General features: G+C 33.4%; 1 pseudogene; it reads left to right on the forward strand.

Moving 5' to 3' along the window:
• Positions 1 to 25,266: 25,266 nt before the first annotated feature.
• LOC143387531 (neurotensin/neuromedin N-like) lies at positions 25,267 to 34,677 on the forward strand (annotated as a pseudogene).
• The last annotated feature ends 37,412 nt before the right edge of the window (positions 34,678 to 72,089 follow it).

Below are 72,089 nucleotides of genomic sequence, written 5' to 3' on the forward strand. Positions count from 1 at the left end.
ATAATGTTATTTTCTTTTTCACAGCTCTTTAGTTCTTTTAGTGCAAAATAAAATAAGCAAAATAATCTTTGGCTTTCCACAAACTACACTGATAAAGTGTCAACCACTTTGTCTTTTTTTTCCTATTTTTTTCTTTGTCTGCATTGTTCCTTTTTCCATCTTTTTGTATGCAAATCTTGCATCTCATTCAGGTCAAATCAATTGCTCTTTTTTGAAGCCTCAGAGAGGTACAACTCCATCTTTGTTGACTAACATCCCAGTCCACCTGTATCTCTGGTCCTGAACTTCAATCAGCAATATTGTACTAAACACTTCCACTTAGATACTTAACAGGCATCTGAGAACAAGGCTGGAGTAGAATCATTAATTTCTCACACTTCCCCAAAAATCTGCTCTTATACTAATGTTCCCCTATCTAGAGTTGGCAAAATTCACAATTGCTCAAGTCAAAAACTTCAGATCATCCTTCATTTTTAATTTTTTCTCATTCATTAAAATTCCTGTTAAGTTCTCCTTCCAAAGTGGAATCCACCAATTTTGCCACTTTCTTTTCTGTTCTACGGTCATTCCACAAGGAGTCATTCTTTGCTTACAAAAAACTGTTACAATAACTATCACAGTAACTTCTATATTGGATGTCTTGCTTCCTCTCTTGGTCTTATTGTAGTACTCTCCATATAGCAGACAGGCTGAATTTTTTAAAAAAACAAAAGATCATATACTCTGTCAGCTAAAAACCCTTTGGTGGATTTCTCCTGAATTTAAAGTATAATCAATATTCCTTGTGTTTCACAAATACCTAAGTAACCTATGCACTCATCTATGTCCTCAACTATCCCCCCTGTTCTTAGACCCCCTACTTACTGCTCTTCTTTCCTTCCACAACTCCAAGTCCTATTCCATAGCGATGACTTTGCACTTTCTGTTCCATCTGTCTAAAACAGTCTCATTCCAGAGCCTTAAAGCTGATTCCTTCTATTCATTTAAGTCTTAATTGAAAAGCCTCCTCTTCTCAGACCAGTTAGTACTCTTCATTATAGCACTCTGGTTTTTCCTTTCTGGTAGCCATAATTGCTATCTGAAAATTTTCATTAGTTTATTGTTTTTGTATTGTCTATCAACCACTGCTCTATATATTCCATGTTGGATTTATCACCGATGTTTTGTTATGCACCCCAAAATGTATTGTTCACTTTTTTTTTAGATTTTTTTAGATTATCAGTCATAATCTTGAGTCCTAACAAGGGAAATACATACAAACATATATAGTCATATTCACATACTTTTAAGTATACATGTAGATCACAAATATGATAAAACAGGACAGCTCATGACTGTTTTCTTTTATATGCTAAAACATATTTTAAAACAACACAATAGTACACACAAGCTAGGTAAAGCATTATGTTGCATGAGTCAGCATTTAACTTAATCCTCTAAATTATAATTACAGCAAGTTTTCCTAATTAAAGGTAAAACTACTATGATCAAACTTTTTTAAAAAGTTAATTTTTCTAAGTTTTGTGACCATTTCTAATATTTATAGGAAAATAATTGACTTTCTCTATGAGAATAGAGCACGCAGTAAAGAAATGAAGACAAATACTTCCCAGGCTTCCACTAGAATGTGCCAAGTTTCCTGCACCATTAGTAAAGATGGAATCTCAAAGGTCCTCTATCTCTTCTGTTGTGCTTTTTCCAATTGTGCACTCTTTTCTTCATAAGTGAATGTAGCTACTATGCCTCTACCCATGAAATTTATTCATGGTATTTCAATAACATCTCTCCTAGCTTCCAAGCAACTGTGAGGTCTTATTTGCATAGCTAAAAATAAGGATCTTCAAGCTCCACTTCTGGGAGATAGCTCTTTCAAAACTAATGCTCTCCTAAGGGATGTCACATTTCCTCAGTTAACTATAACTGCACGGAATTCCAGTGCAATTGAAAGAGATCAGAGTAAATAAATAGCACTTAAGTAACTAAGGATACCTGAGGTGGCTATAATATGTCCCATTCTTTGGGTGAGAACAACATCAACATGGGGAATATCAATAAGCTCCAAACACTAAACTTCTATCAAGCATGCACTATCATTGGTAGGCATAAAAATTTGCTGAAATCGGTCCACTATCTACATTAATGAATTTAAAATTCAAAAGACTCATAGAGTATTCAAATATCTTAATTCCTTAGTCTGATAAACTGATGACTTAATATTTGAGAATAGAAGAGCAGTCCACTGTAATTGACTTCAAGCCCAACACCATTATATAAAGACATCCTTAATTTTTTCCTAAATACTTCCATTGTAACCTCAATTGTACAATATTGTTTTCTACCCAACCATGATTATGGATCCTTGCCAAACTGACCATATTGCTACCTGAATCCTAGGTTTTCTCTTTTGATAATCCTGTCTGAGTCAGTCTTAGCTCTCTGTGATTCAGCCCCCTCCTACATATTTTTGTGTATCTTATTGTGTTCCCTTCTCTTGTCTAAGCCTGTCACCTGTGGGTGTCTATTAAATGCTTCTTAATTATGACAATTCACCCTTTATTTTTCTTTGCCTCCATTTACTCCTCTCTCCTAGACTTTGAGTTTGGAGTTAATCACTAATACTTAACACCTACTCTACAGAGGGGTAGCCTTTCAAATTGCAAGAGATTATATTCTTATTTTCTTAATTGTACTGTAAAGATAATGATTTTATCGACCTTGTCAAGACCATTTCCCACAGAAGAGTGACTTTAAAAAAAAGTTTATGCATGAGCTATTTAACTATAATGCTATTTTCTTCAATTAGGAGTTTAATCTCTTAGGAATGGAGTTATATCTTTGCATGTCTGGTACAGTACCCATGACACAGTTTACCAATCCTAAAGAAATAAAATAACATTTTTATTTCCCATAAAACTCATACAATTATGTGGCTAAACTTAGATCATGGTTTAGCAAATACTAAACAGTGAACAGTTCTCACATATTATCATTGATAAACTAATTACATCTTTTTAAAAATGGAAATAAGTATATTTTACTTTCACCATAATGCTAACTTTCTTGATAGAAGTTATGTGTCATTACACCATGTGTTTGATAAAGTAAAATTACAAAATTTTATGTTTGTAATTCCAGTTTTTCTTTAGTTATCTTCAGAAAGAAAAATAATGGTACAAATAAAATTTAAGTCAACTCTGCAAAAGACATTTTAAAATCATAGAATCTTAGATATGAAGAGACTCTACCAAATATTTAAGTTCTCATTTTATAAATAAATATAAAACTAAATTATTTTAATAATTATCTTCTTGTTTATCAAAATACAAGTAACGTTTGGATCTATGTTGTGCTATGTATTGTGTTATGTGTTGCAAAATTGGCTCAAAAGGGGTATGAAAATAAAACCAAAGAGCTATTAGAATTCAAGTATTTCATTAAAGTCCAAAGAGAAATTTGTAGAGTACTTGTCAACTCACTTATAATTATGTTCAAAAATGTATACTTTATCTCTTTATTACCTAAAGTTTAAAGGTATCAGTGGTAATACCGAAAGTTTATTGAGTGAACATTAGTATTTCAAAGCCCCAAGTATCACAGTATAAGTAAGTACTAAAACCTGAGATATATTTTATAGCATTTTGAATCAAACAGGCTGAATAAATAAATGAATATTTACTAAGCTAAGTCTTTCATACATAATCAGGTTTAATACAAACACTTACTGGTTTAGAAATAACTCTATTTATAAGATGAAAAAAATAAATCCTTAGTAGACCACAAGTAGACAGTGACTTAGAACATGAATTTGAATCCTGGTTTTGACACTTATTAATTACTGTACTGCTCTATGTCACATTAGGGCACTGCTACCTCACATGTAAGAACAGGGAAAATCATAGTACCCTCATGGCATTATTTAAAACATCCAATGGGTTGATTTATGTAAATCACAAAAACAAAATGCATATTATAAGAAGTGCAGATTGAGGTCTATTTACCATGAGGTCAATGAAGATTAAGCCACCAGGGCCCCTTCATTTTCATAGTCACTTTCTATAGCCCCAAAAGTATTCAGAATTCTTTAAAAAATTGATACTTGTATATTCTTTTACTTAAAGAGCTCCCTCTCTACACACAAACATTGAAAAATGTGGGGTTCCCTTTGTATGTTATAATTATTGTTGTTACTGTATGAGAAAGATTAAATATACGCCCCAGGACACACAACTAGTAGTGACATAGCTGGGTTTACCCTGAAGTCTAGGCTGCCAGAGAGCTCAACTTCTTAGCCCAAAATTTTCTGCCTATTTCTAACACTTCCCTTGTCTCACAAATTGCAAAAATCTTGATAGAGAAAACATAAATCCTCCTTTCACGTGAGATAAGAAACATTTCCTGATCATATTTTCCTCTTTTCTCAAAAGAAAGAATAAATGTTCTACTTGCAGCTGTGGGTCTGTAGTGGTCATGCACTGTCATGCATCATTCTCACTCATACAAACACATGGCTGCATTCAAGGTGCCTGAAATGAGGTAAGAGCATCACCAGACAAGAACTAGTCACATTTCTCTTGTTTGGATTTTTTTTTCTTTTTTTCTAATCAGAAACCCAGTAAAGTTTCCCATAGCATCTTTTTGTCAGATATCACATTCACTATTTGAAGGTAAGGAATTGAGCCTGGAAAGAGAGATGATTAGAGGTCAAACTTGAGGGATCCATCCTTGAAGTTACCCATGCACTCATTCCATAAAAAGTTCACTGATCTACCACTTTGACTCAAGTACTATTTGGGGTCAGCTATATTTTGAGAGTATATGGTGAATTCTTTTATTCACTCAACAAGTATTTCTTAAGCACCTACTTACTGGTTATCTAGCAAGGAATAAGACAGGTAAGGTCCCTGTGCTCATTTGCCTATACTTAATGATTATTTTGTTTGTTTGTTTGTTTTGTGTGTTTGTTTTGGTACTAGGGATTAAACTCAGGGGCACATAACCACTAAGCTACATCCCCAGCCCTTTTTTATAATTTCTTTAGAGACAGGGTCTCACTGAGTTGCTTAGTGCCTCGATAAATTACTGAGGCTGATTTTGAACTCAGAATCCTCCTTCCTCTAACTCCCAAGCTGCTGGGATTACAGGTATGTTTCACTGTGCCGAGCAACTTACTGAGAATTTTTTATAGGAATCTTATGTCACTTTATTTATAAAAACAGAGTATATTCCAGATTTCAGATATAAACCTTTGAAGAAAATTTTCCATGTAGATCATTTAATACCCATTGAACATTCTTGAAAATCTTGTTTACTAAATACCTTACTGAAATCACTCCAGTTAGATAGAATAATTACTTTGTACTGGGTGATCATCTTTATTAGTAATTGCTTCACAACAGATACAGGAACTTTCTCTAGCAAGTATCATATTACAATTGGCTTCACAGTAAAGGAATCAAAATCTGTGAAAAAATAGTAAGTAAAGAGCTTCGAGACATCAACATTGTAACCTACCAATGTTGCATTTGAATGTCTTTTAAAACTCCATAAGCAAGTACATATTAAAGAAGATTATAATATGTAAGTGTGTCAAACTTTTCCCTTTGACATATGAATTGCTCAGATATCCTGGTATCCATAAATACCTGAAAGAGATAGACACATACAACCGCTGCCTCATTTTGGCATTTAATGGGCTTTGAGTTTTAGGTTCCTGGGAGTTTGAGGAAAAGCGAACTATTCATGTTTTCAAATGGGAAAAGTGAGAGAGAACTTCAAGGAACTCAAGTAGGCAGCACAGGTGGAGGAGCACCAGCTTCACCTGGTTCTTAGGCGCTCAAACCTATGGGAAGCCAGCACAGAACCGGCCGGCACTGGGTGCCACAGGCCCCGCGCAGAGCGGACCAGGAGCCCTGGACAGCGATGCCATGGGAAAGCCTTGTCTAGCCGCAAGCCCTGGAGAGTTTTCCCAGGACTTTTCTTCTAGTACTCCGCCCCCGCCCCCAACACCGCCTACCCCGGCCCCCCCATGGCCACGCTTCTGTTCAAGGGCTTCTGGAGCTGATGGTGAGGAAGGGACGGGTGGAAACCCAGGGACTGGGATCCTTTGCATCACTCTTCAGGCTGGTGAGGCTCTCAGATCTTGCAAAGCACATAAATGGCTCACACTTTGTTTGGGAGCCCTCCCCACCACTATCCCCAATAACAGAAATGAAATGTGATCTCAAAACAGTTTATAGTTCTTACTACCCACTGATTCAAGCAGGAGTCTACAGTGCTCAGAAAAATATTTTTTTTTCATAATAAAAGTAGTAAAAGAAATTACAATAGCGAATGTTGTAATTCAGTTATGTTTTTATATTCCCAGCAGAATAAGTTAAGTATACATACATACTTTAAGATGACCTATAGTCAATGGTACCAGAGAAAACCTTTACAATAATAGAAATAGCAATCACATATATTATGCTTGTGTATGTGAGCATGTTAATCAAACATAGGCATTTTACATGCCATATACATGTATGTACACATATATACATGTGTATAATACTCTTCATGTGCAACAACAACAACAAAAAAAATGATCCTGGCTATACTGTTGTTTCAATTCTACATTTAATTCTGCTAGCACATTACAAAAAAATGACTTAAGCTATTGTGGAAGTTTGCCCAGCTACTCTTAAGTTGTTCAAAATATAATCCCCTAAAGCTATACTATTTACTTATGAATATAAGTGTTGCAGTCACTAGTTTGCAAAGAATTTTACATTTGCAAATATCCTTATGTTTCCCTGGTTTCTGTTCTCCACCCTAATTAATGCATTTACATATGTATGTGTATTGCATTTTTCAATAAAAGAGTTTTACTGTAGAAAGAGGAAACAGCATTACATCTTTATTAGCATAATCTTAGGTTGAGTTTCAACTTATCACAAATGAGGTTCATGTAGGGTGTTGTTATCCCTTGCATAAAATATCCTAGTAATTCTTTTCATGACCAGCTTTTTGATGTTTAAGAGTTAAATGCAGAGGAGTTATACACATTAAATTTATGTACTTTTTATTGTACATATCATGCCTAAATAAAGCAGGGGAAAAACACAAAGGGTTATTGTCCTTCAGATATTAAAGTCAGAAAGAAATGGAAAACATGGACACTAATTCCTAAATAGAAAAGTAAGCAAGCAACAATTTCAAAAGAAAATAATAAAACTATGCTTTAAAAAGTCACATTTCACCAGTAATCATACTATATAATTAAATTGAAATTAGATTTTATTTTAAATCAAACAAATTGGCTGAATTTGAAAAAGATTATGCTCATCTCTGTCATTATGATGGTCAGAATATTATACTCTGCATAACAAGTATAAATTGGCATTTCATATTTTAGAAAAACAATTGACTAGTATAGCAATAGCCTCAAAATATTCAAATTTTATCCAAGCTTTTTCTCTTAACATTTTTTTCCAAAGAAATAATCCATTTCATTAAAAGGCCTATGTTCATAGATATCCATTTAAAACCTATGAAATAATTCACAGAAAGGGCTGATAGTATTAGCCTAAATACTAAGTATTTTTCTAGAGGTAGAGGGTATTAAGAAAAATTATATGAAACTTGAAAATAAGGTAAATAAAAGACTGCATGTTCTTTCAATGATATAGTGGAGTGTTGTCCAACAATCCATCTCAGAAATTATCCAACACTCTAGAATAATACATTTTTAAACTATTTATTGAATCATGTTAAGTTGTAAAACAAATAACCTTTTGTTGAATGAATAAGTTACAAATGGCTTTTTGTTCAGGAGCAATATGTATAGTTTTTGTGCAGTAAGAAAGATGACCCAAAATGTTTGGTTTTATTTTCATGTATAATATCAACTGATATCATAATATCTAAAAATTTTATCTCAGCATTCTGTCTTCATTATCTAACTATAATATCTCCTTTGGACTAGCTTTACAGTTGTTCGATTCTTCCTTAATAAGTTAATTTTTTGACACTTTTCTACTATATATTTGCATAAAATTCATACATGTGAGCTTTTTGGAAATTGCACATTGAAAACTATGAGAATATTTCCATCCTTTATGAGCCAATAGGAAGTCTTTCTAAAATGATAATGATTATTCAGCTATATAATTCCTACATTCCCTAAAACAAAATGTTTTTAAACGGGTTTGATGACAGAATATGGTTAGAATGTCCTTTTGCTCGTCTCTGAGTATGAAGTTCATCCAAAGAGGTAGAAAATATATATTCCTTTACATATTTAGCTTAACATTTGAAAAATCAAAATGGAAGACAATAAATACTTAATAATAAAAAATGAACATTCTCCTTGATTAAATAAAGACTGTTTAATCTGTAGTTGAATTGGTATCAAAAACGAAATAATGTTAAAACATATTCTGACAGAAAATCTTTTAGAAGGACATACTTCCAAGAAAATAAATGTGTAAATTCTTTGACTAAGTTCATTTTTTAGAGCATATTTGTAACTTCTGTTCATATTAAGATTTGACTCCCTTTCTGACAACTAAATTTCAAAATTATTTGACCCAAACTTATGCATACACAACATGGAGCACACAATCTTAACACAGGCTCTCACCAATTACATCATCATTTCATCCTCCTCCTTCTCTAATACATTATAAAACTAATCTTTTAACACCCCTCCTGATTACCAGTGGGATGAAATGAGGAGATGTAAACAAAGTACACAAGGCAGCCATTACATAGGTGTAGAGGTCTAATGTATAGCATGAGGACTATGGTCAGTGTATTATGTTTAGGACTTTGCCTACGAGTAGATTACATCTGCTCCTGCCACAGACCGTGAAATGGGTAACTATGAGAGATGATATGCATGTTATTTGTCCCACTTTAGTAATTGTTTTATTATATGTGTGTTAGGTGGTAGCTAGCAATGAGCAGTGAAATGCATGGCAAGGTCACAAGTGCTCTTTCAATTACTTTAGGGTCTTCTTTAAAGTAGATGAGAAAGCAAAGGATGGTAGCTAATTTGTAGAAAATAAACAGAAGTAAAAGAGCTAATGAGAAAATATGTCAAAAGCAAAGAATTAATGGGACTCACTCTTGACAAGGACTATTGATGTTGATGTGAAATTAGGCATTATGGCTATAGGTGTCTCCATTTGTCTGGGAGGGAAGATTTCTTTAGTAGCACAGGCACACTAAGGTAACATCTGAGCAGCTACTGACCCAGTGCCCACATTAACATGGGATTGACTTGTAGATGAAGCCCCCCACCTCACTAAATAGGATGGCCACTATGACAGTTCTGCAAAGAACCAATTATGCTCAAAAACTCCACCACCCAATGTGAAGGAGGAGTTGAATACGTGATTGGCAAAGAGTACAGAAGGTGGTTCCAAACACCAAACAGTAATAAATTTGGAGACAGCATTGTTTCCTTTGCCTTTCTGTGCTCTGAGATGGCCCACTAGAGTGTGCTCTCTGCTTGAGCCTCCCTTTGCTATTTTTACTTTCACCTCATTTTCTCTTTCACTTATAATAAGTTCTCTTGTATGACTTTTGGTGTCTGACTTTAAATTTTATTTCATCAGAACACAAGACACGAGGTTTGGTGGTTTAGCTCCCTGCTTCGCTATAACATGTGTATCTTATGATAAAAATATTAAAATGCCATTTTTTGTTCCCATATAAAATCCTTTTATATTTTTTTCCAAATTAAGTTAAAAAGTAGTCTGGTATTCAAGGTTTTTCATTATATGGGTCTTACTGATTTTGACTGTGGCGTGTACTACATCACTAAAAAAAATAATGGCACATATAGAACAGGAGTTAAAAGCAGGAGTACTGAAGCTATGTGGATGAAGGTCCACATCACAGCTCTGCCATTTCCTAGTAGAGACCTTGGGTAAATTATTTATCCTTCTGAGCCTCCACTTTCTTATCTGAGAAAGGCAGAAAGTAACAATATGAATCTTCCTTTTTTCATTAAATGTTTAAGATGACCTTTTTTTTTTCAAACCTGTCTTATGTAGATATGATAATATGATGTATTCTTCTTATTAATTTCCTTTGCACATTTTAATGACTAAATTGGTTTACTAGTATATTTATCATAGGCATCTGTGCTAATAGGAGCCAGTTTTCCCCAGGGCCTGCATAAAAAGAACAGCAGAGCTGCGACTCTGAGTCTTGGATTACATATGGTTACTTCTCTGTGAGCCAGTTTGTCCCCAATTATGTGGTAATCTGTCAGGAAATAACAAACTAGAAAATTTGTTAAAATCAATCGGTTTATCTGACTTACTCAAAACCCCATTTCCAATCAAAAGAAAAATAACAAGATAAATGACCTCCTTTGCACAAAAGCGAACTCAGAAATCAGAGCTGGCAAGAACGATGGGTCCAAAACTTGTATGAAAATCTTTGAACAATCAGATGTTACAAAAGGAACAAACAGTTGTCTATATCAGAAGGTAGGGAAAAAAAACAAAACGAAAGTTAGTGGTGAATGAATACTTCAGCTGAATCCAGAGCTCCTGATGCTGCTGCTATTACGATGTACAATGAGTATCTAACTTTTTCAGTTCCTTTTTATCTTAAATTTTCTCATGGCAAGAGAAACTGTGTCTAAAAGTTGTGATGGATGTGACTTTTAACAAAAACCTTTTAAATACTGTCTGTGTCCTGAGCTGTGAAATAACCCAAGAGATTTTAAGCATGGGAAAAATAAAGAACTTGAGTGGTCTGAGTAAAGCCCAGAAACAGAGATGCCATTTCAGTTCTAGGATTCTATGGTAGCAGTGTTCTTTTGATTCTCCATTAAGGTTTAGAATGACACTCCTAAGCTTTGTAGGACTTACATAGCCAGTGTGTCTAATTACTCATCCAGCTTCAATAGGCACTTCCACTAAAAAATCTTCTAATTAATTAAACTCAGGATTCGAATAGCTGACTGGCTGGGTGTTGGTCAGATACCTGTGTCCTAAATAAAAGGCCATAAAAAGCCAAATTTCTTCACTTAGTAGCCACGGCTGTTATTAACTCTAATGAGATAAAAGTGACAAATCCATATAAGGCTGGCTTCTGCTAGGTTGCTCAACTACAAAGAAAGTTTTGAAAGCTGTGAAACATAGATACTTAATAAAATTAAATATGGGCATACAAGTATATAGATTCCTCTAAATATGTATTCACCTTCTGTAGTAAGTAATATTAGTATGTCATGTTGTGTTTTACACAAGGCATTTCTATATGTGATATCTTATTTGATACTGGTATGTCAGCAGGAAAGAAAATTTTATCAGAATTTTATGGTTGAGAAAATTGAGGTTGAGAGCCATGTGATGAATGAATAATTACCTAAGAAAAATCAGAGCCAAACTAGAATCAGTGGTGATTTTGCAGTTGGTAAGAAACATAGATATATTCCATGTAATTTCTTCATTATGTAAATAAAGGATGTGGGGCCCAGAGATACATGCAGTTCTTCAAGGACATGTGTTAGCATAGATGAGAACCAAGAACAGACCTGGCTGACTCCATTCATAAATCAATTATAGTTTATTTTGAATTGAAATATAAAATAGAACAATATAAAAAACTACAGACTTGCAAGGCCTCATGTTTCTACCAAGAACTCTGAATCCCGAAAGGAACAAATTAATTTCAAAATTTGACACAGTAATGGGTTTAGAATACAACCCTTCTGGGGCTGTCCTCTTTTTTTAAAAATTATATAACTCTCTAGGCTCAATTCATTTGTGATATTCAAATACCTGAGGTTCAAATCTCACCACTACATCATAGTTTCTAAGGAAACAATATATTTTTAATAATGTCAAGAAATTTTGATTATGGGGTAAAATATGATACCTTAATATATATATATATATATATATATATATATATATATATATATATATATGTATATAGTGTGTAATGATTTCATCAAGTTAATTAATATTCACCATATTCACCTATAATTTTTATAATCAGAATTGAAATTTACTGTTATTGTGAAATTATAATCTTTTAGTTAAACATAGTGTTAATTAAAATGTTTATGAAACCATAAAGGACTATTTAATTTTTCTTGAACACATAGAATTCTTGAAGAGATGTGTGGTATTTTATTACTAGAAATATATTTTTCTTAGTTTGTTTTATTGAAGACTAATTTTATGATTCAGGACTCTCCTTTAATAAATATACATGCATATAGAAAGCTAAAGAGATTCTATAGGTTTTCAGTCAGGATATTAAACACTATTTTAAGTAGTTCAAACTGAGAGAAATTTGCTGCACAGAATCAGAAACAAGGGTACTGGAAAGAATGTGTTGGAAACTAGAATCTATACACTGCAGAAATAATCCAAACATTCTTCAATTCTGGACATTTAAAAGTATTACAAAGTATTACAACCAGGACCTGTGATGCACACCTGTAATCCCAGCAGCTTGGGAGGCTGAGGCAGGAGAATTACAAATTCAAAACAAGCCTCAGCAAAATTGAGGCGCTAAGCAATTCAGTGAGACCATGTCTCTAAATAAAAATTAGAAATAGGGCTGGGGATGTGGCTCAGTGATGGAGTGCCCCTGAGTTCAATCCCTGGTACCTTCCTCCCCAACAAAAAATATTACAAAGGATTGATATTTATTGATTTAAAACTCTAGGGGTTGCTTCTATTATCAACACACACAAAAGAAAAACTTTACATGGAGTTTTCTTTTTTGAAATGCATTATACAATTTGGAATTTGAAATAGGAATCTTCAGGAATTTGAAGAAAGTATGTAATGACAAATGATGATTGTTAACAAATGTTAAAGTAATTAAATTATTAGTGTTAACAAGATGCAAATAGAATCTTACTGAATTTGATGGGAAATCATTATTCCTCACCATTTATGTTTGATTCATGTTTAACAGACACATTGACTTGAGCTTAATTTATTCTTTAATACAAAAAATACTCAGTGAATATCTAGAATATGTGAGGCAATGAATTAAAAGACTGCTATTGAAAAAATAAAAGGCACAGATCTGACTTGCAAAATCTTGGTATGAATGGGAAAAACAATTATAATATAAAATATCATTCTCTAAATCAAGCTATGTATAAAGCATAGCAGTGAGGAGGGGAGAGGGAGAAGAAATTAAACCTATCAAAGAGGGTTAAGGAAAATCACATCATTAGAAGTCATTGCCATTTTATAGATGTTAGCAATCATGTATCACATCACCTTTGAAAAACTTTTCTTTGATTTTTTTGTAGGTTTGGAGAGTAAGTATGTTTGGAGTTGTTTCCCTTTTTAAACTTGTTAAAATATTTTGTGGATGTAATCCAAATTCACCACTATACCAGGTTTCTTATGATATGGAGAACATATTAGCTTCATGTGTATCAAAGCACTTAATACCATTGTTATGGACTGGATTGAGTTCTGGTCAAAATCAACGTGAAGCCCTAACCCCCAGTGTGACTGCATTTGGAGAAAACAGACTTCAGGCAGTAATTATAGCTAAATAAAATCATAGGGATGAGTCTCTGATCAGATAGGGCTCTTATCTCTATGAAAAGAGAAACAGACACATGAATTCTCTTTCTCACCACTCAGACACAGATGAAAGTCCATGTAAGGATACAACCAGATGACTGCCTTCTATCTACAAGCCAGGAAGAGCGCCAGCATCACATACTGAAATTTTTAAACACTGTGATCATGGACTTCTAGCTTCCAGTACTCTAAGGAATTCTTTTGTTTTAGCTACTCTGTTGTGATATTTTCTCATGATAGCCCAGGCAGACTAATACACCACCAATATGCAGCAGATGAACTTGGGCTGAGAAGTACCTTGGAGAAAGACACCAAAGTACTTTTTAACCTTTGGGAAAAGAAAAAAAAAAAGACTCACTGGCTTCTATTTTGCTCTGGGGGAAGTTATGAAGTTATACTCTGAACAACCCTCTGGAGAGGTAAAAATGGTGAGAAACTGATGTCAGTGAATACCTTAAAAAAAAAAGCTAGCTAAAGTCCTTTATGTTCCTGAAAAAATTGAACAAGTTTGTAATCAGATTTAAAATCCTTCTAAGAAATTCTGGGTCTCAGATACACCTTCCCTTGAGTTTCACTGTTATAGAATTGTGTAATAAATAGAAGTATCCTGCTAGACTGAAAAAATATATATATATATACTTACTAAAGATAATTCACATCACCTTTGAAAAAAAATTTTGTAGGTTTGGATGCTAAGAAAACTACAAGAATTCAAAGGTTCACAGCAGGACTCAACAGATTATTATATATATATATATATATATATATATATATATATATATATATATATATATAATGAAATCATAGATATTAATCAATTAATATATATATATGAATTGTAGATGGACACAGGACCTTTATTTTATTTTATTTTTTTGAGACAGGTTCTTGCTGAGTTGCTGAGGATCTCACTAAGTTACTGAGGCTGGCCTTGAACTTGTGATTCTTCTGTCTCAGTCTCCAGAGTATCTCAGATTACAAACTGCTGCTACTGTGCCTGGCAAAATCTGAAAGTTCTGAGCATTATGTTGTTACAAAAAAAGTTAGGAATTCTGGAGCTTGTCAGATTTCAGCTTATCAGATTAAGGATACTCAATTTGTGTTACAATTAGGCTCACGAAATATCAAAGAAAGACAAATAAAACAACAACAAAAAAGCTCTTCTTAAACATTAATTTTTCACATTTTAAAAATGGAATAATCTCCAGTATTTACCAGTGTATATATTATTGATGGATATTGAGTTGAAAAATCTCTGTTTAGGAAACATACTGTCTTAAAAATTTAAAGCACATATGTTCTTCAATGCTTAACTTAATGCTTTCGCTAAATGAACAAAATGTATACTTTATTATTATTATTTGAAATGGTAAGAAAGAAATTATCTTACAAGCTCTCATTTTATGTCAGGAAAATTCTTAATGCTTATTGGAGACTATTAGATGAACTCATTTTTAAATCACAATTTTTTAAATAAGGCATTCTGGGAACAGGGAAGAGAATTTCCTTGAGGTCACAAATCTACTGGGTGGCTGAATAGAGATTTAAAGCTGTGCTCTTAACAATTATATAGGCTGCCTCATATATATATAATTTTATATATATAAAATTTATAATAATATAATCTTATATATACCATGAAATCATGGATTGAACCCAGGGGTGCTTAACCACTGAGCCAAATCCCTAGCCATTTTTTACTTTTTATTTTGAGACTGGGTCTTGCTAATTTGCTTAGAGCCTCACTAAGTTGCTGAGACTGACTTTGAACTTGTGATCCTCCTGACTCAGCTTATCAAGTCACTGGGATGACAGACCTACAACACTGTGCCCAGCTAAACAAATAATTTGAATGTACTTTAAAATGATAATTATTAAATAAATAATGTATTCCAATTATAGACTACTTGATATGAAGATTTAATAACATAGTTTAGACCTATGGCGAATTTAATGAATTGATAGCAGTGGTTATTTTTCTGCAAGTAAAACTATGCATCAAGAATTGCTAACTGAAATGTCTGACAGGATAAAGCAAGTAATGCAAATGAATATGCAGACCTGGATAGCTTTAGCAGATTGTCTCTATGTGGAATGGATCTATTATTTCTAAAGTTTCTTTTTTTAAAGAAAAACCCTAAAAATCTGATTTTTTAAAAAATGTGAAAACTTGATACATCAAATGAGTGGCATCAAATTACATTCCTTGAAATGGTAAAACCAAATTTAACGTTTTTTGAATGTGGAGCATCTACTGTGTTCTGGGCCAATATCTCCTTATAAATTAATAATAACTAAGGAGAGTTGTTCAAAGACACCTGACAAACCTCACTGACATGATAGACAGCATTATCATATCTAAAGAAATAATGCCTTAGTCAAAGAGGCATTTGTCAGCTAGAGAAGCCTAGAAAAGTGAAGAGAAAGAGGAGAACTATCCAAACAATTTCAGTGGAAGTATCACCCATCCTAAGAGTCATTCTGGACTATTCATATGCTCCGAGAAGAATGGTTGGGAACAAGACTCTTTTTTTAATATTTATTTTTTAGTTATAGTTAGACTCAATACCTTTATTTTATTTTTATGTGGTGCTAAGGATCAAACCCAGGGCTTCACACCTGCTAGGCAAGCACTCTAATCTCCCACTGAGCCACAACTCCAGCCCCTGGGAACAGAACTCTTGAGTAGGACTCTTGTAGATTGCTCACACTTCTTCTCCACTTGAAATGCAGGCGTATAATTATACCTAATAGAGATATTTTAAGAAACTAATGGCTCAATAAATATTGGCTATCATGATGGTAAAGATAAAGCATTACAAAATTACCAGGGCCTTGTGCTAAAAACCCTTCTTACCATCTAACAGTCTTGGTGCTGATTTCATTCTCACAAAACAATTCCTGATTATAAAAAAAAAAAAAAAAACAGTAAAAGAAAACAATGTCCTGACCTAATAGTGTGAGAGCAGACACTGGGGGTTAAATATCTTAGTATAAATTAAGAAATTCCTATTATTTTTAATTTTTAAATGACAGATAAAATTTTGTGTATTCACTTTATAAAAACATACTGTTTGAGAGTATACATACATTGGAAGATGGTTAATCTAATTAATAAGCATATGCATTACTGCACATAGTTATCATATATATGGTGAGGACATTTTACATCTGCTCTTTCAGGATTTTTCAAAAATATCATGTTACTTACTATAGTCACCATGTTGTACAGTAGCTTTCTTGAACTTATTATTTCTCACTGTAATTTTGTATGCTTTGATCAGTATCTCCCAATACTACTCCCAATCCTGTACTGCCATTTCACACATTTCTGTGAGTGATATTAACTGTTTTAGATGACACATATGAGTGAGCTCATGTAGTGAGTTCAGGTAACATAATGATGTCCATTTCCATCCATATTGCTGCAAGTTAAGGACTTCATACTTTTTATGACTGAATAGCATTCCATTTTGTATATACTTCACATTTTCTTTATCTATTAAACAGTTGATGGATATTTAGTTTGTTCCCATTTCTTGTAAATAGTTCTACAGTGAACATTGGAGTGCAGATATCTCTTCAACCTACTGATTTCATTTTGTTTGAATGTATCCACTAGTGGAATTGCTGGGTCATGTGGTAGTCTTTTTTTTAAGTTTTTGGTTATAGTTTTCCATAATAGTGTGCTAATTTACATTCCCACCAACAATAGCATGCAGGGGTTCCCTTTATTCCACATCCTTCCAGCACTTATTATTTTTGATCTTTTATTGTTGGCTATTCTCACTTCAGTGAGAATAGCCAACATTAAAAGTGCTATCACATTGTGATTTTGATTTTCCTGATTTGTGATGTTTGGTAGAATTCAATAGCAAACTATCAGGTTCTGGGCTTTTCTTTGTTGGGAAATTTTTTTTTTAGTGTTGATTCAATTGAATTAATCATTATTTGTACAAATGTTTTATCTCTTTCTCTTTAGTCTCTGTAGGTTTTTGTATTCCTAGGAATTTGTCCATTTCTCCTAGGCTCTCTAATTTGTTATGTATCATTGTTCATAGTAGTATAATGTCCTCTGTATTACTGTGGGATCATTTATAATGACTCCTTTTTATTTCATTTTAGTATCTGAATCTTCTCTCTTTTTTTTTTGCCCTTAAACTCATTACAAGTTTGTTGATTTGTTTGTGTATATTAAAAAAAAATATTTTCTATTTTTCTAGTCTATATTCCATTTATTTCTGCTCTGATCTTTATTTTTTATCTTTCTTTCCTTCTGCTAGTATTGAGCTTAGTTTGCTCTTTTTCTCTGTTTTTGTGTGATATAATGTTAAGTTGATTATTTGGGATCTTTCTTTTTTGATCTAACTGTGTATTGCTGTGTTTTACACTTAGAAATGCTTTTCCTGTATGTCATAAGATTCCTTAGCCTTTGTCTTCATTTTTGTTAACCTCAATATTTTACAAATTTCTTTTTTAAATGACTTCTTTGGTCCATTTATTGTTAAATAGCATGTTATTTAATTAACATGCAATTTTTTATTTTCCAAAATTTCTCCTATTATTGATTTCTAGTTTCATAAAATTGTGGCTAGAAAATATCTTTGATATTATTTCAATCTGGAAATATTCTTAAATGAATGATAATGAAAATAAAACTTAGAAATTCTGGTTGAAAACAACTATAACTATGATCTGGTAGAAATTTATTGATGTAAAGGTTAATTTTGAATAAAAATAAAAGGTTTGTAATCCATGTTCTAAGTCTAACCTAAAGAAGAAGAAGAAAGAACAATAATTTCAATCAAAAACATTGAGGAGATAAATAATAATGATAAGAGTGAAACCAATAAAATAGATAAGAAATGATGGAGAAAATTAAGAAATACAAAAGTTGTTATTTTGAAAAGATAAATAAAACTGATATATTCCTAGCAAAAATGATCAAGAAAATAAATGGAAAACCTAACAATATCATCAATAAAAAGAGAATGTTCTCTAAGTCCTAAAGAATTGCAGAAAATTGAAAAATATAAACAAATGCATGTTAACAAGTTTGGTTAACTTAGCTAACATAAGGAAATCATTACTAAACACTAATCACTCCAATAAGGAATACTTACTGAGACAGCATCTCAAACTGGTAATTGTGACTAAATTGTCAAAATTAGTAGAGAGTTTCATAGAGTGGTCACACTGAAATACAAGTATTAAGATGTATGAGTTTTAACATTTTTAAAGTTTTAAACTATTCAACTTTTAAACTATTCATTACTCATGTCTTAAGTAATTTGTGGCATACCTTTACAACTTGTTTACCAACAAGGACAAAAACCATTCTCTAATTCTCCCCCAAAAACTAAAAGATCTTATGTTCCAGGTTTCTGTTTCTTTTTTTGTTATTAGTTGCTCATGACAATACAATGATCTTGACATATCATACATTTGATTCAAATGGGGTATGAATTCTCATTTTTCCAAGTGTACAGGTTGCAGAATCACATTGGTTATATGGCCACGTATATACATACATCAATACTAGTGTACATGGAGAAAGAACATCTAAAGTTTAGTAGCAAGGAGAGGGCCATCTTAAATCAGACTAAAGTGGGACTTGTTGCCTGCCTGGGTCTTATAAGTTTCTGAGTATGATTCTGTGACTTATAAACATGTTCTTCTGATTTCATAGCCAAAGAGGACAAAAAAGAAAGGAGATAATGAAGTAAAAGTTTATCTTAGATACATGATACAGAGGCCAAAAGACGTTTGTTTACTGGAAGATAGACAGCAACAGAACTTTTAAGCCAAAAGCAAGATATTGCCTGGAATAAATACAACAAAGACAGACTTGTCCTAAAGGAAAGCCCCTTTTATGGTGACTAATACTTTTTGGATGTGTTCTAACTTGTTGTAAGAATGCTAGGTTAATACTACAAAAATTCATGAAGAATAAATTAAATTCTCAAAATAACGTTCTTCCCTTGGGAAGAGATGTGAGATCAGACCTATGCAGTCAGAATCAATCTGATTTATAGTTGGAAGGTGAAGGAAATTTATAACACACTTAAACTATGTGGACTATGTTTCTTTCTCTGGAATATGAAAGTATCAGACTAGTTTCATTAATTTCTTTTTAGTTTTAGTACCCTAGAAATAAATGGATTATAGCATTAAAAATGTAGACTAAGTCAAGAGTTCCTGTCTGCTCTTTCCATTCTGTACATACTGGTGCCTCCACCTAGAGTACAAACTTAGAAATGTTCTCCTTCCCAGGCCACTAGTTTCCAGTCCCCTTGGACAGCAACCTCACTCTCTCGCTGATTATTCTTTCCACACTTTCTAATATTGCACCTCAGTTAAAACAATACAGCCATACAGAGGCCACATAGATTCCCCATAGTTTATATAATAAAAAGGATTCTGATGAATGATCTTCATATTTATTTAAGATGTATAACACACTAAGCCTGCAAATGGAGAAAAACATTGTTTAAATGATAAATTAGAATAAAAATCATGTCTGAGTTTTTACTAAATGTACTTTTAAGTAAAAAGTACTTGCCTTTTATTTGATATAATGTTTCTGGCAGCATATTAATATAATCTTTTCTGAATTGCTGATTGGATATGATATTAATGTCAAAGATTAGCTGTTGCTTTGGAAATGAATGTATTTTTAGTCCTATCCACTCAACATAACAAGTCCACTTTTCCTTTTCAACTCTAGAATCTCTTTTTTTAACATATACATTGGGAATATAATCCTGTGAGCACTGTGTGCTATTTATATGAAGTCAAATTAACCTGGCATAGGGCCTATCATACTGTTATAAAGCAGCTTTCAATAAATGAACTTCAGGGTGAAGAGTTAGATTATTCTTCAGTCTATTATAGTAGTCCTTTCTAGGCTGAAAATGCCATCCTGCTCTCTTCACCATCTGTGAGAGTTTGTTGGTACTATTCTTTCTGTACAAATCCGAAGCACTGACATTGCCATTACCATGATCATACATCCACTTACTCTCAATGACATCTCATGAAATGTCAATTGCAGTTTAAAACAATATTCAAGACTCTTTGAAGGAAAGCATTCTCTCATACTGTCTCATTTGGCTAGGAATCACTTCAAAAGGAGATTTGCTTCCTGGGTTTAATAACTCACAGAATTATTATTGAAGAATAAAAATGTCTTTATGACAGGTGAGAGGGAGATAGCTATCCTAAAACTACTAAGAAGGACTGTATTCAATTTCTTTAATTCATGCAATTATCAATGTTTATTGAATGCCTACTACATAGAAGCATTTTGTTCTGAAAACTTAAGGAAGCAGGACAAAAAGTTACCTGCTTTTACTTATAAAATGCAAGAGTAAAAATTAATACCACCAGAGATTCAATGGAGTAGCAATAGAATGGGTTTTAAATAGAAAGTTGTATCAGCTATTTCCCAGAAATTCTGTATAACTAGTCAAACAATTAGTTACTCTTAATTAATTATTTAAGCCTATCTGTATGACGGTGTTAGCCCAGGTAACCCTGCTGTAAATTCAAGGATGTCTGCCTTACTGTGCAGGTTTGCAAGTTAGGTGGAAATGCTCTGCTTCCATAAGTTTCTACTCAAGTTGGAATAAAGTTCTTCTCCTGGCAATGGCAAAACAAGAAGGCAAGCATTATGCATCAAGCACATACACGGTCTTTGTTTTCCTTATATGTGCTGACATCCCATGCACCAAAGCAAGTCCCATAACCAAAGTCAAAGTCAAAGAGTAAGGAAATATATTCCATCCATTCCAGGAAGAGGCAAGGAAGGCATATTTGCCGAACAGTACTTGAATCAGTGTTCATTGAAGACCTCTGAGGAAAAAGCTTGACACGTTTGAAGAAAATCTGAAGGCAAATGTGCTTGAAACATAGGGACCGAAGGGGAGAATGATGGGATACGATGGCATTGGAATAGAGACTAGAGGGACAGCTGTTGTCTGGGAATGGTTCTAAGTATAAATTAAAACCTTCAGTGTTTTAAAAAGATTGATAACATCACAGAGGGATAAACAGAATGGTCAAAGGGAGACAGACCACAGATTCCAGATAGTAGAAATGCCACAGGACAAGCCATAGACTATTTAGGTGTGTGTAAGAGGGACCAGGGAGCTCTAATGAGGTGAGGAAATCTTCAAAGATGGTGGAAGGATCACATGGAATGGAAGGAGTGCCATTCATCAAGCGATTCTGGAGCTTCCCCATCTCCAAATTAAATAAGCTTATAGATCACACCTTCTAATTTGTCAATTCTTCAGGGATCTCCATTGATTTTTTTTAGCCAGTATTTAATAAATATCTGACAAATCACAGTAGAAACTTAGAAACCCACATACTGTAGAAATCTTGAAATCGACAAGTACCCAGATAAGTTGCATCCTCTTGAAACTAATGACCTCACACTGGAAGATAAATACAGGAAGATCTTTAAATGACAGTGCTAACATTCTTTATTATTACTTTAAAAACTTAATAAAAATTAGAAGAATTTCAGGTGAAAAGTGTTCAGAATAAAAATAGTCCAATCATCTCTACAGAAAGATGCCTAAAGTCCTGAATTCATCATTTGGTCACTTTTTAGGATTCTTTTTAAATGTTAATATCCACACTTAATCTCCTTTCCTAAAAAAAATAAAATAAAAAGAAAGAACGAAAGAAAAGAAAAAAAATGTCTAATTGGTTGTTCTGTAGCTTGAAGATACTAGGGCTAAAAAGGAAAAGGGTTGCCTATTTTAAAAATACCTATTAGAGGTCAGATATTGTTTATCTACATCATAACTTTAACAGAAAAAATTAGGTATCTTTTTTCCCCCAAAGTTAAATTGCATATAAAATCTATTTAGTTTTTAATCATTTGTTATTAGTTAATATAGATTCTCCAATTCTTTTAGATTTGTCATACACGTAAAAAAAATTTCTCACATTAACAACTAATAGTCATGTTGTATACATAAAATGAATTGCCATCATTCCTTCTCTTTTATTTCCTAATTAATTAGAAATAATTTTGTCAGCATTTCCCTGAGCTTCGCTTAGTGAAGAATCACTTGAGGAAAATAGGAATCACACTTCCTTTTTACTATTAGACTGTTATCACACATTTTAAAAAAATATTCTTTGCATTTGCAATTCAAAAGCAGGGAAAACTAATTTAAATACTATTCAAAGTATATAATTTATGGATTTCTTCATCAAAGTGGCTTTAAGGATTCTATCAAAAAGATTCTTTAGATAATAAGGGAAAAGTAAACACAGTTCTCAGAACAAGTGAAAATAAAAAGGCTTTTAAACTTCCACTGTGCCCCCTAATGGTAGGAAAGAAAAAAATCTAGACATAGATTTCATGTTTCTTTTCCAGTTAATTATTCTTTATAGAAAACTTCCTCCAGGTCAGTAATTTTCAATATGTGTTTTATACAAGTTAAAATATAGAAAGTAATAAAAACACTAGCTATTGTTAAATTTTAGGTCATTAAATTTTAGGAATGATTCCTTGCTATTTGAAATAATCATTAGATGTTTGGGATGGCATTTCAGCCTAGAAAGGACTACTATAATAGACTGAAGAATAATCTAACTCTTCACCCTGAAGTTCATTTATTGAAAGCTGCTTTATAACAGTATGATAGGCCCTATGCCAGGTTAATTTGACTTCATGTAAATAGCACACAGTGCTCACAGGATTATATTCCCAATGTATATGTTAAAAAAAGAGATTCTAGAGTTGAAAAGGAAAAGTGGACTTGTTATGTTGAGTGGATAGGACTAAAAATACATTCATTTCCAAAGCAACAGCTAATCTTTGACATTAATATCATATCCATCCAATCAGCAATTCAGAAAAGATTATATTAATATGCTGCCAGAAACATTATATCAAATAAAAGGCAAGTACTTTTTACTTAAAAGTACATTTAGTAAAAACTCAGACATGATTTTTATTCTAATTTATCATTTAAACAATGTTTTTCTCCATTTGCAGGCTTAGTGTGTTATACATCTTAAATAAATATGAAGATCATTCATCAGAATCCTTTTTATTATATAAACTATGGGGAATCTACGTGGCCTCTGTATGGCTGTATTGTTTTAACTGAGGTGCAATATTAGAAAGTGTGGAAAGAATAATCAGCGAGAGAGTGAGGTTGCTGTCCAAGGGGACTGGAAACTAGTGGCCTGGGAAGGAGAACATTTCTAAGTTTGTACTCTAGGTGGAGGCACCAGTATGTACAGAATGGAAAGAGCAGACAGGAACTCTTGACTTAGTCTACATTTTTAATGCTATAATCCATTTATTTCTAGGGTACTAAAACTAAAAAGAAATTAATGAAACTAGTCTGATACTTTCATATTCCAGAGAAAGAAACATAGTCCACATAGTTTAAGTGTGTTATAAATTTCCTTCACCTTCCAACTATAAATCAGATTGATTCTGACTTTTGATAACCCAGAGGAGGAAATAAGTGTCATTTAAGTTCACCAAATACATGAAGATTCTGTCTTAGACATGTGACTCTAGGTGGGGGAGGGTGGATATATAGAATTTTCTTCTTTCTGAAAGTACAGTATCCTTTTTTGGGGAGGGGGTAAAAGGAAGACTACATCAGGGAAATAAATTTGATGCAATGGTGAAATATAATAAGAAAAGGAATATAAAAAGAATGAGAAATAACAGCAGGAATGAATCCGAAATGAGCTGATCAATGCAAACATCAAAAGAATAAAGAATCAGAAAAAAATATTAATAATAGTGATACACATTTCCACCTTCTAGCACATGAACAATTTATAGCTTCATTTTATAAACATGAAATTGGTTTTCTACAACATTGAACCACAAGTCAACATATATAATTCATCCATTATCTCAGTTACTTGTAATAAAAACTTTACAGTTTAACAGGAAATCATTTCTATTCCTTGGAGCCACTATTCTTTCTTCTTTAGTGATTTCCTTCCTTTTCTCTAAACTCTTTGACTTAATCTCTACATTATAATTGATTCTCTGATGACCTTCCTTTTTCTTTTAGCCTGTACTATCTAAAACTTATATTCATTTTGAAACCATGAAACATTTGCTCAGAAGTTTAGGCTATACAAAAAAATACTCTGATTCTTTTAGGAACTTCCAAACCAAAGAAACCCTTGATTTCCTGCATTCATCCTGGACACATTACTTAAATACTAGAAATAATAGACTTTATGTTTCACAAAATCAGAATGACAAATTCCTGGAGTGGGAACATGAAAGAAAATGGGGAGGGGGTAGGAGAAGGGGTGCTGGGGTTCTTTTCCAGGATGCTGTATATGGCAGTGCTTTTGGATGACTCCTTCTGTGCATCAGAAATCCGGAGCAATAGCAGGAATTAGGGAATATCATCACTTACAGTCAAGGTTCAGAAGTGGGGAAGAGATGAGGGACAAAGGAAAAAGGGAGGAGGAAGTGGGGGGAGAAAGAGAGGGATAGAAATGAGGACAGGAACACCCCTAATCCCTGTACAGTCATGACATCATCCTCCTGCTTAAATATATATAGGGAATGGCCAGAGCATCTCTTATAGTTCTCTCACTTTCAGAGTCAGCTGAAGGCTAGAGAAAGCTCCACAGAAAGCCTTTCAGTGTCTGACTTCTGTGGACTTGGCTTGAAAGAAGGCTGAGAGAGATGATGGCAGGCATGAAAATCCACCTGGTGTGCATGATACTCCTGGCTTGCATCTCCTGGAGTCTGTGCTCAGGTAAGCCGAACAGCATTTCACAAAACCCTTCAGTGATTTCTTTGCAATGTGTTGCTACTTATGTTAATGTATCCAGGGAGAAGAGTTTTTTCTCTTTATTCAGGATTTGACTTTTCCTTGATATAAACTGTGAATATCATCTTATTCTGTGTTTCTGTGTATAAGAAAAGAGATTTATTTTTCCCTTTTTAAAATCTGCAAAGCAATAAAAAAGATTTAAGGTAACACTGCATGCCCCCTCTGTAATACAATGATGAGATAAAAGCAAACAAATGAGCAAAAGTTTGAATTAGGTTGGGCATTATATAATGAGAAGTACAGGGAAAGTGTCTGTCGATGTGCAAGCTCATCATTAAAACTCATTCCGTTCAAAATGCTTTATTCTGATCATCAGAAATTCTCCTGGAAAGTGGTGGCTTCCCCTCACTTATCTTTGTAATTGACTTCAAATAATTTTTTTAAAAAGTCACTGTGTTAAGCAAAAACAAAATAAAATTTGATGAATAAGTAAATAGAGCATTATTTGCAAAAAAAAAATATTTCTAGAAAATATAAAATCCTCCAAGTTCTTTATAAAAAATATATTTTATGGTATATTTATATGATACAGCATGCTATTCATATAATTGCTTTTAATTGCATGTCATTTAAGTTGATGCAAAACATAATTGGAAAATTGGTATTCTAATGTTAATGGAAATATTTAGTTTTAGAGTGTTTTACATATGACAGTTAAGTAGAAGGCATATATTATCAAATATTTATAAATAACACATCTTGAGAATAAGTTTTAAATTTAAAGAAGTAACATGAAATATTATAATGATTACAATATGCTTCAGCTAATGCTTGAAAAATAATTGAATAATCACATCAAAGTGAAAATGAGAAAAATACATTAAAATCATTTAACCTGCTTTTATAGCTTTGATACCTCATATGTAACATTGATGTTCAATTCAAACTTATGATTTTTAAGCATAAAATTAAGATCTAGTAGAACATAAAATATAATTTATACAAAGTTTTTCTTTGTTAATAATTAAAAAAGAATTTTGCAAAATTTTATGAGAAAAATACCAACTTTTCTACAATTGTGATTTTATTTAACACATGAGATTAAAGATATAATTAGACTATGTAGAAAAAAATAATTGAACATTGTATCTATTAACTTGAAGTTGCTTGCTGTGATAAACCTAAATTTACAGGGGTTTGGTGAACAGTGTTCATACAAGAATAGTAGAATTTGTCTTTCCTTTTTAAAAGCATATTGCATCTTTAACAAATTGAGTTAAAAGTTCTATGGTATAATTTAGTTCCTAGATATGAGTTTTAAGAATGGATTCTCTAAGTGTGATACTTTTTATAAAAGTACAGCGTAAAAGGAAGATAGAACCACTTTTAATATATGCTTTGTTTTATCACAAAAGACCAGAAAGTATGAACTGTCATGTTACTATCGTGTTCTACAACTTGTTATTATTACTTGTAGAATTTTCAAAGTTTTTATTTTCCATAATATGTTTATAAGTGGAAACTTAGGGTATTCTAAATAATTCAGATTCATTTTCAACACTACTTTACATATGATGATGGACAGATCCACTTTTCCTTACTCATCTTGATAAAATTGTAAAGTAATCATAATTCAAATTCTTGTTTAAAGTAGAAAACAATTCTTTCAAGGAGTGTTTTGTAAAATGACATCTCATGAGAAATAAATCTCAGTATCTTTTCTGTCCTAAAGTTATCAGTCATCAATTCCCTTTGGTTTTGTGTTGAAAAAGTCTCTTCTACTCATATTTTCATTATGTTGACTATGAAATATCAATATACATACTTTCTATATGTGTGAACTATTTCTGGTAAAAATAAGCTACTCCAGCATATTTGATGAAATCCATGTTATACCATACAATAAAAAATGTTACTGAGATTCAGAGATTAAACAGCTACAAATCACAAATAATCATGGCTTATTTTCTTAGAAGTGCTTCTATTCTTCTGGTCTCCTGCTAGCCTAAAATTAAATTATCATTCATTTATTCTGAATATATTTTTAAAGAAAATAAATGCATAAAAGACACTAAGCCTCTAAGACTAAATTTTTAAGATTAATTTAAAATATGTAGGTTAAGTTATAATTATATAGTGCGTGATTACGTAGTAAACATATGGTTTTGATTTTTTCTCAGATTCTGAAGAGGAAATGAAAGCATTAGAAGCAGATTTAGTGGCCAATATACATACGTCAAAGGTAATTTTCTTTTCTTTAACTTGGGGGAGAAGAATATATAAATTTTCACTGTACATATGGTGTCCTTTTCTTATAGTAATAACTTCCCATCAAGACTGAAAAGTTCCTTGGGAGGCATTTCCTTTTGGGGTAAACTTTGAGCTCTAAGGAGTTAAGGGTGTTAATGTGAAAGGGAAAGAAACTACAGTAACTCAATCAGCATTGTGGAACTTTTACTAAGTAGCCACATATGATTTATGTGGTCATGCAAATGTATTTAAAGAAACTGACTTCCATCCTTAGTGCATCATGTATGATGAAAGGTATAATGGCCTCTAGTGTAGCACTTAAATGAACTTTTCGCCTTTTTCATTACATTGCAGAAAATAAAATAGGTTTCCTAAATTGAAAATGACATAGTATGACAACCTGTGAAAGAAATGTGCTCAAGAGGAAATAGTACTAGACAGGCAAACAGTAGCCTTGAGGTTTACTCCTGAAATCATGACTTACAAACTATTTGATCTTAAACAGTTCAGTTAAGTAGACTGGCTTTTCCTTTGTTTCCTTTTTATTAAATGCAGTGATTGAAGCTTACGATCATCTAGAAATTTATAGTTCTGTAATGTTTTCAAAAATTATAAGCTGTACTCTTTATTGTATGGCAACATTTAAATTGTCCCTCTAATGGAAGAGTCATCTGTACCTGATAATTGTTTTTATTGAACCAAGTAAAACTTTGTATCCTGAGCCTTATTAATCCTTTCTTGGGATGTTAAAAGCAAATTTTTTAGTTTGCAACCTTTACCTAGAAAGAAAAAAAAAAAACTCAAATAATTTATGTCTGATAATCATGCTACCATACTACATTGATACCACATTGATAATTCAGAGTTAGTCAATCAATGGGGATCTAAATATGTGGTCAGAGCATAGGTTTCCAATCAAAAGATTTCTTCTGTAGGAAAAATTTCCAGCTGAGGCAATCACTTGGTACCATGATAGTTATAACACTGCTGTACCAAAGTTGAAGAGACTATAACCATAATGGTATCAAGTTAATGTTTTACTAACTCAAGTATTTAACCTTATGATAATAGACCCTTTGCTACCATTTATTCAGAATCACAGTAGCTTTATGGTTTCTCCTACACAAAAGTAGGACAATAACTGAAATCATTAGTCTGTTTTGAAAAATAGATTAGATTTCAAAGCCTGGTGAAATGTTATAGATTTTATTTGTCAAATTTCAAGTCTACATTAGCACAGAAAGGTCCTAAATAATCCCCCCAAATATGATATAGTTTGGGGAGTGGGAGCTATTTGAGAACATTTTGAGAGTAGAGTTGTGATTATTTTTCTGACCAAGATATTATAAAGATAAACTAATCCTAGTATATGGACTGATTTAATTTTTTCTCTTAATAGAAATGCACTGCAAACATATAGGATGAATAATTTTTTCCCATTTCTCCCTTAAATTCATTAAGTGGGAAAAAATTGAATTTCAATGCCTCTTTTTAATCAAGAGATAGAGTCTAAGATAAGTAGGTCACATAATTTTAATTGTTCCAATTTCATTGCTTATTTCTTATTTTTATAAAATTATTTTATCATTCATTTATAAGAAAGATTATTCAATCATTTATGCTGTGTTTATAGCACTATGCAAGTGGGAACTCTAGATTTACAACCATTTTAAACAAATTGCTACATTTAAACATTGGATAAGAATAGTATTTGTGGTTGGAATGAATACAACTCTATTATTAAATTCTCTAGAAAGCTTTAGTTTTCCTTTTTTCTACTTCATAGGTAAGATAAGTGAGAAATTTCAATTTTATCTTAAAGTTGTTTAGATATTGGAATATTATTGCTGAAATACACCTAGGCAACAGAAAGTGAAGAGAGATTCTAATGGAAAAGAAATGGAATGTAGAGAAGGATTTTTTTCTTCTCATAAACAGTTGTCTTTATTATCAATGCTAGTGTTTTGATATAGTCTTATTAAGAAAGAGAACCTGATATAGTATATCTTTAGACTATCAAAAAGCTAATTGAATATTCTAATTTTCTGTGATCGAACTCAATGCCTTTCATATAGAAGGTGTTCAACAATGCTTATGAACTAATAATTGGAATGCAGGATTTGTTAATAAACTCATATTTTATATCCAAATGTAAAAACTTCGATGACAGACAGATGACTTTGATTATTTTCAATTTGGTGCTGTCTTTCAATTTATCCATCTGCTCGGTTCATCTGAGTTCAATGAATAACATGTAGTGACAGTTTGTCGTACCACTTAGGTCACATTTAATACAGGAAAGAAATTTGAGAAGCATCATGAGCAATATTAGAAAGTTAGACCTTTGTAGTTCAAACCTTCTACAAATATGTTTCCAAATACATGTCCCTTGGTTGTCCTTTGGTCAAGATGGCTCTTCCTGCTGTGCTTCCTCAGTGCGACAGGGGCTTGGTGACTTTTTACTCTATGTATTCTGCTTAGTAATAGATATTTGCTTAATGACATCTTTCCAGATTTATAAAAGCAAATTTGTTTATGTGTTTTCATGGTAATTTGTTTTTCTTCATATTTTAAAAATCGATATTTATCATTTGGCTATAATATGTCAAGAAAAGTTATAACTAGATCTGCATCCAGATTTCCCCATAGCTAACTGTTTAAAAGTATTTGAACTGCTACTTTTGTTGTATGCTACTTACTCATTTGCACCTGATTCAGTTTTTTAACACTGCCTTCTCTTCTGGTAGATTTCATGTTTATTGCTATTCTATTAATCTATCCCATTGATTACTCAGCTTTAAAATGCATTTTAATAATGGACATGGTAAGACTTTCCTTATTACTATTTAATTTTTCTAAATCTTCTATTACTATTTAATTTTTCTAAATTTTCTTGGTTATTCTTGACACAGTCATCCTTTGAATTTACCTTCTTTTGCCAAATCCTCATACAACTTCTAGTCTCCCCAAATTTTTTTCCAGTTGAGACATTGATTTGCAAATTGCATTATATTTGGATAGTATTTCAGAGAAAATGGTTACCTGATATTGTTATCAAGCCTGTCCATCATGTCTTTGTCATCATTTAAATCTGTAGCTTTTATAAGTCCTTCAGGAGAAGTTTACACTTTCCTTTATCTGTGCTCTTACACATTTTTGCTAATTTTAATTAATTTTTAATAGGTTCTCCTACTTCTTTATATGTTTCCTTATTGGTTACTCTTGACATTGAAGGATAGCTGATTATATTAATTATGGTTTCAGACAAAATATTATTTAAAAAAGACAATTTCAGAGAATATTAAAATTTGCAAATAACTTGGTCAGTTGTGGTATTGGCCATGACAACTGTTAATGTGTGAAATATTCAATGACCTCACATTATTGTGATAGTCAAAATTTATTAATAAAAATTTATTCCATGCTTCCTTTCACATTAAGCTAAAGTATAACAGAGAATAGTATTTTTGAATTTTGAATTTTTTCATCTGATTATATACACACATATTTATAGATTTATACTGTTATTTTCATTTTCTTTCTTAATTTCCTCTGTGTGTATCTGCATCTGTATGTGTGTATAACTTCATCCCATTCTATTACATAGGTAATATGAGGTGCTGGCACCATGTAACTTTGTGATATGAAGGAACTAAATTGATAGTACTGTATTTATTAGAGTAACTATTAGACTCTAAAGTATAATTGTGTAACACAACAGAAGTTCATGTATTTATTTGTATATGTTTGGTTGCAATATATTTTCTTTTTTCTATATTTCAGATCAGTAAAACAAGTGTTCCTTCATGGAAAATGACCCTGCTAAATGTTTGCAGTTTCATAAATAACTTGAACGGCCACTGAGGAAACAGGAGAGGTTCATGAGGAAGAGCTTGTTACAAGAAGGAAACTCCCTGTTGTTCTAGATGGCTTTAGCCTGGAAGCAATGCTGACAATCTACCAGCTCCAAAAAATCTGTCACAGCCGAGCCTTTCAACACTGGGAGGTAAAATGAAAACAAAATATGAGTATAATTATATTTATACTAGTTAGCTTTCATTTGTATTGATTTTTATATCCTGGCCAGATCATAACTGGAAGATTTACAAATGTTAAAGAAGAATAAACCATGTGTTGAGGTCAACATTGCTTCAGATCTTCAAAGTGTCCTTCAAATATTTGGAGTTTAGCAAAAACAGTTTTTCTTCAGTCTTAAAAAGGAGGATATATCTTTAGGCAGATTTGATCCATATGCTTTTACTGTACATAAATGGAAGGCATACTTAGGCAATCTTTGGTGGTGGTGGTACTGGTGGCATGTCTAAGAAATTTAAGAAACTCAAAATGTTTTCTTAAAAACACATGTATGTGTATTTATCTATAAACAAACAGTGAACACAAAAAGTGTCCAAATAAAATGGGAATAAAGACACAAAATGTTCCTTTTGAATATATTAGTCAAATAAAAAATATATTTGCATGAGTAAAAGTATAAAATCAGCATCTGTATCTCTTTTATTCCAGTTTTATTTGGAACTCCCAGGTTTGTCTGTTCATAAGGGGTTTGGGGAGCTTTTGTATTTGAATATGTTAGGTAAATAAATTTGTTTAGGTTATAAATATATATATATATAAAATAGGAATCTATATCTGGATCATTCTGGTTTTAAGAACCATTGTGGTCTGTGCTTATTTATAGATAAACACATGTGACTTTGTGTGTGTATCTACCTTCCTATTATAATTGAGTGGTGGATTTCAGGTATTTTGAGCAGCTGAATTCGGTCTATCACAGACAAAATAGCCAATTGCCATAATACAGATTTAAAACAAAGGACTAGACTGGTGACTTCCTGACTTTGGTTTACAAATATTAATTTGTTTGCAAAATTTAAAAATTCTTTAATAATAAAATTTGACTTATATTTAGTAAATGTGCAGAGCTAGCCATTTAGAACCAGAAGATAGTTTGAAAGTAACTAATACTTCTTTCTTGGGTTTGCACAATCTAAATGTATAACATTAAATCTGTGAAGGAACAGAGTAATAATACTAGTCAAAACATTCTACATTCATCAAAGTTATGTTCATCCATATTTCAGTGTAGCTGCCAATTAAATATTCTGAAACAATTCCAACAATTTTTTTCTTTGGACAGGCAACTTAAATGCCAACATTTAAGCTACCATCACTTAGGTATAACCACAATTATCTTCAGTTCCCTACATATTAATTCTAGTTCCACCCCTTCTCTCCTACTGAATAAATAAGCAAATATGAGAGCATTAAAGGAAAAATTATTTGTAAAATTTAATAGTTTGACAATTATTAAAGATAATGTTTTGGAGCTCGGGTTGTTGCTCAGTGGTAGAGTGCTTACCTGGCACATATGAGGCCCTGGGTTTGATCCTTAGCACCACATAAAGATAAATAAATAAAATATAGGTATTGTATCCATCTAAAACAACAAATTTTTTAAAAAGATAATGTATCGCAAAACACTATGATTTTTTGACTTAATTGATATAAGTTGCTGTAAAAGATAAATTAGAGTTTTGGAAACATGAAAAAAAAATATTGAGGTTAAACAAGAGAAGAGATAAATATATGCTTTAAAAAAAAGAATATTTAACAATTTTCCCAACAGGAGAAACATTTTTTTCAGATTAACCTCCATGAAAAATTTGCTTAATGTTTTATGTACTGAGTTTACACCAACACCAAAGATCTGAGGGTGCCTTCCTTGCTGTTATAACTAACTTGTGACTTGTGCCATGGAGATGCCTGCAGGAAAGGCAAATACAAGCAGAATAGCTAGTGCTTTTTCTAACCAGTAAACAAAAAGATGCTTTCCAGATGAAAATCCAAAAAAGACTAGTTTTAATTTTACTTGCTGTACTATTCATTCTTTAATTTTAATTCTGGCTAAATGGTTTATTCTTCAAAATATTTTTTAGGTCAGTTAAACTTGAAAATACAAATCTAAACATGGGAAAATGTCAATTATATGTAATTTATCCAGAAAAAAAAACCCTGAATAAACTATTATGCAGACAAGTCAAGTGCACATAAGATTGGAACTTTTGCTATTTTAAATGTTATTGAGTGATTTAAAAATAAAATTATAATGTCATTCTGAGTATAGTACAAGTAATTACAGACTATGCACAGAGAAACGAAAGATTAAGGAACTAGATTGTCTGACAGTAGCTGGTTTTCCTTCTCTGAAACTGAATAGCTGTGGGTTGAAATAAAATACATGATGATATGATGTTATGCATGTTCATTATAATTTAAATGTCAGTATTAGTTATAGTGACCTCGAAGTTTAGAAAATAACCACAACTAAAGAGATCTTAGTGAGTTAAACAGAGCTTTCCTAAATGCTGATGTATATAACAACTAAGGCAGAGCAGGCATTCTTGTATGACTAAGAAATGAATTTTAGAATGGCCTTCAAGTCACCTTGGAAATTGACTTAATTGAATATAAAATCCTGTTAACTTTTCAGATAAAGTTGATTTACCAGATTCAAAACTATTTTTGTTGTGACAAATGTTGTGTTTCATACAATTTTGGTCTCCTCATCGTAAATTCAAGCATGAAAAATATTCAAGTGTGTATTTGGTGTGTTCTCTTCTCTGGAGAGATTAGTGTCAGACCTCTAAAAGTACAGAGATTTTTACAGAACTTTCCTGTATTTACAGCCTGATGAACTAGGAAGGACACTGAACAGAGAATCAGAAAGATCAGGTTACGTCCCATCTCGGGCATTTGACAGTCATATATCCTTTAATAAAACAATTTCTTTGATGTTACATGTTTTGCTCCAGACAGAAAATAGGATAAAATATACAAAAATGCTCCAAAATAGAGATTTTGTGCATATAAGTTTCATTTGTGTCCTATTTTTCAGATAATTCAGGAAGACATTCTTGATAATGGAAATGAAAAAAAATGAGAAGGAAGAAGTCATAAAGAGAAAAATTCCTTACTTTCTGAAAAGGCAACTGTATGAGAATAAACCAAGAAGACCCTACATACGTAAAAGGGGTTCTTACTACTACTGAGGAGATATACATTTTCTTTACATTTGATTGTGATTTATCATCCTTGTTTGAATACTAATTATATATGTGTGAAAATGTGACAAAATGTGCTTATTTTGACTCTTCCACAATTGTGATTTATTGGGTGTGATTTTTCTGCATACATATAAATTGGACTAAATGTTTTCAAATAAATCTACATCTTGAGCATGATGTGTTATGTATAATTGGAATAAACAGTTATCACGTTACATATAGCGTGTTTTGTAGTTTTGCAAAACACATTATGGGTTGTTTAAACAGTCAGAATATTTGACATTTTATGTGAAATTATGAGAAATTCTAACAAAGTAGGACAGCAAAGTCTAGCCTATATTATCATTAATACAAAACAAAGTAATGGCACATCTTCTGTTACTTGACTGATTATTTTATCAAATTGAGAGGAATACTTTCTTTTTTCAAGACTCACTCATGTATCTCATATATAAGGATAGTTATTGGGGGCCCATCAGAAAGACTGATTAGTGGCCTGTTGTTAATTTTGCCAGCTGTAGTGAATAGTTTTCAAGTGAAATTTTGTCTGTGCAATGAATTTGATAGCTAATAAAAAGACAATAAGCCATCAAAATTATATGCTTCTCTGCAGATTACTTCCATTGGAAGAGTTAGTTTATATTGACTTTTTTCCCACTTTTCACATTTTGACCCAGGACGTGACACCTTTATTTTTTAGTTTACGGAGTTATCTGTGACTAGTATTTTTTTCTCTTTTGGGGGGCATATTTGAGCCAAAAGCTATACTTCAAAAATTCCTCTTGCATAGCCTTTACATTTTATCATGAATAGTGAATTTCAGCGTCTCTTACCAAGAGAGAGTCTGTCTAGGAAGACTCTTCTTATAGAATTGTAGCCTCATCATTGTCATCTATGAAAGGTGAAATCAGGGCTTAAGTTGTTACATATTCTTTAGAAATCCAGTTCTTTTGATGAGATTATCTTTCTCCTTGGTTTAATCCACTCACAGTATGATTTAAGAGCAGCTACAGATAGCTGGGATTTTCTCATAAAACCCTTACTTTTCACAACCTGTGTCCCACTATCTTTTGACATCTCATCAAATTCAACACCAGTAAACACCCAAGAGATCAATTATAAGGAAACTACTCCATATTGATTAAGAATGTGTTCTCTGTAGTTCGATTGCTCAGATTCAGCTCATCTGCTCACTAGCAACCTTGGATAACTTATTTAACATCTGTGTTTCTTTATTGTACAATATGGATAATGATAGGGATTGGAAGGATTGAATGTACTGATATGTATATATAAAATGCTTAGAATTGTCCCTAAAATTGTACTAAATTTGGCAGTTATTATTAATAACAGTTTCTGTTAAGGAAACAGCCATCACAAAGCATATTTCCTTCTTTACTTAATTAGCCAACAATAGTTCAGCCCTCCTAGATCATATATTATCATCAGAATTCTGTTTTAAGCCAATATTTATCATCTTCCATCCCTTACATGCTTTCACTTATTTGCTCTGGAACTCAGTCATTGCTTCCCAAATAGCCTTCTCTGATATTAACTGATTTTTCCTTCACATTGCACAATATAGGGTCTGGAAGTGAGATGTGTGTTATGGAAAATTCCATACCATTTTTTCTTTCCAATTCAAAATCTATTATTAGAAATGAAGAGCATAAGACAAGTCCATCTATTATGTTTTGAACAGCTATTCTCCCTAGTTACTTGCTTTATGCACTATCCTTTAGGATGTGCATACATGTAGAAGATCCATCTAGAAATCTCCCTTCTCGGTTTTTGAACATCTTTACTTTATAATAAATATTTACCATTCCATCTCAACCAATCACTTCCTTGGTCATTACATAGAATTTTTCACTGCTAATATTGACAGTCTTTCCAAAATCTCAACTTTATGCCTTCTGTTCTATAATTATCATCTTTTCTTTCCAGTTCACATACACCTAGTACTTGCATTTACAATTATGATGCAGTCCAATCAATTAAACCCAACTCTTTTTTGTTTTTTACCTTCTAATAATGCCTCAAGTTTCATTTTATTTGGCTTGGATTTTACGTTTCAAAAGTGAAATCACTCTTACCCTTAACTCCTTGCCCTATCTCAATTGAGCATGTCAAAAGACAACTGGTTAAACACAAATTTCTCCTGATTCTAACCTCACATGAAAGGTTTAATATACTTGGAGAAAAGTGCCTAACCTTGCTGACCTAATGCCTACAATTTTTGTTTACAGCTCTCAAGCCCTTATTTATGTCCAGAATTTCTTCTACACTTTCCTAATAATTTTTGCACCTGATTCTCACTGATGTTTGTTTCAAGTTTTCTCTTCTTTCACCTCCTTTCCTTGTAATGACTTTCTACGTATTTTACCAAGTTTTTTTTTAAAGAAGAAAATTGAATCTTTCCTCTCTCTTTCAACTATAACAACAAGCCTGTATCTATCCCCTGCTTTCTTCCTCCCCTTCCATTTCATTGAGGAAATGTCCTTCTCTTCTCAGGGTCATTTCTTTTTTTTTTTTAATTTTAAAAAAATATCTAATTTATTTCACTGGATGGTTTCCAACATTAAAACATCTCCATAGCTAGTCTTTTTTCCATCTGTTTCTTTAAAAATATTATTATTGTTGTTATGGTTTGGATATGATCATAGCGGCACAATTCACAATAGCTAGACTGTGGAACCAGCCTAGATGCCCTTCAATAGATGAATGGATAAAAAAAATGTGGCATCTATACACAATGGAGTACTACGCAGCACTAAAAAATGATAAAATCATAGAATTTGCAGGGAAATGGATGGCATTAGAGCAGATTATGCTAAGCGAAGCTAGCCAATTCTTAAAAAACAAATGCCAAATGTCTTCTTTGATATAAAGAGAGCAACTAAGAACAGAACAGGGAGGAAGAGCATGAGGAAAAGATTAACATTAAACAAAGACGATAGGGGGGAGAGAGAAGGAGAGAGAAGGAAAAACATATGGAAATGGTAGGAGACCCTCAATGTTACACAAAATACATAGAAGAGGTTGTGAGGGGAAAGGGGGGGAAACAAGGGAGAGAATTGAACAACAGCACAAGAGGTAGAGAGGGAAGATGGGAGGAGAGGGGAGGGGGGATAGTAGGGGATAGGAAAGATAGCAGAATACAACAGTCACTAATATGCCATTATGTAAAAAGGAGAGTGTGTAACCGATGTGATTCTGCAATATGTATTTGGGGTAAAAATGGGAGTTCATAATCCAATTGAGCCAAATGTATGAAAGATGATTTATCATGAGCTTTGTAATGTTTTGAACAACGAATAAAAAAATAAATAAATAAATCACTGATTGGGACAATATTCTTACAACCCAGTCATTTCTCCTCTGAACCTTCTTGCATGGTCGCACACATGAGCTTTTGGGGGAATCATATCAGGGTCATTTCTTTACTTCCCCATCTCAGTAAATGGTCTAAAACCTTGTTCAGGTTAAAACACTAGCAATCATTCTTAACTCCTTTCTTTATCAGATACCCTCCATGTAGTCCATTAAGAAGTTTGTTGACTTTGTATTCAAACTACACCTCAAATTTATGTACTTCTTGCCACATCCACAAGTATCTAAGTCATTTCCCCCCTGGAGCTATGGTAATATCTTCCTAGCCTCTTTCCCTTGTGGGGGTGGGGGTGGGGGTGGGGAAGACTGATACAGCAGGAGTGGGAGCCGTTTATTGTAGGACAGGAGGGGTATATATACATTACACATAGATTATCTTAATTAACATAAACTAGATACAGCAGTCAACCAATAAGGAATCTCCACACTTAATGGCTCACTGGCGTTACTTCACAAACCACTCCCTCTGGCAAAATGCCAGGCGCCATCTTGACTTGTTTACAGACTCTAACATTCCCTGATATCATTTTCATCCATTCACATGGCATAGCACCATTTTTAAAAGAAATGATAAATTTGATATCTCTCTCCAAATCCTTGAATGGGTATTCAACTTCTGGTTCACCATGTGAGAAGTTTAGAAGTCTCCTCTCCATCCCATCAATAATGAAGAGATGAACAAACTGAAAAATGAATGAATCTTTAGATCCATAAGAGAAGTCATGGGGCAAACCACTGTCCCTGAAATTGAGAGTGAAGCAGGTAAGTACAGTAACTCCAACTTAATGAAATGGAAATTCCCAAGTACTAATGTTTATTTGAACCATTGACTGAGTAGTAGGTCTGAAATAATAATAGGAAAATCCCTGGAGGTTCACTGTGAATATGTCTGGGAGGAAAAACATACAGGGTGACCCAGTCCTCAGAAGGCCCTCATGCTTTTTGAATTACACCTAGGTTAGTTCAACCTATTTTATACAGTGAATACTGGGCAAACTCCTATTTTTTTTTTTCTGAGAGAGATAGGGAAAAAGGAATCATTTAAAATATACCTGAGTATTTCGTTATTTTTTTTTTTAAAAAAAGGTCTGTCCTCAGTAGAAACTATTTAACTATAGCATAACTTGTTAGGATTTTATCAGAGCCTCAATGACCTTGGGGAAGGTGGTGGGAACATGAGTAGTGGCAACATGGAGATTACAGGGTTAATTCTATAGATTCAGCCCATGTGCTTCTACTCAACAATTTTTTAAAGATACAATTTACACAAGGTCATCCTGGCCCTTTTGTGATTTAAGATAATAGCCCACAATAAACAACATGTTATTCTCAGGACTAAGAGACATCTACCCAACATTTCTCCTTTGATAAGAGGAAGACAGACTGCCCTCTTCTCAGACTACCACAAAATCTATTTTTTAGAAAATATTCTTTGGGGTTGTGGCTCAGCAGAAGAGCACTCGCCTAGCATGTACAAGGTGTTAGGTTCTATCCTCAGCACCACATGAAAATATATAAATAAAATAAAGGTATTGTGTCCAACTACAACAATAACAACAACAACCAAAATTAAAAAAACAAAAAAACAAAAATTGTAGATAAAACCGGTCAGCACAATGACGAACAAACTTGCACAAGGTCCTTGTCATATTATTTAATTTTATTGTAGTTATACATTTTTACCCTCACACCATAGATTTTGCTTGGACCTTCATGAGTAAGACATGTGCAATAGACATTTAGAATTCTGCTACAATCCAACTGTCAATCAAGAAGTAGGAGCAATGCTTGAATGCCTTTTAACTCCAATAAACACTAGGACACAAAGAAGGCAGCTGTTGATTTCCTATGTGAAATGACTTACTTTCTCCCTTGAGAGTGTCTTTTTCCTCTTCTTTCTCATCTAATAAATTTTGCCATACTTGTACTAGGCTTGTGTCTTGCTTGAACAACTTTTCTCTTACAAAGACCCAAGAGATGAGAAACCTAGCTTCTGATAACAAAGAGAAATACCCAAATGCAGCTCTCTATAACCATTCTGTTCTGATTAAGGTACTGCAGGGGGTGAATGCAGAAGCATGTGTGATGTTTACAATACAGAGATACAGCATCACTAAAAGAAAAAAACCCAATTAAAGGCCTATATTATGCACTTTCTCACACACACTCCCCTTATTCCTCAGCACCACAATAATCAAGGAATTCTTAAAACAATTTCTTTTACTTAGTATATCATGTTGGGCTACCAAGAAAAATTATAAAGTATACTAAGAGGTTTTATTAAAAAAAAAACTTAAAGAAACAGAGAAAATATTTGAACTTGACTCAGAGCTGGTCAGGTTGTTGAATTAAGAGACCAGGGGTCTGATATTTAAAATGTTCTATTAGTCTGACCAAAACACTTGACAAGAACAACTTAAAGGAGGAAAATCTTGTTTTGGACTCAAAGTTTCAGAGGTTCAGTCCATGATTGGCTGATTTCATTGTTTTGGGCCTGAAGTAAGACAGAATAAAAAAGGGTGTGGTGGCAGAAAGCTGCTTAGCTTATGGCTGCCAGGAAGCAGAGAGAGTAAGAAAGGAGCCAGGGACAAGCTGCATTCAGGGACCTCCTTCCTCCAGACATGCTTCACCTGCCTACAATGCCCACCCACCAATTAATGCAGAAAATAGATTAACCCACTGATGAGGTTATAGCTCTTAATCTAATCATTTCACTTTTAATATTTCCACATTGTCCAACACATAAACTGTTTGGGAGACACCTTATATCCAAACCTTAACAAATTCTGTCAAAGTTAGGAACTGAAATGTCCCCCAAAAGGTCATGTGCTGAATGTTTGAAACTTAAGTCAGCAATGTTCATTAAGTCAGCAATGAATATGATGAACTTTCATCACATTCAGTTGTCCAGAAGTGTTTGGGGGATGTAATTTGATCATGAGAGCTCTACCTTCCCGAATGGATTAACCCAGTGATGAATCCATAATCTGAATTATTATTGGTAGTTAGCAGAAGGTGGGACCAGTTGAAGTGATTTGGTCCTTTCAGGTGTGCCCTTGAGGACTATATCTAACTTCTACCCCTTCTCACCTTCTCTCTTCCCTTCCCAACCACATGAGGTGTGTAGCTTTGCTCTGGTCACATGCTTCCTACCTATGAGGCTCTGTCTTATCTCAGGCCCAAAACAATGGAGTTGGCTGACCTTAGACTGAAACCTCTAAATCTGTGATTAAAATAAATCTTTCTTCCCCTAAGTTGATTTGCTAAAAAACTTTTGTCACGGTGACAAAACGTTGACTTACAGAAAATCAATACATGTAATAGGATAGTTGATATGATCATAACCAACCATGTGGTTCAGAAATTTTATAAATGGTTTGTGGAGGAAATTTGGAAATGCAGTCTATAGAAGCACTGGAATTTTATATGCAGAGTTTAATGGGTGATTTTTGTGTGAGCTCAGCCACCTTAAATGATGTTAAGAGTGCAGAGAATCAAGACTGTGCTCATGAAGTGTCAAGTGGGGACTGAAATAGACACCAATCCTGACACATTCTAGTGAAGAACATACCTATATTTTGTTTGCCTATGTCCTGAGATTTTTGTGTAAGACTGAATTTTAAGGTGATTTTAATTAATTTGGTAGAGGAAATTTCAAGGTAGCCCAGCATTCAGATAGTAGCATGGTTATTGCTGGAAGCATTTAACCAGATTTAGAGTGAGAATCAAGAGCAATAAGCAGAGTAAATAATTTTGTCCAAAAAGTACACGTAAAATCAGGGCCAAGAAAGATGCGATTGCAGATAACAAGTCAAGTATTTTACACTAAAAAAATCTGATAGATGCTTTGAGGGCATCTCTGGAAATAGCCAGGACTCACTCATCAGTGGTATAACATTTAAGCTCCCTAGAAAGACTGTCCTTTTAGAGCAGAGCACCCTGAACTTTCAAGGATGACTTAGAAGTTGTATCCTCAGGATCACTTTCATCATATCCAGTTGTCCACCCTCTCAGAGACCACCGAAATCATGTCCTAAGGGGATCTGGCTATTGGCCTTGCTGGTGGTAGCCCTTGTGTCATCCAGGCAATACTGGTTTTATAGATATAAATATATGAAAGAGTTTGGCATCATATAGGTTTCAAAGGAAATCTAAGAGGCTAGGCAATATGTGGCAGGGTCAGAACCTTTGTAGTCAGCCTTGAGAGGGTAATACGTGAAGCTGTGAGAATGAAATTGAAGCTGACGTGGAGATCCCAGGAAGTTAGAGTTGCCAGAAACGTGGAAGTCTGCTGTGGAAAGCTACAGGCAGTAACCAGAAACTGATAGAGGCCATGTGACCTGTAATAGGCAGGGCTAAAAAGGCAGCCTTCTCTCCAAGAACTCTGGGGCTCACATCTTGACACAACCTGCACTGATTACTTGACATGGAATTGCAGAAGTTCATGTTTGTCCTACTAAGTTTCACTCTTGCTTTTATTCCATCCTTCACTTCTGTTTTAATCAGCTTTGCATTGCCATAACCTAAGGAACTGGCAAAACCAACCTAGAGAGCAAAAGGTTATTTTGGCTCGTGGTTTCAGAGGTTCAGTCCATGATAAATTGACCCCATAGCTCTGAGTCTGAGATGAGGCAGAATATCATGGTAGAAGAGTGTGACAGAGGAAAGAAACTTAGGACATAGGAACCAGGAAGCAGAGAGAAAGCTCTACTAACTGGGAACAAAATATAAATCTCACAGTCATGCCCCCAGTGACCTACTTCCTCCAGCCAAACCCTACCTGCCTACATTTACCATCTAGTTAATTCATATCAGTGGATTAATTCACCAATTTAGTTACAACTCTCATAATCTAATCATTTTACCTCTAAATATTCTTGCATTGTCTCACACAATGATTTTTTGGGGATACTTCATTTCTAAATCATAACACTTTCCATGTCCCCTCCTTTCTTACATGACAGTAGAATGCATTTTGACTCATTGTACACAAATGTAGTACAACTTCTCATTCCTCTGACTGTACATGGTGCAGAGTCACATTAATAATGTAATCATACACGTATATAGGGTGATGTCTATTTCATTCTATTGTTCTTCCTATCCCCACAGCCCCAACAGCCCCACCTGTCCCCTAAATCCCCTCTGCACAATCCAGAATTTTTTATTCCTCCCTCCTATTTTTCCCCTTTAATATGGCAATGTTTACCCTGTTATGTTGTATGTTGGAAGAGTGTAACTTGCTTTTTGACTTTTATAAGGTCTCACAGCTAAGTTTTGCTTTGAGTCTGAGAGAAAGAATTGAGATTGGACTTTGAAAGCAATGCTAGAACTGTTGAGACCCTAGGAACTCCTGGAGATGAACTGAATGCATTTTATATTATGAGACGGTCATGAACATTTGGGGACCAGCAGCAGAATATTATAGTTTGAATCTGGAATTCCCCCAAAGACTCATATGTTGAAAGTTTGGTACCCAAATCAACAATGTTCAAAATTGGTGTTTTGGGGAAATGATTAAATCATGAAAACTCTTAATCTCTTCAATGGATTAATGCTATCATGGATTCATAATCTGAATTTTTATTGTACTATTGGAAAGTAGTAGAATCTTTAGAAGGTAAGACCTCGCTGAAGTGAATGCATCCTTAGAGATGTGTCCTTGGGGACTATATCTGGTCTTGAGTGACTTCCTCCCACCTCTTCCTTTCCCAACCACTATGAAATGAACAGCTTTGTTCTGCAACACCCTCCTACTCTGTCTCACCTCAGGTCCAAATCAATGGAGCTGACTGACCTTAGACTGAAACCTCTGAATCAGTGATCCAAACTAAATCTTCCTTCTTCTAAGTTGATTTTCTAAGGTGTTTCATCACAGTGATGAAAAATCTGAGCAACACAAATACCTATGATAAATATATTATGAATTTTAATGGATAAAGTAGACAAAATTCAAGTATAGATGGGCAATATAATCAGAGAGATGGAAATTCTGGGAAGCAAAAATAAATACTGAAAATTATAACAGTAATGAAGAATTTCTTTGATGGGCTCATTAATAGATTAGATGTTATTAAGGAATGGATCTATGAATGGAATATGTACCAGGAAAACTTCCAAACCTTACAAGAAAAAAACCAAAGACTCTTATAAAAATAAAAAAGGAAAATAAAACAAGAGTAGAACATTCATAAATTGTGGGGCAGCTATAATACATGAACAGTGGAAACGCTTCTAACAGAAGAAGAAATATTTGAAGTGAATAATTGAAAATATCCCCAAATTATTGTCAGACTTGAAACCACAGATCCAAGATTATCAGAAAATACAAGAAATATACATATCAAAAAAATTTTAACTTAGCATTTCACTTTGAAACTAGAAAATCAGATTTTAAAAAATTCAAAAGAATCCAAAAGAAGAAAACTTCCTTCCATGGAGGAGCAAAAATAAGAATTGCATCTGAAATCTCCTCAGAAACTTTGTAAACAAGAATTGAGTGAAGTGAAATATTTTAAATGTTGGGAGAAAGAAAAGAAAATAACCACCAGCCAAGAACACTCTAATTTGTGAAATTATTATTTAAAAGTGAAGGAGAAATAAAGACCTTCTCAAATACACAAAATTTGAGGAAATTTTTGCTAATAGACTCCCTTTATAAGAAGTGGTAAAAGTTTATAGACACAGAAAAAACAAATAAAATAGTTCAGAAACTCAACTCTACAAAAGAATAGCATGTGAGAGTGAATAAATATACATGAATAAAAAACATTATTTTCTTATTGTTAATTGAAATATCAGACAAACTTTGTTCCAAATCATAATAGTAACAAAGAATTTGAATGTGTGTATATGTCTATTTACATACAGTTATCACTTCATACTGACATTTCAGTCAATGGTGGGACACATACACAACAGTGACCCTGAAAGATTATATCACCTAGTAATTTCATTGTACTCTTTGTTTATGTAAGCATACTTTATGGTTTTTCCAGAGTGATAAAATTCCCTAAAATGCATTTCTTTCAACATAGTGCTGTCATTAAATGATAACATGTATATGTATATAGTATACATATACATATTTGTAATGTGAGTATATATATATGCATGCTTTTATATGCTTATGTATAATTTCTGAAATGAATGACATCAGTGATACACAGGGTGTGGAGGAGAAATTAGGATTATTTTGGTATTACAAAGTACACACACCACACATGAAGCAATATGGTTCTATTTTAAAAACAGAGTTCGATTAATTGTAAATATATATTGCAAACTCTAAAGCAACCAATAAAAATAGAGTTAAAAAGGTCACAACTCATATACTAAAACTGAGAGCCAATACAATCATATAAAATGTTCAATTAAAACTAAAAACAGAAAGTAAAGAAGTTGAACATGAACATACAAAGAACAGGCTGAAAATAGAAAATGGTAAAATATATGGAAAATATTAACAACTACATTAGTAATGATTTTGGTCTGAATGCATCACTTGAAAACCAAATATTTTAAGAGTGGATCAATAAACAGGACCCAACTAGAAGAAATATGTTTTAAATATAAAGACACATAGATAAAGATCAATTGGTAGAGAAAGATATTACATCTTAACACTAATAGAAATAAGGAAAGAGTAATTATAGCAATTTCAGACAGAGCAAAGTTCAGAGCAGGTAAAGTGGACAGGGCAAAGATAGAATAATAAAGGGATCAATTCCCTTAGAAGACATAAAACTCCAGCTGTGTGTGTCTAAAAAAAGAGGGTCAAATATTGAAAAGCAAAATCTGATAGAACTACAAGGAGAATAAGAAAAATCCACAATTATTAATAGAGAAGTCAACATCCTTCCATCAGAAATTGACATATGCTGCAGGCTGAAAATCAGTGAGAGCATATTTAAACTCAATAATACCATCACTCAACCATATATAATTAATATGGAGAGAGTATTTTATCCATCACAGCAGAAAAGATATTCTTCTTAAATTCACCTAAAACATTTATCAAGGTAGATTACATTCCAGATCAAAAGACACATCTTAACAAATTTAAAATAATAGATCATAATGGAGTTATACTAGAAATATTAGATTCCCTGGAATTAAACTGAAAATAACAATAAAAAGATAACTGGAAAATCCCTTAGTAAATGTAACCCACTTCTAAGTAATACATGGGTCAAGAAGCAATCACTAGGGAAATTTAAATATATTTTGAATTAAATAAAAACAAAGCACAGTTATCAAAATTTGTGGGATGTAGCACAAAACATTGCCCAGAGACAAATTTATAGCACTGAATGCATATATTGGAAAAGAATAAGGATCTATAATTGATCATCTAAATTTTCATATTAAGAAACTAGGAAAACGATAAACTAAATCCAAGATAAGCAGAAGAAAAAAATAATAATAAAATAGAGCAGAAATAGAAAAGAATATTATTATCAAGGTATCAGCTCTCCCAAACATTATCTGAAATTTAAATGTAATCCAGTAAAAATCTCAACAAATTATTTAGGGTATATAAACATTTTGTAAAGTTTAAATTTGAAGACAAAATACTCAGAATACACAAACCAATATCTAAAGGAGGGAACAAATTTAGAGGGCTGACATTCTCTTACCTTATTATTATACAGATATATTAATCAAGACAGTGTTGACTTGGGAAAAGAACAGACAAGCAAATCAGTGGAACACAACAGAGTATAGAAACAGATTACAGAAATCAAAGTCCATTGATCTTTGACAAAGGTATAAAAGCAAATGATGGGGAAGAGAAAATCTTTCCAATGAGTGGTGGTGTTGCAACAGACAGAGTTTTTTAAAAATCAAGACAGAGACCCTGCATGCCCCTCACAAAAAATAATGTAAGATGAATCAAAGACCAAAATATAAACACGTAACTATAGAACTTCTAGAAGATGATATAAGATTAAATCTAGATGACTTTGGACTGACAATGAATTTTAAATTCATTATTAAAGGAATAAAATGTGAAATAGGCAGCCAAATAATGGGTAAGCAGCTTTCATTACAATTAAAATTATCTGCTCCTTGTTTTTGAGGTTCATCAAAGTTATATCATTTCATTCCTGTTTATGTCTGAGTAATATACCATTGTGAGAGTATGTGTATGTGTGTGTGCTAATATCACAATTTGTTTATTCATTCATCCATGGATGGACATTTGAGTTGTTTCCACCTTTTGGTTATTGTGAACACTGCTGTGTGAACATTGTGAACATTGATTGCTGTGAACATTCAATGTACAAATATTGATTGCTGTTTGCCGTAGTCTGACTGGGCAAAATAACGGGGGGGGGGATGGGGGGACGACTTGACTAGCAACTTGTGAATATTGATACAGTGGGAGCTGCTTTATTGCAAGACAGCAGAGGTATATGTACTTAACTAATTACACACAGCTTATCTTAATTAACATAAACTAGATACAGCAGTCAACCAATAAGGAATCCTCATCATCTTAATGATTACACACAGCTTAACTTAATTGACATAATCTAGACACAGCAGTCAGTCATTAAGGAATCTCTATCATCTTAATGGCTCGCTGGCATTATTTCTCAAACCACTCCTCTTGGCAAAGTGCCAGGTGCTATCCCTACTAGTTTACAAACCCTAACAGCTGTTTTTAATTTTTGGGGGGGTAGTCGTCTACCTGCTGTATTTTTTAACTATTAAGGTATAATTGACCTACAACAAAGTTTACCAATTGAAACAAAATTTTGACAACAACAACAAATATATATATATATATATATATATATATATATATATATATATACACACACACACACACACACACACACACACACACATATATATGCAGATATATATCTGCTCCATGAAAAGCAATGTTAAGAGAATGATAAGTACAGAGTGGGAGAAAATATTTGCAAAAGACATAGCTGATAAATAACTTGCGTCCAAAATATACAAAAAATGCTTAAAACACAACAAGAAAACAAACAACCCTACAAAATGGGCCAAGAATCTTATCACTTCACCAAAGATACATCTGATGACAAATGAGCATATGAAAACATGTTCCACAGCTTAAGTCATTATGGAAATCCAAACTAAAACAACAATGAGAGATGCCACTTCATACCTATTAAAATGGCCAGAATCCAAGCTCAGGTAATATCAAATGCAGGTGAGGATGTGGAACAGCAGCTTATTCACTGCTAATGGGAATGCAAAATTGTACAGCCACTCTGAAAGAGTTTGATGACTTCTTGCAAAACTAAATACAATCTTGCCATGTGATCTAACGATCATATTCATTTTTTTAAAAAAAGCAAAAATTTGAAAACTTATGTCCACATAAAAAATGCACACAGCTATGTATAACAGCTTTATTCATAATTGCCAAAACCCCAAATGTTTACCCTGGGTTAACAGATAAATATACTGTGGTATATCCAGACAACAGACTATCACTCAATGCTAAAAATGAATTATATAGCCATAAAAAAACTAGAAAAAATCTAAATCCACGCTGCTAAATAAGTGAAATAAGCCAATCTGAAAAAGTTGCCTACTGTGTGATTCCAACTCCATAACATTCTGTAAAAGGCAATACCAGAAAGATTAAAAAGATCAGTGTTTGTCAGAACTTTTGGTAGGAAGAATGATTAAATAGGCTAAGCCAGGAAGTATTTCCATCAATGAAAATCCCACGTATGATAATATAACAGTGGACACGTCATACATTTGTTCAAGTGCACCGCATGTACAACACCAGGAAGGACTCTATTGTAAACTATGGACTTTGGGGATTGGTGTATCCATTTAGATTCATGAGTTGTAATAAATACACCATTCTAGTGTTAATGGAGAAGGCAATGTATGTTTGAGGGAAAGGGTTATAAAATGAATCTCTGCCCCTTCCTCTTAATTTTGCTTTGAACCAACAACTACTGTGAAAATAAAGTGTATTTTAAAAACTCACAATGGTATTCTATTACTTTCTGAATAAAACCCAAATTCTGTCTTAGAAGGCCTTAAATGCTCTAGAATTTACCTACTTCAATATTCATTTCCATTAATTTTATATTCACACTGACCTTGTTATTCCTTTAATGTTGCTGATTTGTTTCTGCTTCAGAGCTTTTGCAGTTGCTGAAATCCCCTTTCTGGAGCCCTCTTCTGGCAGAAAATCCTTTTTGTAAGCATATAAAACACCCAGCTAGTGACTACATTTTCCGCACCCCTTTCCACCCAGAGTTGCTAAGGAATCAGAACAAATGAATATGGAGTGAAAAGTTGTGTACAAGTTGTCGGTCTTTTATTACTAAAGAAAAGTCTTAGTCCTTGAACTTTTTTCCTTGTCTTTGTCTTGAACATGGATTTATTTATTTTAACCACACAATGCCAGTCTGTAGAGGGTGGCATTGATTTACAGATTGGACCCACTTAACAACCTTGTACAAGGAGCAAACCTGCCTCACTAGCTTGGGCTGACCAGATCAGGACTTGAAAGAGAAAACACATTTCTAACTGATTTATGGCACTGTATTTTTTTCAGCCTCACTGTCATAACATCTCAGCCATTATTTTAGCTGTTATGCCTTCTTCCAGGCCCTCTCATGGTTTGTCTTTACATATTCTTTAGGTTTCTGCCAAATGATCTTTGTAAAACATGGCCTTTTTTAACCACCCCATCTTAATTAGCCTTCATTTCTGAGTCCATATCTATTCATTCACTTATTTATTTTTATTTCATATTTGAAAGGAGAAAAAGAGAAAAAAAGAAACAGTCTCTGATAGCTAGAGGCTGGAAGCTGGCCTGTCACCATCAGCTAGGCCATGGTTAAACTTCATATAACTGAATTATCAGACAGAGACACTGTCACCATCATGGTCAAAGCATAAACAAAACAACTCTGTAAGAATGAATCATGTCTTAGCACAAACAAAAACAAGAACACTGCAAACCAAAACAATAATCCAACATCCTCTTTGCCCACCTAGATTTGAGTGAGCATTGCTTTTTTAATAATGACAATCTTAACTCTGCTCCATTCTTCTCATTTTCTGGATAAAGACTATCATAATACTCAATTGCGATACTTTGGATGTTGAAAGACTGCCAAATGTCCACATGGTAAAAGCTTGAACCTAGTGGTGCTATTAGGAGATAAGGAACTGTTAGGAGGTGGGACCTGGTAGATAGTCCTCAGGTCTTTGGAGTATTGCCTCAAGGGGGATTAGGTGACCGTTGGCCCTTCCTTGTTTTCTTTGCTTTGTGGCCGTCAGGTGTAGCACATATTCGCTGCCATATACTCTCTGGCACTGCCATGTGGTACCTCCACTCCGTCAGAAACCCAAAGGTCCACCTGATCTTGGACTGGAAACTTTAGAATTACAATCCAAAATAAGCCTTATTTCTTTATAAGTTAATTATCTCAGGTATTTTGCTACTTCCTTTGACTCTGACTACTAATACACAATCAAAGAATTGTCCTCACTTTCTGAAAATATCCAAGTCAGAGCAAAGCATACTTCTCTGAAAACCTGCAAATAATTTAATACAGCCAAAAACTTATAAAATGCACCTGCTTATCTTCAAAGCCCTACACAGAAATGTCAACAAAATTCTAATTCCATTTTACATTTTTAGACATGTAAAATAACAAGTATGGAAATCATTTAACAACTGAAAAGGTTAGTAACTATTCATTTCCATTGAATTGCATATGAAACCATAATTTAGCTTTTTATTGAATGCCAAAAAACAAGACTCTTTAAAACAAAAGCCATCTACTTTCCCCAAAGTATGAATACTTTGTTTTACTAAAAATAACATAAAATTGCACTGTCTGACCCTCTGTAATCTTTTTGCTATTTGTGAAATATAACAAGTAGTATTATAAAATACATCTCTTTCAAAATCTTGGCTTTTAAAATATTTTCAAAAATTGGAATACTCTTACCTTTCTTTTATTTCCTTTTAGGATATGTCTTGCAAATAAACAAACTTGATTCTCCTAAAAAACTACCAGATCACCATAGAATACAAAACACATGTAAACACCTGGGTTGACACTAGGCCAAATTGGAAAGAAGTGTCATGACCGCCCAGCAGATACAGCCCTGTGCCCAGGGCCACAGCGAAGTTATCTTCTTATGGTTGTGGTCAAGATTTTACTCCCATCTGCCCTCTTTATGGAAAACCCTTGTGCAGAACACATCTTATACAAATAGAGACACTGACACTGGCCAATCTAAAGAATTGAAAAGTGATTATAAACTCAAATTTCAACCAGATACTAATTTCAGTCTTTACTTACATTAGCAGGAGAGAGAGAGAGAGAGAGAGAGAGAGAGAGAGAGAGAGAGAGAGAGAAAGAGGGGGGCATTCTGTAAGTCTGATGTTTAGTATTTAATAAATATCAACTTATTTTTTACTGAAATGACAAAAAAGATTTTAGGAAAGAACCTTAATTCCAATTCGCTATATGCTATGCTATGATTATTTTGGGAAATCAAAATCAGTCCTGAGCAAAACAACAAATAAACAATTTTTTCCTTGTTTCCTTCCCCCATTTATTTTTCATCCTTTTTTCCTTTTCTGGGTGACAAGTTTATCATAAGGACCTCATACCTTTTCAATTCCCAAAGTGAATTTATTAACATGAATATTTATTAACATGAATTTCCCCAAAGTGAATTTATTAACAGGAATGTTTATTAACATGAATTTAATTACTTCCTATTGGAATTAAATCTTTATTCATTTTTTTCTTTTTAGTTGTAGATGGACACAATACCTTCATTTTTATGTGGTGATGAGGATCAAACCCAGTGCCTCACACATGATAGGCAAGGGATCTACCACTGAGCTACAGCCCTACCTTTGGAATCAATTCGTAATCTGCAGGAAAGAATTTTAGAACAAACTTTTCTTGTTTAATGATTTATCCAACAAAGATTTCCTGAACTAATGCTGTAGACTAGGTGTTTAGGGTAGTGCTGTGAATAAAACTACATCCGGGACAGGGAACTTGTAACCTCTTGTACACTGGGCTCCTTCCCCTACCTTTTAAGTTTTGATTTCTCTTACCTCTTGTTGATTCTGCATTACAGATCCCCAGATGAACAATTCCTTCTGAATTAGTTTTACTGGTAATTGCCATGTTCAATTGAGTGGCCAGAGAGGAGGAAGATTCATAACTGTTTCTGTATAACATATTTAACTTTGTCTCAGACATAGTGTGGTGCAGAAAAGTAATGTGGCATGTATTAGGGTTGCACAGCTAATTTATTATACAGGTAGGGTGAGAAGCAAAGTCTATTTATTCGTTCGTGTACATACTTTCCTCACTTAGAAAGGCCTTCTGATGCAAATAAATCTGGTGCATTACAAATTATCAAATTACTGTGCCAAGTTGAGCTGACTTAAAAATGGAGAGCAAAAGTCCGAATTTGGGGCACAGAACTTAAACAAGAATTTCTGTTATTGTGAAACACAGACTCTAAACTAAGTGACTCTTAAATGAAGGTTGGTTTCTCCACCTGAGTTAAAAAATACACATTCTATGACTCTCTTATAGACTTAATAAATCAGGATTTCTGAGAGTAAAGCTTGACCCTTTTATTAAAAAATAAGCTACTACTCCAGCAATTTGAATAGCTATTAGCTGTTTTCAGAGATCTATGTTTAATTTGCATAGATAATCTGTGTATTAAGTTCAAAGCTAAAAAAAAAAATGAACCAGTATTGACTCATCTAGCGAAACAGATAAAGAAAACTTAAATTTATTTAACTTTTTAACTATGTTATAAACAGGAATATATGAAAGCATGGAAATCCTGAAATTGCTCAGTAAAGTTTTATTATTTTACCCTCCATTACTATCACAAGCAGAAACATAATGATAATGGAATGGAGACTATTTTGTGTTTTTAAAAAACTTCATTGTTCAAGAGTAGTTTAAATGTATATTAAAACTAAGATAAAGATAAAGAGATTTCTCATGTATGTCCTTCTTCTATACAAGCAACCATCCTTATTAACATTCCCCTACAGAATATTATATTGTGTAACCGACGAACCCAAAAGTCTTTATCATCCAAAGTAGTAGTTGGGTTTCACTCTTGGTGTTGTACATTCTGTGTGTTTTGACAAATATAATGGCATGTATCCATCATGATGTTATATACAGTATTTTCATTGTCCTAAAAATCTGTGCTCTACCTGTTCAACCCTCTTCTCACTCCAAAACAGGCAACTGCTGAACTATTGTCTCCAAAGTTGTCCCTTTTCTAAGAATGTCAAAATGTTGCATCACACAAGTTTCCTTATTTCAGTTACCCATAAGAATTTGTTTCCTGCATATCTTTTGATGGCAGGTAGCTCATTTCTTTTTAGTAATGAGTAATATTTTATCTGGATGTACCACAACTTATTTGACCATTCACTTACTGAAGGACATCTTGGTTCTTTCCAAGTTTATGCTGCATTGACAAATTTCAGTTTCTTTGGGTAAATAGCAAGGGGCATGATTGCTAGGTCATATGGTTTCAGAGTATGTTTAGAGACTATATCATTTTGCATTCTCATAAGCAATAAATGAGAATTTCTCTTGCTCCATATTCTAGTGGGAATTTGTTATACAGTTTTGTATTTTAACTCATGTCTTCTGATTTCTTACACCACAAATCCTTTACCCAGCACTGAGATGATAAGGCAGGTAATTTCTTCCTAGAACTGATTTTACAGTTTGGGTTTGATGGTTGTTAATGGTATAGAAGTACTCTTGAATCAGAGGAACTTGATGCAATGAACCATTTTGATATTTCATTTCACAGGGTCAGAATAGTACAAGGTTTTTTCAAGTTGTGTTTGCTGCTGAGACTTAAAACTATAGACAATCACCTGAATATGCAATATGCTCTGAGTTTGTTTAAATATAAAAACACATCTGAATAAGCTACCTGACTTCTAGTACTGCACATACAAAAATTTATCATATGACTGTCTCTCCATTTCCTGTTCCCATTTTCAAAATCTGAGCATTTACAGTGTTGTATATGCTCTTTGTTCCATGCATCTTCTCATGCCATTTCTTCTGCTAAACATTATTTTTCTTATCTAATTGATAATCTCCATTTTCTTGCAGCTAAGATGAAATGTCAGTACTTGGAAGTATTTCTCATCTATAATTCACCATCCATACCTCAGTTAGGTCCACCTTTTGGCTCTGAAATAATATCTTATTCTTTTAGAAAATGAACTATTAGAAAAATTCATTGATGATATAGTAATACACTGTATGCTTCTCTGAAGAAACTTTGAACTTTTTAAAGTTAGATATTATACCTTGTTCATTTCTTCATTTTTTGCACAGTTTTTGGCATATAGTATGGATTCATAGAAATATTTGTTGAATAAATAAATCATTGTTTATCTGAAGTGGACAACAATTGCAGTCACTCACTCTCTCACTAGTCCCTTTTGAATAACTGTCCACAAAGATGCCCTCTATAAAGAACCATATCTTCCCTTTGTAGACTCAGCTGTATAATCCCCTATGAGATTCTTCTATGTAGCAATTCTTACATTCCTACTTCATAATGCTGATGGAACTCTCCCCCTAAATCGGGTGCCATTAGTATCTTATGAAGCGACATCAAAAATTTACTAATTAATTCAGTTTGTGGTAACAAACATATGTAACGAGATTGTAGAGGGTGAACTGCTTTAGCTCTATGATATCCTCAAAGCTTAATCTCTTATAAAGCCCAGGTAACCTGGTGCACAACTTTGTTCCCTCTACTAGGCACTGCCACTCTGACAAATACCAATTCAAACCAGTTTTCCTCTTGCCTAAAAACGATAGCCTAAATGCAGTTAGGGTTTCTGTGACAGAAAATCTTTCAGTGTGTTCAAGCATTTCACAAACAATTGCATCTTATTTTTACCTTGTTCTAATTTAAATTACTTAAGACAGTTATAGGGCATTCAATATATGGACTTTCACTTTAGGAGAACAATCCACATGGTACTGAAATACTAGCAGCTGGAAATATGTTACAAATGAATCCAAACAAGAGCTTTGCTCTCAGCAGGGTTATGGAAGAAAATAAGTGAAGGAATTTAAATCATTTCTAGCAAGATTATTAGTAGTAACTTTTAAAGGACATGTGAATTCATATAATGCATGGTAGCAGTTACCCGGGGACAGCTTAATTGAATACAAGGCATTTAATATTTGCAAGGAAAGACTTCATGTCCCTGAATTTAAATTCAGTGTCAAAATGTCCTCACTGTCATGCCTGTAGAGCTAATTCCTGTGCACTTAAGAACTTTTCTAGTAAACAGAAGCCTGCTGTTTAACAGTCCTTAGGGAAGCAATCTAAGTCATTTGCTATTCCTCAAGAATTTTTAATCAAGAGAAAGCTGCCTGCAGACAGAGGAGTTTAGACATCTTCAATTTATGTCTTCCTGAAATGTCATCCTGATAGCTAAAATGTGCCCAGATGAAACTGATGAAGAGCTGCCAAAATATTTTCAGGAAATTCTGGGAAATGATCATGCAGACAGCAGGGAGAGTCCAAGGCTAGGTTAGTTTTCTAAGAGCATCATACTTTTTGAGTTTAAAGTCTTGAAGTTTTTTTTTTTCTTTTTTTTTTAATTTTTGCAGTTTCTCTGATCTCCATTTCATTAAGACAAAAAATGGGATATAGTTATTAAAATTAATTTCATGGAAAAAACACTTCTCTCTGAAAGTCACTGTTAAGAGAATCTCAGGTCTTCAGGGTCAGGGGATTTTGGGTCAGGGTATTTTTACTTTGGACTTCCTCAAAGTTACATTTCACAAGCAAAAAATTGGAGAAAATTTTATCTAACTTAATATCTGTCTTATTTAATAATGGGGAACATAGTAGTGATTGCTTTATAACATTTGAACTTGAAAGAAATAGACGTGTGATGCAGTTACACATGTAATGCAAACAGAAGACCACTGATCTGCATGAGAATAAGAAACAGATCGGGATTATGTTTAAAACAGATGCTAAGATTATTTTAAAAATATACTCCCCTTTCCTTACTGGATAGATTATTCTAAAGAGAAGCACAAAGTTCTCAATTGAAATTGAAGATTTAACACTTTACATCACTTTTTCTTCTGAAGTATTCTCCATATGGACTCATTTATTTCCTACCATATATGACTGTCAGGTCTATCAGTGAAGTGTTTTTCTTCAATCTGATGAAAATAATAATAATAAAAAATCATTTATGTATATTTGCAGTCAAATTCATGAATGTTAGTGATAGGCAGGTGCTACTGCTTTTTCTTTGGTACAGTTTTTTTTTCAGCCTCACAATTAATGTAATGAGTCAGTTGTAGGATCAAAAACCTAACTGCTTAATTTCTGTGTGCAGATAGTACTCTATAATCTTGAAATTTATTTATTTATTTATGGAGCTTAAAAGTAAAATAATATTTGTGCTGTAGAAAAAAATTAATTTCATGGTTTTAATTATTAAATAGTTCTTGGGAACCTATTCTCTGAGGCATGGTGAACACTGAGATAAAGCCATGCTTCGTATTATAAGTAAATAATACCTTTCCAAATTACATGTTGTGTTAATACTACTACATTTGGACCAGTGGTCAGAAAAGAACATTTTGTGACAACTTCTTAGAATCTCTGTGCACAGGTTGCTGACAAAAACTCTTTGAACTTTGGTTTGCTATTTCCTCCATCCTGTCTCTGGAAACACAGGTACCATCTTGGTCATAATGTCTAGGAAAGCAAAGAAAGTATGACTCAACAGTGACCCAGAAGGACCTTGTGTTCCTGAGGTTCAAAACCAACTTACTAGCCCTAGAGGATATACCTCTGGATTTTTACATGAAGATGAAACAAACATTTCTGTTTTGTGAAGGTACTGGTATATTTAAGGTATTCATTTTATTTATATAGTCAGAATCATGATCAAATCAACTTCTAATCTCCTTTTGCCTTATAAATTCTTTACCAAGTAGACCACAAATAATTTCTCCAGGAAGTTACCTTGCACAACAACCAATCAAAGCAACTAAAATGTAAAGTGAAATAAATTACTAATTATGCAGCATGATCAGAAAGAAAACATGACAAAGACATTTTGAAACATGGAAGTTTGAAAAAATGGAAACATGCAGAAATATTTGAACAGACATCTGAGAATTTAAAGTAAGTTTAAGGATTTCCAAACAGAATAAATAAAATGATAATTAAAAATTATAGGTGAAATTTTAAACACAAAGAGACAATCTTAGAAATAGCAGAGCATTATATTTTCACAAAATCAACTCACCTACAAAGGAAATTCAAATAGACTGAATTTTCAATAACAACAAGAGAAGTTAGAAAATAGAAACTAATGTCTTCCATGTGCCAAGAGACACAACTAGAATTAGATTTCTATGCCCAAAAATAATCTTTCAAAATAGGCATGAAATAACAACTTCTTTAGAGGATTTGATATCATAAAAATTATTTTAGAAAAAATTCCATTAAAAAGGTTTGCAATAAAGAAGTAGTGAGTAAAGATATTGATAAATCTAAATATAAATTAAATCACTAATAATCACATTAATGAGAATAAAATAGCACTTTAAGGGATTAAAAAAAAGAAAACCCTTCATAAAATAATACTGGAAATACTGGTCAGCACTATCATATTAGAAGTATAAGTAAAGAAGACTAAATTATTCAAGGTCCTTAAATTAATTAAGATAATATCAATATAATGATAAATGTATGATTTTATTTAATAAAATATCAAACTAATAGGTACAGAGTGGGTAGCTTCGTAACTGGAAAAAGAAATGAGGGAAAGACAGAATAAAGGGAGAGAATCAGTTCAGTAAATTCTGAAGGTGGCTTAAAAAGTAAAAAAAAAAAAAATGGGGGGTGGGGGAATAGGAAATGTAAAATAATTTAATCATCGGTGCCTTCGTGGACCCATGATTGGAAGTGTTTGTGAAACCTCTTCCCTGGAGAAAGAGCTTGTAAAATTTATCAATAATTTTTAAAATATTAAAAAATATTGAATGCCTACACTAATTGATCAAAGGTATTTTAATATTGAATGGAATTTATTCAGCACATCTACAGATCTTAGTGGGAACAGGAGGAGGTAATATCACTGAAATTCAGATCTGTACCCAGTTTCGTATTGTAGAGTAGCCATTCTGCTGGGCTCCACAGAGTGGCAACTCCCTTTCCAACCATCACCACCATTGTCTCCTGTGGAACTGCATTTTGAGTGGTCTCTGCAGCAGATCAAGCATGGCCAGATGTCATCTTACCTGGTTCTGTGCTGCACAAGAACTACAATGGCCAGGGGTGGCAGCCAGATGCTGGCTGCAGTTCCTCTCTGTGCCAACATATTCATTAGGAAGGATCAATATGGGACAGCTGAGAAAGAGGTTTATAATTCTACAGTTAGGTATATACACCCAAGAGAAATGAAAATGTGTTCACATAAAACTTGCGCACAAATGTTCACAAGCTAGCATTTACAATGACTCAAATGGAAACAATATACATTTTAATAGATGAATAGGTAAAGCAAAATATAGTATATCTCAAAAACATTATACTATATGAGAGATGTCAGTCACCTATAACTATATATTCTGAAACTTCATTATATGAATTATGTGTAATAGGTAAATCAACAGAGAAATGTAGTAGATTAATGATTACTTAGAATCTAGACTCAATATAAATAATAAAAGTGCTATATATGAGTATCTATATGTTTCCACACATGAAAAAGTAGAATACATTATAAAATTGTTATATAATATATATAATGCACATAGAACATATATACACCTATTATATATATATATATATGTATGTATGTATATATATATATATATATATATATATATATATATATATATATAATGAAACACACACTTATATATGTATTTTTCTTACTGTGTAACCCTTTGAGATCCCAGTTTACTGAAGGACCCCATGTAGTTTCTATTCTTGAATGGGCATTATATTTTAGTTTATAGCTCATAGTTTTTGACAACAATTTAAACAGATGTCTTATGTCAAAATACCACAATAGTGTGGTGAAAATTGTTGTCAGCTATTATTTTATTATTCTCATTTTGATGTTTTATATCCTTTATTAGGAAAGCCAGTTAGCCATACTGTCAGAAATGAAAGTTCATGAATTTAAGCTGCATAATATATTGTGACAACGAACTTTGACATCCTCACATAGCCGTTTCTCATAATATTTGGTAATTTTTATGTTTATTTTTCACTGACACATGTATAAATATTATATTGTTGATTTCAAGGATTTCTCCAGTTACATCTTTGCAATTTATCGCTAACAATTCGACTTTGAGAATACAAGGACTTCTATGTGTCTCTAAATCTTTGAAATTTTCAATAGTTTTTTTACGGTCAAGTATGAGTTAAATTTTATAGATAGTCACCTTCACCTTGTGTTTTTACATGACCTTTTCTCTCTTCCAGAAAGACAGCTTATAACACACTTCGAAAATATAATATTAAAATATGTGTTTCAATATGACTTCTTTAGATAACCCCACAAAACTGTAATTTGAGCTGATAACAAAAAAGCCAAAGATGGACACCTGTTGAAATACTAGTCTTCTTAATGTCAAGAGGGTCATTAACTGCACCATAAACATTGCCAATTTCCCCATAATTCAGAATTAATATTCCACTTGTTTGAGTTGATATTACTTTCAAATACATTTATTATGGCCATTGTCATGTTTGGCTTGGACCAAATACAGAACTTTTAAGAGCCAGAGAATATGCAAACGATAGAGATAAAAATAATAATTTGTTTTTTTAAAAATCTTCCATAAGGAACTGGGAATACATAACCTTTGAAAAATGCAATTTTAAATGGTACATGGAGAATTTTACATAAAATAGAATTATTTTTTGAGTCTCCAGAGGGAATAATCAGAAAAAAAGTAGTACAAATTATAAGCTCATTTTAATTGCTCCAAATGAAAATCATTTGCATTATGTGATGAATTATCATTTGTGACACACAATGGGCCACTATTTGACAGCATGTGTGTGGGGGTATCATAAGAAAACTGCAGAGAGGGATTGGGATCAGATTGCTTATAAAGTCATGTCCAAGATAATGATTTCAAATTTAGGTTCAAACTTTAATTTATTTTTAAAATAGTTATCTAATGAATAGACACAAAATGTGAAGCATAATGCCAATCGTTAGGGGTGCAAAGGTTGAAGATTAACACCAAATGTAACTGCATTCAGCAAGTTTCTTCTAATTGGAGGATCAGGAAAAACTCACAGAGATAACACTGTGAAGAGTATAATCAGAAGACCATGAACATAGTGTTGAGTACCTGGAGTAAAGCACCTAATTTATCACAGTGATGTTAACCAAGAACTCCTAGGCTTGGTAGATCCTGCCTTGAATTACATAGAGAAACACGGAGTTAGATAGAAAAGGGTTCCATCATGAAATGAAGTAATTATGGCACATCTGATGAAACTGGAGGCATTTAATGTATTGATCCAGTCATGAAATAGCATGAGATAATAGAAAACTATCAGTTTCAAGGAATGAAATAAAATTTACTATATGCTAAGGATTTGTTTAAGCTTCTCCCCCACTTCAAAGTAACCAAGGAATATTCAATAATTTGAAGCAGCAAAGTGCTATGAGCTCATTTTGGGGGGAAGGACTCAATTATAAACAAAAAAGAAACAAACAATGAATTGGATGGAGGTGTGAAAATGTAACTGGAAACAAGGAAAACAGGAGTCACCAGTGACACACAAAGAGGGAAAGATCCAAATGTGGTGACAATGGGTTTGAAATGAGACAGAAGACTTGCGAGAAGTTAGGAGAGACTATAATTTGCCAGAAGTAGAAGTGAAGAAGAGATGGAGGAGTGTGAAAGATTAATCTAGAACATAACCTAGGTATTTTAACTTGAACTGAAATGATGATGCCATTTGATTAGAAATGCCTAAATAGCAATAACAGGTGTTGGAACCTTTGTATTGCTGACATCTCTGTGATATTGAGGTGGAAAAGTTCAGCTGGGTCTGGAGTTTGTTATATATATGGTCCAAAGATAGTCTCTATATACTGATCCCCAAACTATTGCTCCCTGTCAGAGCTCCCTAGAGACTCATCACTTGTTGCTGTGCATTAATTACACAGTCAAACTCTCTAATTTCTCTACTCACTGGAAGTTTTATTGCCTTGTTCACTAAATGAGATGATGGCTGGAAGGTCTTCTAGGAGGGACTTCTCTACTCATGCAACACTATCCAAGCACTGCCCAATGAATGTCCTGTATGTCATTGCCCTCTGTGGTCCTGTCTCTTTCTTGATCATCTCCCAAAGCCTCTCAATACAGAGCACTGAAGAAGTTTAGAACTAGAGTTGTAGGATTTGAGAAAAATCCTAATAGATGCTACTGAGAATCATGGAAGTAGATGAGAAAACCTAAGAGGACTGAACATAATGAAAAAAAAATAACTGAAGATGGAAATATTAAGCACAAATACATAAAAGCACATAGAAAAGGAGATAGTGAATGAAAGTGAAGAGGAATAGTAAAAACACCAGAGATTGGTATTCTGTGTGCAAAATAAGACAAGAGGTAATTCTAAGAGGAAGAAAATCAGAGAGCTTTAAAAGTCCTACCTTTTTCCCCCCTTTTAAGCCATTCATATTTTTAGTGGAGATTTCACTCACTGATGGAGTAGACTGAGTAAAACATGAAGTAGAGGAGTGTGAGATGTGAGAAAGTAAGATTGTCAGCCAAAAATTAAGCTGTCATATATTGGACACTTAATAGGTGCCAAGTACTGAACTAATAACTTTTATAATCATAATTACTTAATTTCTCAAAAATCACTCCATGAATTGCCTGAGGAAAATGAGACAGACAGAGATTAGGTAAACTTTTCAGGTTAACATTTATGGTTAGTTGTAGAACCTGGATTCAACACAGGCTGACCACTAGACAAGTCTATGAATTTGTCCAGGAAAGGGATATGAAGCTTTGACCCCATCCACTTCCAGCTAAAGTTACATTCCTTTATGCTAAGAATAATAGGTTTGCCTTGGCTGAGATACACAATACCTTGCATGTAGTTGACATATAGTCAACTGATCATTAAATGTGTTATCTTTATTCTACATTCTAATCTAGGTGATGCAGACATTATAGTTAGCTAATCAGATGCAGTCACTATCCTGATAGACTTACTGAGAACAGGAGACAACAATAATCTCAGCATAAAACTTAAAATGAACTATAAACTGTAATTCATACCATGAAAATAGTTAAACAGTGTTGTAAGAGTTTATAACAGAGAGTCTCAAAACCGATTGGATAGTTTAGCAGAGATATGATAAATTATTTAACAAATCATATATAATATAATGTGTATAGCAATATATATTATATACAAGTCATATAAGTTAAGTACAACATGGAAATGAACAGATGGAAAGTAGAAAGAGGAAGAGAAAATTTTTCAGTTAGAACAGCATTTTAGCATCCCCAAAGCAGAAAGAAATAAGACCTATTCATGGTGCTGAAAATATACATAAAAAATAGACAGGATGGCAAAAATCTAAAATTTCTTGTTGGTTAAAGATAGTTCTGTTTCTTAATCATAAAAATAATGAGTGCAATGAGGTAAGGGTAGGTGTGGTTTTGCAAATCTGCATTTAAAAATATTTCTATCTGTAGATGGGTGAAGAGATAAGAAAAAGTCCATGGACAATCAGACTTTTTATAATATTCCAGGCAGAGATCATGTGAATTGGGCTTATTGTATGAAGACAGATGATAACGGGCTGTTTTGGAAACAAAGACAACGATCTTGGTGTTTGGATAAAGCATGTTCAGAATGACTCCTAAGATTCCAAGCTATGTGGTGGACAGTTCCCTGACAAAGTAAGGAATACTAAATATGATGATGTTGTTTGATTTTGTATTTTGTGTTTAGTGGTGGTTGTTTCTTCACTTAGGTGGATAGATGTGTTCATTTCCTAAGGCTGCCAGAACGAAGTGTCACAGTTTGAGTGGCTTGAATCACAGAATTTATGGTCTCATTCTTGGAGGCTTAAAGTCCATTATCAAGGTATAAATAGGGTTGGCTTCTTCTAAGGACTGTAAGGAAGAATGTGCTTGTGCATTTCTTCCAACTTCTGGCAGTTTGTAGAAGGAATCTTTTCCATTCTTTGGCTTTAGAAGTGACAACTTGATCTCTTCTTTAATCTTCCTGTGGCATTCAGTGTGCATGTGTATGTGTGTCTGTGTTCAAATTTCCCTCTATTAAAAGACACTAGTCATATTGGATTAAGGGTCTGTTCTATTCTGTTAAGACCTCACTTTAATCAATTACATCTACAAAGACCTAATTACAAATAATTTCACATTTTGAGTTACTGGAAGTTGAGGCTTCAATACATGATTTTTAGGGGGACATAATTCAACCCATAATAGCAGGGAGAAATTTACTACTTCCGGAATTGACACTGATTCATATTGAATTTCACATGTTTGTTCCATACTTTGATAATCCCAAATGTGAACTGTTTGATAAATGGTGGGATATAGTAGATAGTGCTTAAATCAGAGATCAAGGTGGAGGTGAAAATTATAAAATTAAGAATAACAAACATTTGTTACCATATGCATTGCAGATATTAGGTAGAAACATAATAAAGAGAACTTAAGACTGTACATTGAGCTTTAAAGAAGAAAAATGATTAGAATTGCTTCCAAGCATATTTCTTCAATGCTTTAAGGATATACAAAAAGTATAGTATGGAAGACAGAAACGTGAAACTCATGAATTAAAGAAACATTAAAACATTATCACATGTCAGAACAAACAAGAAGGTAATATAGTCTGAACTTCACCCCACTATATTGTCACATTATTCTCTCTTATTATGATAATAATTAAAAAATCCATTTTCTACATAAAGTGTGTACATATTACTGTGCCAGATAATTAGAGTTATGGAGGTGAAAATTTGGAAATGAGGGTATTTTGAATAGAAAAAATGTAAAAAGCTTTAAGTTGGAAAATTGCTGGTTAGGCAAAACTAATTTTATTTCTACCAATCACCAAAGACCTTTTCACTCTTAGTTGTTTTTCATCCTAGTTTGGAAAATAATATAATAAATAGACATGCTGAGACCAGAGTCAGAATCTCTATGTACTTATGGACAAATATATATATATATATATATATATATATATATGACATTTACATGAACTACAAAGAAGCATGACAACTTCAATAAATAAAATCTATGATTTGATAGAAGGAGCCTGTTTGAATCCTGTTTTTCCCTCTCTCACACAAACCAAAACAGTCTTTGATATAAGAATATAGTTCTACTTGGATCCTTCAGCAAGAGGGAAAGATGAAAAGTGCCCAGAACACTGTCATCTGCTTCTTTGAAAGAAATCTCTTCATCTCTTTGTGTCAGGCTACACTGCACCTAGGTCATCTCTCTGCTTTTGGCAATAGGTGATTTCTGAGAAGCACTTATTGGAGCAATCAGCCAGCATGCTGCTTCCATCCAGAGGAGTAGTCAGTGATGTTGCAAAACCACCCCTTCCATCACTGTAATTAAAAGCTGGAACAAACAGCTCCTAGAAGCATCTTGCCTCCGTAAGGAGGTCACCCTGCTTAAGAATGAAAAAAGTAGAATCACACATTCAAGGGAATGATCCAGTCTGTGGGTCAGAAAGGTGGCCATGAATATGTAAGGGGAAAAGACTGTGATTTTTTAAAGGAGTGGGAATATTTATGCCAATTTGAAAGTAGAGGAAGAAAAGGACTTTTCTACTTTATTTATATAGTTTAGTGACAGAAAGTGAGACAAGTTCAATTCTGCTGTATCAAAAGAAAAATTGAATGAAATGTGAAATTTGGTAGTTTTTGCTGATATTTTTTCCCAAAAAATACAAACAGGTGATCCAATTTTTACCTCTAGGTTGGAATGGCCTGACAAATATCAAGTTAATGGACATTAGCTATATTTACATGATAGCAAAATACATATGTGAAAAAATGAAAAATTGTCCATGTGTTTTTAGCCAGGGTTTAAAGAAATTCAGTAAAAAAAAAATTGAAAAAAAATATATGTATACACACACACATACACACACATTTATTATATTGCCTGGTACATTTGTGCTCAAATATTTACATGTGATACTAATTATTTGAATTTTAATGTTTTTTTTAAAAAAAAAAAAAAAACAGCTGGTTTCCTTGATGGAATAGTAATAGTCCCACCCAGCCTGTTGGTCACTGCTTTAAGACATTGCATATAACCATTGTACATGTCTGGGAACTGCTCATCACATTGTATGTTTAATGTAATATCACAAGTTTGATGCTTGGTCATGAGCATAAGCAATAGTTTATGATTGGGGATAGAAATCTATTATAACTTGAACACAGATATAAAATACAGAAGACAGCTCTTGAAAAAATAAGTTTTTTGTAAAACCTATAAAAGAATTACGCTCATATTTCATGGAATGTGTTTAAGAATGCAAGAGGCTTGAAAATCCCCAATCTCAGTTTTCAGTGACCTGAGGGAGCTCTTCCAGGGAAGGCAGAATATCATTACCAGTTACACCACTGTATCTCCTAGGAAGAATTTGAAACCTAGGAAGCCACGTTTGCCATACAGTCCCACAGTCTGATAACTCCTGTATCCTTTTCTGAGTCTGCTGTAACTTCCTTGGGATTTATTTTGTCAGACTGCTTGTTTTTGGCAAGCTTCTGACCCATTGCCCTGAAAAAAATTTTTTGATGCAAAATTTAGCAATGTTCTGTGCTGGAAGCCACCCGTGAAATGTGCATGGACTAGATTAGTATTGAAGCCATTGAGTGGGAAGATCTGGTATCTGGGAACTCACAGTAGCACTCCAGCTGGTGAGAAGACCCATACATGTCAACTCCCACCCAGCTCTGTCAAATGTCCCATGCCAACACCGGAGATGGGAATTACCCACGAAGAGCCAAACAGCCTGGCTGCCTCCACTGTATTCTGTTTTTCATGAAGAAACAAGCACTGAGTCAAGACTCCTCCCACACTGAAATCTTATGCCTACCAATCTCCTTTGATCTGTACTGCCATAAATAAGCAAGTGGGGATCCTTTCTTTGTTAGAAGCTGCACCCCTCTGGTCAGCTTGGCCCGTTGCTGCCACAGCTCTCAAACTATATTTCTGTATCCTGTGGTTATTTCATAGTACTATTTTCTTAGCTTTTATTTCTCAGCCAGCCCATCCCCCCTAACAGGAATCCTTTCCCTCACCCATGTAGGATGTGTGCAAGAGTTCTGATTTCAGCAAAGTTAAACAATTTACTCGAGGATCATTAATAGTCCTTAATAAACTAATATACTTTGAATATCATTCAATGTAAGATGCAGTATTTCTTAAACTAGTTAAACCCGGAACTCTTTTAATGACATATTTCTTGAAAATGTTCATGTGTGCATTTGCAAAATATCACCTGCCAAAACATTATATTATTTTCTGCACTCTTGTTACATTCAAATACTGTTATAGATACTAGGAACACAAGAACAAGGTTTGCTCTGATGGCATTTCTTTTCTAGATTTAAGAACAGAGATAATAATAAAGAAAAAAGGAGTTAACAATAGAATTTTACTTGATAAGTAGATTTACAAAAAAACATTAAATGATACGGAAAATTGTGGGGGCAACTTTAGTTTGCGTTGTCAAATCCTTACACAAAAAAATTCTACTTCCTGGAATTAAAATTTTAAGTTTAAAAATCTCTTTATTTAAATTAAATTTTAATATTTTTCTAAATCTTTGGAAAAGTGATTTCTCAATTTTCCTTTTCCATAGTGAACTAAAAAAACACTATCAAGTGAGAATAAATGTATGTTTTTATCCCTGATTTCTTCTGCTATCCATTTTTCATTCATTAGCATATTATTTTATCTCCAGCTGTTGGAGTAGCTTCTATTTTTTATTTTACTATTGATTTCTAATTTCATTCCATTATAATCTGATAGAATACAAAGTATTAACTCTATTTTTTTTTTTTATTTCCTAAGAGTTCCTTTGTGGCCTAAGATATGATCTATTTTAGATAAGGATCCATGTGCTGCCAAGAATAAAGTGTATTCTATCCTTGATGGATGCAATATTCTACACATGTCTATTAAGTCTAAATGATTAATTGTATTCATTCATTCAATAGCTTCTTTATTTAGAATTTTTTGAGTATCTATCTAGTGATGAGAGAGGCATGTTAAAGTCACTCAGTATTATAGTGTTGTAGTCTATTTGATTCTTGAAATTGATAAGAGTTTGTTTGATGTACATAGGTGCTCGACTTTTTAGAGAATAAATATTTACCATTGTTGTTTTGTTGATATATAATTCCATTAAGCATTATAAAATTATCTTCTTAGTCCCTTCTGATTAACTTTGGCTTGAAGTCCACTTTATCTGATATGAGGATAGAAACCCTTGCTTGTTTAAGGGATCTATGTGAATGATATGTTTTTTCCCATCCCTTTACCTTCAGTTTGTTGAGGTCTTTGTCTATGAGGTGAGTCTCTTGGAGATAGAATATTGTTGGTTCTAATTTTTTAATTTAATCTCTCATTCTATGTCTTTTGATTGATGAGTTTAGGCCATTTGCATTCAATGTTATTATTGAGATATAATTTTTATTCCCTATCACTTTGATTTATTTATTGTTTTTAATTTCAATTAGTTTCTCCTTTGATTGATTATTTCTCTACCTCCTCCCTTTGCTGCATTTCATTTTTTTTTAATTTCTTCTTCATGGAATATTTTACTGAGTATGTTTTTTAGTGCAGTATTTCTAGTGTGCATTCTTTTAACTTTTGTTTGTAGTGGAAGATTTTTATTTCATCATCAATTCTGAAGCTTAATTTTGCCAGGCATAGTATTCTTGACTGTCATCCATTTTTTTTAACTTGGTGTATATTACTTCAAGACCTCCTAGCTTTGAGGGTTTAGGTTGAGAAATCAGGTGAGATCAGGAATAATTTAACTCTAAATATTACCTATCACTTTTCTCTGGTAGCCTTTAACATTCTATCCTTATTCTGTATGTTAGGCATTTTCATAATACTGTGCCTTGATGTGACTCTGTTGTAATTTTGTATATTTAGAGTCTTGTAAGCCTCCTGTATTTAGTTTTCCTTTTCATTATTAAAGTTTGGAAAATTTTCTAATGAATTTATTGAAAAGATTGTGCATTCCTTTGTATCTCCGAGCCTTCACCAATCCTGAAAAATCTTAAATTTGGTCTTTTTATGTTATAACATATTTCTGGGAAGTTCTGTTCATGGTTTCTTTACATCTTTTTTCAATGGTCAAGTGATTTCTAGATTATAGTTTTGTCTTCATTACCTAAAACTCTATTTTCAAGTGGTCTAATGTATCAGTGATGCTTTAAATTGAAATTTTAATTTGGTTGATTGACTTTTTTTTATTTTGAGGGTTTCTGGCTGATTCTTCTTCAGCATGTCTATCTCTTTGTTGAAATAATCTTTTATTTCTTGTATTCTTTCTCTGATTTTATTTCTTACATGATCTTTTACATTGTAGATCAGTTTTACCATGACTTTCTGAGTTCTATCTCTGACATTTCCTCCACTGTCGTGTCAATAGAGTCTACTGTTGAGGTGGTTTGGGTTATTTGGGATAGTTCAATCCCTTGATTTTTCATATTGTTTATGTGTCTAATCATCTATCTGGATGGATCTGATTCTGCAGAATTTGTACCTTATAGGTTTATAGAATCCCTCTCTATGTTACTAGTACCTCACAGATTGGGATGCACAACCCAATCATAGCAATAATATATGCAAACAATATATAACAGTAGAATAGGTCCTTAATTCCTATTTTGGCATCTAGAATTAATTGGTATGATATTTAGGGATAGTATGATCAGCAATTTTCATCAGTAAAAATAGTACATAATCATGTATTATGTCTGGCTCAAAATCAAACACTAGGTGTTATCTCTTCCTTCTCTGTATTAATTATTGCTGTGACATTGGTGTTAGGGGTTGATGTTCTATACCTCAACTAGTATAAAGAAGTGTTAAGTATAGTCAAATTACATAAAGCAGAATAAATAGGAGGGTGGAAAAGTGTTTGAAATTTCAAAGGGTGAGTAGGACAGATGCAGTGGTAACTTAGGATATGTTGTTAGCTTGAAAAGGAACAAAAAGAAGAAGTATATAAAGGAGGAGAGAGAGAATGGAATTTGGGTGTCAGGAATATAGAAATGAGAGAGGGAGATAGAGTAGTGATAAATATTATACACAACAAAATTAAAATAACTTAATCATAAATCATAACCTACAAAATACAGAGCATATGAAAATAACATCTTCAAAACAAAACAAAATAAACTAGAAAAAAAGAATAAAGAAAGAAAAAGAAAAGAAAGAAGAACAAAAGAAAAACAAGGCAAAAAGTGAGAAGAGAGAAACAAATATGAATATGTGTAGGACTCTTTAAATCAGTCTGTACACATTCAAGTAAAACAAGATCCAATATGGAAATTCAAAATCAAAAGGCTGAACAGAACTACTGCTCCAACAAAAAAACCACCACCACCACCACAACGAAATCTTGGTAAAATGTTAAGAAATTAAAGAGTTGTATCCTCTATGGTGGACAAAATAATAAGGCCGAACTCATGGTGCACACCTATAAATCCAGTGGTTCTGAAAGCTGATGCAGGAGGATCCCAAGTTCAAAGCTATCCCCAGCAAAAGCGAGGTGCTAAGCAAGTCAGTGAGATCCTGTCTCTAAATAATATAGAAAGTAAGACTGGGGATGTGGCTTAGTGGTGGAGTGCCCCTGAGTTCAATTGCCAGTACACCCCCCACAAGAAAAGTCAGTGAGTGTGTATGTTCACTGTGCCCATCTGGTGTTCTTTCTGTTTCTTCCTGAAGTATGATCTTAGTTTGTGGGTATGGGCCATGGGTTATGTGTTCTTTCTGTTATTGTGTTGCTCATTATGTTGAAGGTTGGGGTTAAATTTCCTTTCCTAATTTCCCTTCTTGAGAGATTAGTGTGGGCTGACTGTGCTGCAGACTTGGAGGTGATGTGGCATTCAGGGGAGGTTGGGTTGCAGGGAAGCAGCAAAGAAGCTGACCACATCCTGGTGACAGGTACATCTGGGCCTAGCACTGGATCCTGGGGGCTGGTGAGGGGAGGCTCTATGCTGGATCAGGAAGGTTAAGGTGAATTTGTGTGGGAGGCCCAGCCAGGTCAGGGGCCCAGCTGGTCTGTGCCAGGTAAATCAAGAACAGGCTTTGAGACCTGTGGGCCCACCACAAAGCTGTGAGGGATGGGCCACATCAGGGAGCCAGAGGACCATGTTTCATGCTGGACTGATGCCAGACCTGGTGGGTACCTGTGGGTGCTGGACTGGGGAGGGAGTTGGGGACCAGCTGATGCCAGGACCTGGTAAGTACCAGCCTGGGTGGGTACCAGACCATCTGGCTGAGTGGGCCAAGAGCAAAATGCCCTCACACTCTCTTCTATCCTTCCAACCTACTGTAGCTGGCCCTATTGGTCCCTGTAGGCCTTAGGACTCACAGGGCTGGGGAGAGCCTGGCTCTCTCCAGCCTCTCTAACCTGTATTACCCTGGGTGAAATGCTCCCAGTTTCTAACTTTCCACAGGTTTGCTAGACTCAGACAGGCTCATGCAGACCTGGGTGCAAACTCTTGGATCTATGTTTCCAGTTTCTTTAAGTTCTGGACATGCTGCAGTCCCAAGATGATTCTGCATTAGATTTTGAATTAAGAAAATCTGAGTCCTCCAAATTTGTCTTATTCAAGGTTATTTTGGGTATTTCATATCCTCTGCTATTGCATATGAATATTTGTGTGGATTTTTCTATTTTATTGTAAACATTGAGATATTGATAGGAATTTCAATAGAGATTTCAATTGAATCTATAGATCACTTTTGGGTAGTATTGATATTTTAACCTTATCATGTCTTCTAACCCACAAATATGGAAAAACTTTCACTTATTCATGTTTTCTTTAATATCTATCGGAAATAGTTTATAGTTTTTATTGTACATTTTTTATCTCCTTTGTTAAGTATTTTATTCTTTTTTTGTACCATTGCAAATAGAATTGTCTTCTTAATTTACTTTTCAGATTGTTCATTATTCTTGCATAGAACTACAACTATTTCTCTGAGTTGATTTTTTTTTATCATGCTACCATTCTGATTGTTTTTATTAGCTTTAAATGTGTGTGTGTGGGTGGGTGGGTGCAGGAAGCCATCTATCCATGGATTACATGAGGGTATTCTCTTGGTATGGTAGCCAGGGAAATTTACATTTGTCATTGTGAACTATCTGTGGCTCTCTCACAACAATAGATTGCCAATGCATCTAACTTTTATCTCTACTGTTCTAGGAAGATACCTCACAGTAGCTCTGGAGATGGGAGTAACCTGTTGGGAACCGAACAGCCCACCTTTAACCTTTTCCGGTGAAGCACATTCTAAGAAGGCCTTTGATGTTTCCCGAAAGAAATAATGCAGGCGTGGGATCCATTTTGCCCTTTAGTCTAGAAGCTCTATCCGCCTCATGGCTTGCCCATCCTGCCCTCGCTTTTGAAATTATTTTCTATGTCCTGTGTTTTCTTCATCATTCTATTTTTCTTAGCTTTTATTTCTCAGCCAGTGCATTCCACTGAGGGGAACCCCATTTCCACCACCTGCACGGGATGTCTTCTAACCCACAAATATGGAACAGCTTTAACTTATTCATGTTTTCTTTAATATCTATCAGAAATAGTAATAGATTTTATTGTACATTTTTAAAATCTACATTGTTAAGTATTTTATTCT

This window comes from Callospermophilus lateralis, unplaced genomic scaffold, assembly GCF_048772815.1.
Source record: "Callospermophilus lateralis isolate mCalLat2 unplaced genomic scaffold, mCalLat2.hap1 Scaffold_45, whole genome shotgun sequence".
NCBI lineage: Eukaryota > Metazoa > Chordata > Mammalia > Rodentia > Sciuridae > Callospermophilus > Callospermophilus lateralis.